At 44.1% G+C, this 72,089-nt stretch overlaps 2 protein-coding genes across 3 annotated transcripts; one reads left to right on the top strand and one right to left on the bottom strand.

Annotated features, from left to right (window-relative positions):
• Positions 1 to 1,357: 1,357 nt before the first annotated feature.
• On the bottom strand, positions 1,358 to 27,891 carry BBS2 (Bardet-Biedl syndrome 2). 2 transcript variants are annotated; one of them, XM_081273103.1, is made up of 17 exons: positions 27,596 to 27,891; positions 20,873 to 21,104; positions 17,135 to 17,256; positions 16,856 to 16,918; positions 15,944 to 16,021; positions 14,141 to 14,245; positions 13,973 to 14,059; positions 11,053 to 11,188; positions 10,680 to 10,819; positions 9,661 to 9,805; positions 9,404 to 9,575; positions 8,912 to 9,041; positions 6,704 to 6,835; positions 6,081 to 6,218; positions 5,305 to 5,417; positions 2,568 to 2,716; positions 1,358 to 1,832 (listed from the first exon to the last, which is right to left on the bottom strand). In XM_081273103.1, exons 1-17 carry the CDS (start codon positions 27,710 to 27,712, stop codon positions 1,726 to 1,728), a joined length of 2,166 nt encoding a protein of 721 aa, XP_081129229.1. In that variant the 5' UTR covers positions 27,713 to 27,891; the 3' UTR covers positions 1,358 to 1,725. The 2 variants fall into 2 exon arrangements, with proteins under 2 accessions (XP_081129229.1, XP_081129228.1); XM_081273102.1 differs by having other exon boundaries at positions 17,135 to 17,260; positions 20,877 to 21,104; positions 27,596 to 27,890.
• A 34,056-nt stretch (positions 27,892 to 61,947) lies between these two features.
• Positions 61,948 to 64,007, top strand: MT4 (metallothionein 4; the record flags this gene model as incomplete). Its single annotated transcript, XM_081275693.1, has 3 exons — positions 61,948 to 62,010; positions 63,344 to 63,409; positions 63,916 to 64,007. Exons 1-3 carry the CDS (start codon positions 61,980 to 61,982, stop codon positions 64,005 to 64,007), a joined length of 189 nt encoding a protein of 62 aa, XP_081131819.1. The 5' UTR covers positions 61,948 to 61,979.
• Positions 64,008 to 72,089: the final 8,082 nt, after the last annotated feature.

Here is a 72,089-nt window from a genome sequence, read left to right on the forward strand (position 1 = left end):
GTAACAGAAAGAACCATGACTATATAGTTTCAAAACTTCATACCATAACTTACCCAGCTGAGGGATCCTGTCAGGACATTCTACCTTCCTAGGCTATAAGGCCTCAGCATCAAATAGAAGCATTTGTAACCTACAGAGGACCTGACACGTCTTATTGTAGGCCAACCTCTTAAAGCCTTGTCAAATATTTTTAGGTCTCCAAAAGCTTTTTGGCTAAGAATGACCTTTGATGAGATTACCCTATTAGATTCACAAAAGATGAATGCTACTATGTAATTTAAAACTAGCACCAACTAAAGATTTTACCCTCAAACGGTTTAAGTTAGGGCTGGAGATGTAGCTCAGTGGTAGAGTGCTTGCCTAGCATGCATGAAGCCCTGGGTTCAATCCTCAGTACTGCCCAAACAAAAACAAACTAGTGCAACTTCAGTATGGCTACTAATTCTGTGACCTTGACAAGGAATTAGTCTCTGCTGCTCAGATTCCTTATCTTTGAGGCAGACATAAGGCTACTTACTTATTACTTAAGGGAAATAATACAGTATGAGTGAAAAACTCTAGCTTATAAAATTGAAAATGCAAAATGATGTGATTATAGGACATATTCTCATAAAATTGGGACTTTCTAAACCTTCATTTCAGATACAGGAGAAGGGGAATCCTAAGGGCCAAATGAAGATGACTAGTAAAATTAGCTTACATCAACCTCAAGGCGAAGATCCAGTTTCTCTCCTCACTTATGAATGCTATTAAGATGTGAAAACTAATTACTGTTACAAAAATTAAGCCAGTCCAGAATTCTACCTCCTGGGAAGGGACTGTCCTTTGCACGTTGACTTTCTCCTCGTAAGCTGGCATTCAGCTGGACTGCATTTCCTGGTCTCCTTTGCAGTTGTGGCCAAGTTACCCAGTGGAGTGTGAGTGCAGTGACTGCTCTTCCCGACCGAAGCTTTCAGCAGAAGGAGGCCTATTTCCTCCTCACTCTCCCCCTTTTCTACTGGCTGGGATATAAATAACTGCAAGGCCCTAGAACAGCCCTTTGTCCAATATGGCTCCACTCGAGAGAAGGAAGCCTCTGAAGCCCAAGGGCCTCCATTATATGCAGTGAACATGCACCTAAACCATTTTCCTTAGGTTTGTTTCTATACAGAAATCCCTGTATGATAAAAATGAGTCATAAATTTTGAGATGTTAAAGCAGCAGCCATTAACTCAACTAAGCTAATTCTTCTTTAATATAGATTGGTTTACATTCACTTTTCAGTTAAAAAAAATTGAATATCTACATTTTTTGTTCTTCTCCACCAAATACAAATGACTTACGTAATTCTGATACCATTTTGCAATCAGTCAACAACCAAGTCCAATATGTTTTAATTTTAACGAAAAAGTAGATAATCTATTTGAAAATTACAAATTCAATTACAATTTTAAGGGGAAAAACCTAATATATATCGACTTTACATAAACAAAAACTGGACTCTGAAGCCCTGACATTTAAAATGTACTTGCCCTCCTTCCTACAGATCTAGCAAGTACAATTGATCTAAAAACAGAAAGGGAGTACGGTTCTCAGGTGCAGTGCCTTGTCTTTAGCCTGTATAGCTCACCAAGGCTGTTTTACATCCTTAGCACCCTGGTTCACCAGGATGTGACCCAAAGCATACCCGCCTAGAGTGTTAGGGAAAACCTTCTGTCCAGAAACTTATTCCCTATTTCCTCCTCTCTATGAAGGAGCTGTCCCCACCCGCATGATTCTGAACAGGGTGTTGATATTGTTGCTTCGAATAGCATCCCGACAAGCAGAGATCACCTGGTTCTTCGGTTTTCCAACTGTATGAGAAGGAATATAAAGTCAGCACATCCCGAGACAATATAAGTGGAATTAGCAAGTAGAGGCCAGTTTTAAAACAACATAAAACTAGGGTAGAGAAGAGTCATATAAACAAATTTTACTAATTTATGCTCCCTAAAACTGTAATCTTGGCGTTTTTTCTTAATGTTAAAAAAGATCCAGTGTTTAAAACATTGATAAAATATGAAGATGAATCTGCTAACAATATTAAGAATAGGTCACAAAACAAACCTAGAGACCATCTCAAATCTACAAAACCCAAAGTAGAAAAGAATCAAAGCTCACGTCCATCCAGTAAGATCATAAAGGTGTCAAAGCACTGGCCCAAAACAGAATTCAGATATAAATCTAGCTGTATTTCTGTTTCCTTTGATTTATTCTATTGTTCTTTTCTAAAATTTTAAGTTGGATACTCAACTCATTAGTTTTCAGTCTCTGTTTCCAATTGGGTCTTCAGGGCTCCATAGTCCTTTGGGGTATAAACACTAGGTCTTTCTTTAGAGGAAGCAGAAAGATCTCAGAAAAGGAGCTGAAGGATTCTTTCCCTTTGGAAGACTAATGTCAAGCAACGGACAGAAGCTCAAGAGATGAGCCGCTGTTGCCCCATTAGGGTATGCTACTCCAGGCCCCAAAATGAGTTATGGAAGCTACCAGCATCTTCAGTGATCCTCACCCAAAAAAGTACAATTACAGTGCTGTGAGAAAAGACTTACCACGCAGACGCCCAGCTCTTTGAATTGCTTGATTTACTGCTTTAAGATTTCCTAATAGTTCAGTGTGATTGTTACAGCGAATTTTATATCCATTTAGCAAGTCTTTATTAAGATCATAGAGTTCCATATAGCGATTCTTCATTGTTTTCCTGTATAAATCAAGATGATTTAACATCACTTGTCTTACTGTGCTGGGCCTAGAAATCCCTATAGGGCTGGGGGTGCAGCTCAGTGACAGAGCCCCAGCCTAGAATGCTTGAGGCCCCAGGATGTGATCCCCAATATCACAGAAAAAGAAACACTTGTCAGTGTCTTAGTTACATTTAAAAAAAGAGAGAATACACATTTTTAGCTGTATTTTAATTAAAATGAGGGAGTTTTTAAAGTTTGCTTTGAAAACATTGAGAAGTTTCCATCAAAATATCCTATTTGTTCCATATAAACAGAAGACAAGTGGTCTTTCTTGGTGATTGGTCCATAGTTGTTCTAGATTTAGAAATTTAAGAACTATTGAGTCCAGAGTGCTGTGAATAGGGTGATGAGCTATATTTCAGGATCCAATTAATATTCATTATTCAAAAGTGACCTATTCTTAATATTGTTAGCAGATTCATCTTCATATTTTATCAATGTTTTAAACACTGACTGGATCTTTTTTAACGTTAAGAAATTATTTTTTATTTTTCCAAGTGAGCTAATGGCACTGGGGTTTTTTTATACATTTCTTTTTAATTTTTTAGTTATAGTTGGACACAATACCTTTATTTTATTTACTTATTTATTTATTTTAATGTGGTGCTGAGGATCAAACCCAGGGCCTTGCACATGTGAGGTGAGTGTTCTAGCTACAACCCCAGCCCCTTTTACACATATTTTTTTAAGGCCTACTGCCTGACATATTTATAACTGAAATTAGACAAGGTCAAGAATTTGTTTCAAAATAATGCAGTGCCTGGGAATGAAAGAGAGTAAGTATAGAGATGAGAAAAGAACAGTGGCCCGGAGCTGGTGCCCACTAAAGCTAGGTGGGTGCTATAAAGGAAATAATTAATTATTCAATCTACTTTTGTATGTTTGAAATTTTCAACTCAATACAATCATTTTAAAAATTATTTACTTCGGAGCAATACTATTTTAATTATTTATCAATAATTCAGGCCTTTCAGGAAAAAAAGCACAAGTAACATCCTGGTTGAACTTTCACCTCTAAAATAGATGCATAAGCTTCACCTATTACTCATTTTCTACTGAATTTGCTTCAATATATTTCACTGTGAAGATGAATTTTGCACCTTAGCAAGAGAGAGGCTAAACATGCATTTGTCATTGTTTTTTTTAACTTTGTAATTGTACAATGTTACATATTCAGAAAAATTCAGAGAACAAGTGCTTGTTAAGGAGGTCAAGAAACAGGATGTTGCCAGCATCCCAGAAGCTTCCCAACTTGTTCTTTGTAAACAGTTTCTCCTCCCTAGAAGAAAATACTGTATTATATTCCTCCTCTCTCCCTTTATGCTTTTGCAGTGCTGGGGATTAACCCCAGGGACCTCATGGCATGCCACGCAAGCGCTCTACCTTTGAGTTGCATCCCAAGTCCCTCATTATGGTCTTATCATCTACGTATGCTTCCTGGGAAATATAGTTTAGTTTTGTCCTTTTCCAAATGATATAAATGGATGCACCGGGCATGATGGTGCCACCTGTAATCCCTGTGACTCAGAATAATGAGCAGGAGGATCATTAAGTTCAAGACCAGCCTCAGTAGCTTTGTAAGACCCTGTCTTAAAAACTTTTCAAAATTTTAAAAAGGGTTGCCGATGCAGCTCAGTGGCAGAATTGCCCCTGGGTTCAATCCCCAGTATGCCCTGCCAAAAAATCAGCATTCTGTACATGTTCTTTAAGCCTCTTTCAGTATCCAGTATGTGGGATCTGAGCATGCTCTGTGCCAGGGACACTCACCCACTCTCGCTGCTCCACTGTATGAATATACCACATTTATCCATTACACTGCCGAGGCTAGTTCGGACTGTTCCCACTTTGGGATTTGCTGTGGTTGGGATGTAATCTGTGTCCCTAAAAGGTCTGTGCTGGAAGCTTGGCGCCCAGTGTGGCGATGTTAATAGCTGGTAGGACCTTTATTAAGTGAGGCCTAGTACAAGGTCATTAGTGGTGCTGTCCTCAGTCAGAAAGGACTAGGTGGTTTTCGTGGAACCCTGGTTAGCTCTCTCATGAGGGTTGTTATAGAAGAGCAACACTGGCCCCTCCCTGGTCTCTCTGGCTTCCCCTCTCTCCATGTGATCTCATTCCTGCAGGTACTCCTGGCATGAGGCCGTCTGCCATTAGGTGACACAGCCAGAGAGGTCCTCATCAGAATTACTGCCATACTATTTGGACTTCAGCATCCAAAATTATGAGCTAAATAAACCTCTTTTCTTTATACACTACCCAGCCTCAGGTATTTTTTGGTAGCAATGGAAAACAGACTAATATAGGATTCTTATACCTTTATGAATAGTCTTATATAAATATCCTAGTTTTATATGTGCACAAGTTTCTCTAGGATATATACAAGAAGCAGAATTTCTGGGTCCTAGGGCATACTCATTTTCATCTTTACCAATAATGCCAAGTTATTTTCCAAAGTCACTGTATCAATCGAGGACCCCCTCCCCACCCCAGCATCTGGGAGCTGCTATTCCATTGCTCACATGTTTCATCTTGCAAGGCAAATACCCACATGTTCCTCATCAGACGAGCATCCTCAGCTTGGACCAGCAAACTTCGGATCAGATTGGAATTATCAGCCATGTCAGCACTGAGCTTCTGGTGCACTGAATGATACTCATCCACCTGGAGAACATGAACATCGGGAATTAAAAGGGTCTTGTAAACTTCTTGAAAACTAGACACACTGGGAAGACACTACCCACTACATGCAGAGGCCCTTTTCTTTCCCTGACCACTCATACCATTTTCATATATATTCATAATCGCAATAATACTTCCTATCATTCATCTCCTCTTCAACAAAATAATTAGTCTCTGTGGCCTCCATATGACACTGCAGGGGGGCTCTGACTGTGTTTCAGCACTGAGGCCTAGCAACACACAGAGAGACATTTAAGGGATTTGAGGTGAGAATGGTTTTATACTTTGGGGACAATCACAATCCTCCTTGGTTTGCTCTTGGGTTTTTGGAAAGCAATAAACTGAAGACCAAAGAAGATATAACCAGATAAGATGAAGAGCTAGCAAAGGAAGATGTTAATATGATGTATATTTTTAAAAGTGTCCCCCTAAACAAAGAAAGAAAATAGGGTGGTCAAGAGATAACCTACTCTTATAAAAGAAATCCTTTAAAGTCTCCAATACTAATACTAGTTCAATTTTTTTACAACAATTATTTAGAACATGATTATCACGTAAGTACATCTGTGGCCTCATTCATTAACCGAAACATTCCAAACTAGGAGAGACCACAGTCTCACAGATGCAGCCACCAGGCACCCTCACCTTAACCAGCACCTTTCGTAACTCTTCAAAGTAGACAGGAAAATCTGCTTCTACCTGAAGGTCTTCAACAGCAAAAAATGAAGCCATCGACTGGATAATATCACCAGCCAAGTCAATATCATCAGTATTTACTGTGATCTATCCAGGAAAAAAACAGGCCAGGTTAGCATCCTCAGACAACAGGCAAACTTGGCTGAATCAGTACATAAATTTCTCCATAGTTAACACAATTTCTGAGCATATATTTATATGTAGCAATGAATGAGATAAGGGTTATTAATCCTTTAGGAAATTATAAACATTTTTTATTCCCTGTGGGTAGTTAAAAAGTCAATCCTCTAGCCTTATAAAATAAGTGATAAGACTATTCAAAGACTGAAAAAATGCTTTTATGAACATCTGTAATCCCAACCCTACCCAAAATGTACATGAAAGGGGTGAAGGAAAGGAAAGAGGGAGACAGAACCACTCTTCTAGATTATACCCCAGGGTCTACAACGGTAATACTAACAGACTATGTTACAACACTTGGTTTTTGGCACTGAAATCATCCGCCTCACTTTGCACCAAGTGGTTAAACAGCACATGAGAAATCTATGAACGACCTTGACATTAAACAGTACCTCTCCACTAGGTTTTATTTTTATGTAGAGATGGCCGCCATTTCGTAATGATGTGAAACATACTTGAAATGGAGCATTCTGAATGTTAGTGTCTTCTGGTAACAGAAAGTTCTGGTTGAGCCATATAGCAATCTAAAAAATAGCAGAATGAAACAAACTTCATTTTTTTAAAGTACAGTCATTACAGAAGGAAGATTTCTCCCTCAGTTTAAATACCTCATCCTCACCAAGAGAACACTGATCACACTCCCTTTTCCCTCCTTATACACATTTTACTTTTTTTTTTTTTTAATTGAACCCAGGGGCACTTAACCACTGAACCATATCCCCAGCCCTTTTTTATATTTTATTTAGATGCAGGGTGTCAATGAGTTGCTTAGTGCCTTGCTTTTGTTAGGCTGGCTTTGAACTCATAATCCTCCTGCCTCAGCCTCCTGAGCTGCTGGGATAGACAGGCCCCACCACTCCCGGCTCTCACACATATTCTTAAGTAACATTCATGATTATGTCTGACCCCCAGAAGACATGATTTTACAGTATTCTCTACTTAGACAAAATCTTAAATGCAACGTACAAATGACAGAAGTACAGTGTTAATTCTGTTTATACAACACCTCTTTTGGGGGTGTATCCTGGACAATGTAATCAGCTTAAAACTATTCCATTCTATTATTTTTTTTAAACTAATGATGAGATCTTTCTTTTTTTAAATATTTATTTTTTTAGTTGTAGTTGGACACAATATCTTTATTTTATTTATTTATTTTTATGTGGTGCTGAGGATTGAACCCAGGACTTCACACATACTAGGTAAGCGCTCTGCCCCTGAGCCACAATCCCAACCCTCCACTCTATTCTTAAAAAAAAAAAAAAAAAAAAAAAAAAAAAAATTCAAGTGAAGAATATACACGCACACAACACAAACACAGGACACTTGCACGTGAGGAGTTTTAGTGTTAAGAATATTTTACAATGGCTTACAACACAGATTCCATGTTAGAATCCCTTGATGCCTTTGGAAGAGTCCACCTATGGAGTTTCTGATTCCACAGGCAATACAGGAGCCTGAGAATCCATGTAATTAAAAAGCCTCACCAAGAATTCTGAGACCTGGCCACAGTTGAAGTCTGTTTATTAGTCCTTTCAACTTAATAAGGCATCGCCATACCACTCATGTATCCTCGGGGGCCTTAGTGGTAGACAACACACCTTCACTTACAGATAAGGAACTTGAGGCTCAGGCTGGTGAGGGGAACTTCCCAAGATTATTTAAAATTTAATTAAGGTAGTATTTAAGGGCTGGGGCTATAGCTCAGTTGGTAGAGTGCTTGTCTCACGTGCACAAGGCCCTGGGTTCAATCCCCAGCCCCACATAAAAGGAAAAAAAAAAAAAGGTAGCACTTAAACCCCAAACAATGCTCCCAACTCCATGTCCCACTCTCCATCTTTTGTTGTTGTTTGTTTGTTTTGTGTGTTTGAAGAGACTGGGCCCTGGCTGGCCCTGAATTCCTAGGCTCAAGTTATCCTCCTGCCTCAGCCTCCCCTAGCGAGGACTACAGGTGCGCACCAGGACACCCAGCTTCTCTCTTTGCATCTTGATGTAAGTTCCTCTCAAAATACTAAGTCAAGACAAACACACTGGGGCTGGGGTTGTGACTCAGCAGTAGAGCAATTGCCTAGCTTGCCTAGCACGTGTGAGGCCCTGGGTTCAATTCTCAGCACCACATATAAATAAATAAATAAAATAAAGGTATTGTGTCAACTACCACTAAAAAATATTTTAAAAAAGGACATACACACTAAGACCATAACAAAAGAAAGAGAGAAATTAAGAACTGGTAAGAATTCATTTGTAATTAAGGATTATGCAAATAATGTATTTTTTTCAAAGTGAAAGAAGATACTTCAGCAATATTTTTATTACATGTTACAAGCCAAATCACATACATAATTCTTTTTTTTAATATTTATTTTTTAGGTGTAGATGGACATAACACAATGCCTTTATTTTTATGTGGTCCTGAGGATCAAACCTGGTCCCGCCCGTGCTAGGCGAGAGCTCTACCGCTGAGCCACAATCCCAGCCTCCACACTACATAATTCTTTCAAATAATGTTTGCTGTTACCAACATAATTCATATAATTTCCCCCTTTCTACAAAGTAACATCTAAAGGACTCCAATTTGAAGAAAAGCATAAGTTACTTACCCTCTGTGCCCGTTCGGCAATGATAAAGTTAACATAGCTGACAGGTTCACTGGCGTTGTGTGGGCTGGTCAGTGCGTACATAGAGAATCGGGGGAGCTGTCTTGTCAATTCAAATACATGGAACTGGGTGCTATGGCCAAGCAAAGGGACACAAGAGAAGTGTTGAGTGGAGTGTTATTTCAAAGCACAAGGTCCAGAAAATAAGGTGACCACTTTACTGAGCCACATACCTACTCAGCCCCAAATAAATATATTTATAAAATGTTAGGGGTTGGAGACATAGCTCAGGGGTAGAGTGTTTGCCTAGCATGCATGAGGCCCTGGGTTTGATTCTCAGCACTTTCCTAATTTGGAAAGATTTCAAATTAGGGAAATAAAAGGTTGTGGGAAACACTAACTGGGAGTTGGAACCACCAAATGTCTTCTCTGCCCCAGAGGATGCCTGCACAATGGAAAACTTTGCCCTCCTCTAAGTGACTTGTAAAGGGTCACCTGCTTCTGTAACCCACAAAGGTTTTCAAGTGCAGATCCACCGGGACATCCTTGGGAGGTGAAACTGGGACACGGATGGAGCTGGAAAGGTTGTGAACGCTGGGATGTACCACGTGGCTTTCACCTACAAAAATTCCCTCGGCAAAAATCAACACTGCCCGGATGATAGTGTCTGCAGGGAAGAGAAGAAACAGCAGCTCCAGCCCTGCTCCGCGACGGCACCAGCACCTGGCAGCCCACTGCAAACACCGGCTCACCATTTGAAGTAGAGATGCACAACTCCACGTGAGCAGCTTGCTTCTCAGTCCCCAGCTTGACGGAGAGCGCAGTGTGGAGCTTGGTGTTGGCCGGGATTATGCCTCTTTGCCCATCGCCCTCATTCAGTGGACTGCTCAGTTCAGCCTAGGAAACACCCACCCACCAAACCTGTCACTAAAACAGTGAACTAATGTCGATTTTAAATAATGTGGCTGATTGGTTTCAAAGTACAGACTCCCCATCATCTACTCCTGAGTCAGAGGGACGAGAGAACTCATCTCAGGAGTGTGCCTCTGCCCAACCTGGCCCTGTGGGAAACACCCATCCCTTCGCCCTTTCTGTCGTTATGGTTCCCTGCATCTCACTGTTCCTTTTACATGCTTTTCATGTTCTTTAAAATGACAGTGGTAGAGCACATGTCAGCATGTACAAAGCCCTAACATTTTATAACCCCCAGCAGCCCAAAAAAAAAACCTCACTTGATAGGCCAAATTCCAACCAGTAACATATGACAGGATAAACTAAAGCCCACTCCTGCTCATCTCCTGCCAGGCTGGTGGACACACACACTCGTATTTTTTAGTTATCAATTTATGTATAGTTTTTAAAAAATGATAAAAGAGACACTCTATACATATTGTTTTTGCTTTTTTTCTACTTAATAACACCCAAATACCCTTCCATATCAGTCCAGATATATTGACTTCATTTTTTGAGCAGCTATTAATTCCCCAGCACGTACTCCCTGTCACTGATAAACTGTTAAGTTCCTTCCAGCTATTCACCTGACAAATGTTTCTACAGATCACCTGCCTGAAAGTGGAATTTCTAGATCAACAGATGCATGGCCTTGTCACTCTGGCGCTGGCAGAGAGGCTAACGCATCCTGCACTTCTGCAGACAGGCAGGAGGAGGCCCGCACCCTGGCCAGCCCTGACCCGGTCCTTCTCCTCACCTGCCAATCCTCGGGGTCAGTCTCGGCATTTCAGATTCTGCCTCCCCTCCCAGCAGTCCCTACCTTGGCGTTTTCCTCGTAGTTACGGAGTTCTAGCAACAGATTCTGCTTTTTTTGACTCAGCTCTCGGATCAGGTCCTGCTCCACACTGGTGTCCATGAGGTTTCCCCTCATCTCAGTGGTGCCTGGCAAGTAGCCCCGGACTGAAGAGAGGGAAAAACACTCACTGGACGGAGGACCACCCCAGGTACAGCCATATCTACTTTTAGGTCATCAGTTAGTTGCTCTTAAAAACCAAAAACTGAAATTCTCATCTTCCCAACTGATGTGGACTTATTAAAACTCAGCATAAATACTTTAGAGTAGAATTTCCTGGCATTTGACCCAACCAAATTGAAAAAGTGACTTTTCAAGAATTTTTCCCAACTCAATTTACTTTCCCCTTCCACTGAGCAGCAGATTAACTGTACATGGCCATCCATCCGGTAATCCGCCTCGACCACACCAGCAATGGCAGAAGAGAAGTTGTCTTTAAAGATGACCTCCCCAGTTCGGTCACTTCGAGCATCAACCTAAAAATAAAACAGGAACTTAAAGTCACTTATGCCACAGTTTGAAAATACCACCATCAGCAGCACAAGGTTTTGAAATAAAACCCAGCTTTAGAGGTCATTCAGTCAAGCAGTCTTTAAAGTGTTCCACGAAGTCTGTGACTTCTCCGTGACTGCTTCTCCTTGTGTCTTAGCCATTCTGTGCTTGGTCTCATGTGAAGATCAATAACCAGACTCGAGGGAAAGAAGAGCACTGAGACCTCCCGGGGTCCTAAGGAGGCCAGAAAGAACTCGCACGCGTAAAGCACTTGAACAGGGCCTGCCACATAGGTCCAGGGCACATGTCAGCTCTCTATAAAAATCCTACCTTCCTGAAATCCAAGAATACCAAATATCATTGTATCTGAAGTGTAAACACCAAGCGAGGCCAGTTCCCCACCATACCACCCAGTCCCCCTCCCATACCACCTTCTGCAACGACCTTGTGAAGTGTACTCTTCCACACAAACTGCCCAGACTCAGTACTCCTATCCTCATTGTTTCTCTTCCTCCCAGGAATAAATCAAATAAATCACTGACTGATCAGAAGCAAAGGCATCTAAAGAACAATCATAGATGCTCACTCAAAATGATGATTTAAGCCCAGGTAAGGACACGGGTGTCATAAACAAAAGGCTAGCTACGGAATATCTGGCAGAGCAACCAGTGTCATTTCAATGACACTGCCATTCACTATTTTGTCTTTTCGTATACATTCTTCTAGGGAAAACTTTGCAACCAAAAAATTATTTAGGTCACAGACTACTCCTTGTCCAGGGTATATATGCATGTAACTTCTTTTTCTTTTCTTTTTTTTTGTGGTACCTGGAATTGAACCCAGGGACTTGTACACATGCTAGGCAAGTGACACATGCTAAGTGCTCTACCACTGAACTACACCCACAGTCCTTCGTACTGTATTTTGAGACAGAGTCTAATTAAGTTTCTGAAGCTGACTTCAAACTTGTGAACCTCCTGCCTCAGCCTCCCAAAGAGCTGGGATCATATGTGTGAGCCACTGTGTCCAGCTTATTTGTGTCATTTCTAACAACATCAGGTAAGCCTGAAGATTATGATGACCAAAGCTGGTGAAGGAAGGAATGCTGGTGTTTTACCAAAGCTCTGAGCATATTAAAATACCCCTCTAACTGGGGCTGAACTGAACTTCTTCCCTGTGAAAGCCTAGCTATCGAATAGCCTTAGCACTGCATCGCCATATTACTAAGTTTGCAGCTGAGAAGGACTACAAATAAGTCCTTCTGTGGACAGTCACTTCTTTTGCTTATCCAACAGGGAAGTTTTGTCCTGCAGGAGAGGACAGACCTCCAACTCAACAAACAACCTACTAAAGACAAAGTTAACAGGCCAGTAGTATTTTTTTTAGTATTTCTACTCCTACATTCACAAGTTGCATCTGTTTATTTGCCTTTTCAAGACTATTTGTGTTAAGTGTAGATAATCAGTTTTTCCACTTATATAATGATTTCATAATTTTCTTATCTTTTTTTATGCTTTGGAACAGATTATATAACAAAAAAATCCTTAAAATTTTGAAAGAATTAAACTATGAAACTCTAGGTCCAAAGTGTAATTAGAAGTAACTTTTAATAATTTCTCAAGTAGTTTTGTAATTCTTGAATCAATCATAATTTATATTCTCCCAGAATATAGTACTTTCCTATGGTTTTAATGTTTGTGTCTCCCCAAAATTTGCCTGCCCTCACGCCTGGGATCAGTACTCTCATTCTCATGAGAGTCCTTGAAAGATCTCCACCCCTTCCACCACGTGAGGCCACAGTAAGAAGAAAACCAACCGTGAGGAAGCAGCCCTCCCAGACCACAGATCTGCCACTCCCTGACCTTGGACTCCCAACCTCCAGAGCTCTGTGAAATAGACTTCGGCTTTTTACGAGCCACCCAGTCTGTAGTATTTTGTTAAAAGTAGTATTTTGTTAAAACAGCCCACATAAATTAAGACATCCATTTTGTGGACTTTTACTTCTTAATAAACAATGACACAGCCTTCACTTATGATTTTGAATACCCACACCAAGGACAAGCCCAAAAAGAAGAGCAGGAACAGTCTAATAACTTTTTAGAACCTGTTCATTATGTAACACCACAGAAAGACTGGAGGTGCTGGCCCAAAGTAAAGAAAAAGAAAGACAAAAGACGGAACTAGCTGATCCCCTCCAGGCAGCCCAACACTGACAGAGAAGAAAGCAAGGGCACAGTATCCATGGAGACCTGGCAGCTCCTGAGACAGTTTCTGACAATCTGGACTTGCCAAAAGACTAAGAAATTCTGATCTGAGTTTAAAAAGGAAAGAAAGAAAAAGGGGTTTTACTTTGAAGTGATAGCTGGGAAAACAATATGCTAACCTGATTCTTCTCATTAATTCTAAGTTTTCAGTCAGTGTTAAAGATTTATTAGGAAAGAGCTATTCAGACAGTTCATTATTACTATGTGATTAACCCCACCCCCCCAACTGGCCTATACCTACAGGCAACCTGATTGATGGCTTTTCCTTCTTTCAAAGAAGAGATTTAGAAAGAACCCCCCAGGAGATTTTTCTCAAGCAGGGCTTACAAGGCTAAAAGGATAGTCACTATGTAGCAGGAAGAAAAGTGTGGAAAGATTGGGAGGTTAAATCTGAAAACCCAGACAAGGAAGTCAGGGTTGTTTCCGTGTTACAATTCTAGGTCTGCAGCCTTTATCACAACGTTATTACTTAGAACTACACACAAACCGCTAATTTACACTCACCTTCCCATTCGACCAACCGGTTATCAGTTCACACACTCCATCAGAATTAAGGTCAAAAGCATGAATACTCATGGCATGATTTTTGGACTGAAAGGGAATTTCAATAATTAGTACAGAAGTCTCTGATACTGAAATATAAACTGCATGAATAGAAAAAGATGACTTTACTTTTATTCTCCAGTATCGAGCTGTTTTGTCATAAACTCCAACTGTGCCATTGGAAAGGGCATAACCAAATCGACTGCCATACATGGGACACAGAGAGGTGATTATCTGCAAAAAATAACACATAAACCACATCTTTTTGTTAAGGTTCAATTTAATATGAAGTAGTTTTTGAAACTATATGCCACTGGGTGCAGTGGTGCACACCTGTAATCCCAGAGACTCAGGAGGCTGAGGCAGGAGGATCCCAAGTTCAAAGCCAGCCTCAGCAACTTAGTGAGGTCTAAGAAACTAGAAAGACCTTGTCCCAAAAGGAATATATACTTCAAGTACACAAGAACTAGCATATGAGCCAGGTGTGGTAGTGTGCACACCTGTAATCCAAGCTACTTGGGAAGCTAAGGCAAATCACAAGTAGGTGGATATAATACCTTTATTTTATTTTTATGTGGTACTGAGGAATGAACCCAGTGCCTCAGGCATGCTAGGCGAGCGCTCTACCACTGACCCACAACCCCAGCACAAACAGTTACTACTATAGTCTAAATTTTAAAAATAATTCTAATCTACAATTGACTAATTTTTACATTTATACTTTTCTTTCTATGACATAATTGTTTGCTTGCAGTAAAATAAAGTATAATCCTTTCAAAACTGAAAATCTGAGTAAGTGGGTTTGTATAGTATGTAACAATATACAGAATGTATATATTATACAGAAATAGTTACAGGACTACAACAAGGATTTAACATCCTTAAAAGGATAAAATTTTAGATACTAAACAAAATTATACTTTCAAGTTAAATCCAAAAACTAATGATATCTATGATCCTGCAGATCTATTTTCTAATTCTGGCCCTAATACAATAGATATTAAGAAATAAGTTGTATAAAGCAGAGAATAGTTATGTAATTTCCTTTACACCTACAGCTTTTCTACAAAACCACCTACTCCACTTAACTCTGAATACGAAGTACTGTGTAGGAATCCAGAATTATTTAGCTCAAGGCATTCTCCTGGCAATACTCAGCTCTGTTCAACTGCCAAATGAATCATGATTTTGCTGATCTGGGAAAAGATATTTGAACGGCAAGCAAAACCAAACCAAGAGGAGAGGAAATTGGCTATGCAGATGAACAATTTTATAAAGTCCATATTTTCATAAATTCAGCCCCAGATTGCATAGATCCTTTAGTATTTCTTTAGTTCATTTGCCTCTTTCTTTTGTGGACTTGAGGAGCAACAAGTTCCTGCTAATCTCTAGCTCTATTTCAACGTCTCCTCTCCTTGAAAAGTGTTTCAGAGAATTACACTCTCCTCACATCCAGTATTGACAAACAACAGAAATCTAAAGAAAGCAAAACTGAATGACTTCTACCAATGGGAAAAGATTTACTGTAAATTAGAATGAAAGAGATACAAAAATGGAGGATACAGCACCTTCAGGCCAGTGACTCTCTAGCTGTTTGGGGTGGTTCTAGGGGGTGGGAGGTTATGAGTCCATTCAAGAGCCTAATGAACAGTAAGGACCCTCCTTCTGGAAAAGCACATATTTATACCACAGGACCCTTGCACAGACACACCTGTCCACACCACTACTGTAGCACTAATTTCTCTCCTTCGTTTCTTCTCTATCCATAGCTATCAGTTTACATTTTAATAACTGTGATTATATAAAGCATATAGTATGATTAAATAAGTTTTTATCCTAAAACCCTCTGGACTGTAAAAAGATGCCCTGGCACCCTCATCTGATGTTAGGTTTGTTGCTTGATCTGCCCAAGGCTAAGGTGGTACTTCTTACCTCTGTTTCTGTCATTTCTGCCACAATCTCATCTTCTTTAAAAACTCGGATATCAAAATCCTCAGATCCAACAAGAAGCTAAAGTGAAGGGAAACCATATACATTTAGTTCAGGAAATGAACACAGCAAAATTCCCATAAATAAAACAAAGATTTCATATTACTTTGCTGCTACCACCACCCAAGAGTCCCAATCCTCCAATAATCTAATGCTCAAGAAGATCCTCTCTAATGGCAGGGTTGAGGGTCAACAGACTCAGTGAAGAAAAAGTAGCTACTCTACATTTTATCTTCCCATGTGGGAGGCACATCTTGCCAGACATGTTCTTTTGCCCTGTACTTCAGAATGTTCCCTAGTTCAGCAACCTTCCCTGCTTGCAGAGGGAGACCCTGTTTCAAACACAAGAGCCAAGTGTCCATGGACAGGAGGACTAAGTTAGTGCCAAAAATAGCGCTTCACATGCGCAGACTGCTCGAGAAGCTAATTTTGAGTAATTATTAGAATAATTTAAAAAGCTAAGAAACAATCTCTAAAACTTTTATATTACTGAAAAAGTGGGCCAAAATTGAAAACTAATTATTAATATGATTTCAGAATATCAGAAGCAATTTATAAGATTTTAAATATGACAGATTCCCCTCTAACTGTTCTGCCTTCTCTCTCCTGTGTTTTTAAAACTTCCTTGATCGATTGCCATGACCTCTGTATTAGATGTACTGTTCAATCTAGTTGACAAGTGATTTATTGTTCAAAAGAGAGGAAAAAGACCAATGAGGCCAGTAAGTTCATCATTTAGGTAACAGAGCTCCAAAATCAGGCATGAAAAACTAAGACTTCTCTCCACACTAATGTCACCGTCAGGGGCAACTTATTTAGCTCAACATACAAAGTATCATCTTCTCCCTCACATACCTCTTTCTTTCCATCACCATCAAAGTCACACAAGGCCAAGGAATGAACATTGTCTCCAGTAACCTAAAAATGAAAACAAAAATCATTAAATCATCTTTATTAAAGATTCAATCAAAATATACTAGCAATATGAAGGGGAGGATTATACAAACCACCCTTTTTTAACGTTTGTGAAACATTACAAATTTTGTTGTATTTTATGTTTTATTATTTAATACAGTCAATGGTTACATAAAATTAAAAGTAAAAATGCCAAAAAGAATGTTTAGTTCTTCATACCGTCCAAAAGAGATCATTTCCTTCATGGTCAAAACCCTGCAGAGCACAATTTCCACCAATAATGGCAAGAGGAGAGGAAATATCTCCCAATGTCCCCAGTACAATGGCATTTGCCCCATCTGCTACCTAAGAAGACAAGACACATAATCTCAAATACAGTAATGTGCAGGCACATTGGAGATAACATACACCTGTGTTTTTACTCAAATATTCAAATTCCTTTGTCATTATTTGGGAGAATCCACATGGTCTCCTGACTGGGCAGCCACTGTGGCTTCTGCAAGGATGAGCAGAGAGCCAGGGTCAATTCAGAGCCCTGCTCTCATACCATAAGACACTACAATAATCCAGGGCTCCCCAGGATCACCAAGTTCTAGAGCACAAATTCTCTAGAGGACCAATGCTTTTAAACATCCAAATTTTGTAATTCAGTTTACCATTTTGGATGGAAATATTTTTAATACTATTGCCCAATTCTCTTTCTAGTAGTCTTTCTCATTTTAAAGTTACTAGAAAGTATAAATAATAATAAAAAATAAACCCCTCTAGTCCAACTCTCCAGAATTCTTGAATATACTACATAAACATATCTTATCTATGGAAGAATCAAAGACAACTTTGTAAATACTGTTTATTACACAGGAAAATAATCCTTACTTATGTTAAAAATAAGTAGAAAAAACATAAAGAAGAGACTGGTTATAAAGAAAGACATCATAAGAAATTAAAACTGTAAAATGGCAAGTTAGCAAAGGGGGAAAAAGTTAAAAGGTAAGCAATGAGTTAAAAAAAATTAACTGTAACATATAAGATTTATAATTAAATGATTTATATTTAAAAGATTTATATTTAAAGTTTTGTTTGTTAACAAAAGACAAATAAGAAAATAGTAAACATCTAAGTAAAAAAAAAAGAAATTCACTAGAAAAAAATACTAATAATATTTACTAATGAACATGAAAAATGTTCACTCACAATATATCCTTTTTCGATTTCTTTGACTTTTTGGATGAAATGATGAAAAAGAACAATAATATCCATTGTTGATCTGTCTACACAGTTTTTCCCCAAGGGATTTTAAAATAATTACTGTATGATACAATTTGAGCAAAATAAACCCTACTGACAAAAGGAACAAGAAAATAAAAACCTGCAAACTCTTTGTAAAAAAAAAATATATATCCATTGTTGATTAGAATATATTAGAATATATATAATATCATATATATTAACATAAATATATATTATATATTAGAATATATTAAAATACATATTCTTATATTCTAAGGGCAGGGTAGAAAAATAGTAGCCTTTCTAGAAAGTAATTTAACAATCTCTATCAAAAAATCTCATTAAAAAAGGTTTTTAACTCAGCAATTGTGTTTCTTCTTTTTTTTTTCATTTAAATTTTTAATTTGTTCTGATTCTTCAACTATAAGCTGAGTCCTTGTGATAATAATTTTAGGCATCAACATACGTAGGCTACAGTTTCCAGATATTTGGTTAGACAGTATTCCAGATATTGCTGCATTTTTTTAGAGGAGATTAACATATAAATCAGTAGAGTGAATAAAGCTGGTCACTCTCCCTAATGGGGGCGGGCCTCCTCCATTCAACTGAAAGACTAGTAGAAAAAAGGCTGACCTCCTCCAAGAAAGGAAGGATTCTGCCCTCGGACTGCCTTCAGACTTGGGCTTCAACATCTACTCTTTTCTGGATCTCTAGCCTGCTGGCCCACTCTGCAGATTTTGGACTTGCCAGCCTCCACAGTCAGGTAAACCAATGGACAACTCTTGTAGGTATGTTGAGTCAAAGAAGCCAGAGACCAGAGTACATTCAACATGATTCCATGTGTATGAAGTTCAGAACAGGAAAGTCTAAGCCAGTGAATGTCTATGAGGAACAGGAATTGGCTGGAATAAGATACAACAATATCTTCTAAGTGACAGAAATGTTCTACATTTTTATCAGGGATATTGGTTACAGGGATCAAAATTCATTGAACTTAAGGATTATGCATTTCACTATATCTACACCTTACCTCCTTAAAAAATATAAAAAAAGGCATTTGCATTTCTAGGAACTTATCCTTAGGAAATAATCAGAAAAGTGACAATATATATGCTTATCTTAGTAATATTTATAACAGATAAACAATGAAAATAACATAAATGTTCAGTAATAAATTTCAGGTAAAATAAATTATATATGTTAACATAATGAAATACTATAGAATCAAAAAGAATGATATATAGACCTACAGTAATCAAAAAGAATGATATATAGACCTACAGTAATCAAAAAGAATGATATATAAACCTACAGTAATCAAAAAGAATGATATATAGACCTTATGGTATTAGATGTTCCTAATAATTTGTAAAAGAAAAGACTACACGTGATAGCCAGGAATTGGCATGCCCATTAACTGTGGCATATACATACAATGAAAAATTATTCTGCCATAAAAAGGAATGAAGTACTGTTAGATGTTACAACATGTATCAACCTGGAAAACAACATACTAAGAAAAAGAGGCCAGTCTCAAAAGACCACATCTTATGATTCTATATTTATGAAATATGTAGAATACATAAATTTCCAGAGTCAGAAAACATTACTGGTTGCCTAAGGTTAGCAAGTCAAAGGAAAATGGGAGTTCCTACTAATGGGTATGGGGTTTGTTTCTTTTGGAAGTAATAAAAAATGTTTAAAATTGCTGGGCATGGTAGCACACATGTGTAATTTCATCTACTCAGGAGTCTGAGGCAGGAGGATTGTTAAGTTCAAGGCCAGCCTGACTGACTGAGCAAGACCCTGTCTCAAAATAAAATTTAAAAAAGAGGTTAATAAGCCGGGGTTGTGGCTCAGCAGTAGGGCACTCACCTAATTGTGCGAGGCACTGTGTTCAATCCTCAGCACCACATAAAAATAAATAACATAAAGGTATTGTGTATAACTACAAGTAAAAAAACAAAAAAAAATTAAAGCTATAAAAAAGGGGTTAGGATCTAGTACAGTGTCTACCACTTGCTTAGCATGTGCAAGGCCTGGGTTGAATCACCAGATGAAAACTGATTGTGGTGATGGATGTTAAACTCAGAATAAACTAAAAACCAATTAATTATACCTATTAAGTAGGAAAACTATCTGGTGAGTGAATTATATTTTAATAAAGCTATTATAGGAAAAATAAAGTAAAAGGTTGCATGTATATAGTATGATCGCATACTTACATATACTAAACAAAAATACCTGGATAAACAAAGAACTAAATGTTACTTCTAAGTCAATAAACTATGGGGATTTTTTTTCCTTTTTGTTTCCCTATACTTCCTATAACAAATATGAGTTAATTTGGGTACTGAAGTAGTAGCAGCCTGTAGATGGCAGACTACAGTCAGGGTTTCTCCTACAAACTACTGTACTAAACTGCAATGCAAGGCCACCAGGAGACCTGCTTGCTGGCTTCCACTCCTGGCTGAATTCTCAATAGGTATTGATAGATGGTGCTGTCACAGATGAACCTCTAGAGACCAGGTGAGTGTCACCAAGTGATTCCAACCATGACCAAATAAGTTCCAAGTACAGAAAGATGTGAGTGGAAAACTCCCTGTGTTGTTTAACTCCACTATAACAGCCACAAAATAAGCAAACCAAAATAAACACGTGATCTCCTTCAAGCATAAAAACTGTTGGGCATTGGGTAATGGAATTCTATGGTTATAAAGGGTATACTTGCCTCTTTGTAGAACAAATCTGAATTATTATAGACATCATAAGCCAAAAGATTCGTCTGTGTCCCCACCAAAAGGACATCGCAGTCAAGCTCAGGGTTCAGCTTTCCTGCAGTCAGGCAGCTGACCGCCTGGTTAATGTTGAGAAGAGAAACATCAGACTCCAGGGGGCTCTGGAGGACTCTGGATGAACTGAAATGCTGGCTCCGTGTATGAGGATTGTGAATAAAAACCTAAACAAAAACAGTTAATTACATTCCCTTAAAATATAAAAAAAATAGGTTATTAACAGATATCACCATTAACAACAAGTCACTTTTATCTCCCACAAAACTTAAGATGCTCTGCAATGGAGGAAGGATAGCATCTTCAACAAATGGTGTTGGGAAAACTGGATATCCATATGCAACAAAATGAAACTGAATCCCCTCCTCTCTCCATGCACAAAAGTTAACTCAAAATGGACCAAGGAGCTTGATATCAAATCAGAGACTCTGCGTCTGATAGAAGAAAAAGTTGGCTCCGATCTACATATTGTGGGGTCGGGCTCCAAATTCCTTAATAGGACACCCATAGCACAAGAGTTAATAACAAGAATCAACAAATGGGACTTACTTAAACTAAAAAGTTTTTTCTCAGCAAGAGAAACAATAAGAGAGGTAAATAGGGAGCCTACATCCTGGGAACAAATTTTTACTCCTCACACTTCAGATAGAGCCCTAATATCCAGAGTATACAAAGAACTCAAAAAATTAGACAATAAGATAACAAATAACCCAATCAACAAATGGGCCAAGGACCTGAACAGACACTTCTCAGAGGAGGACATACAATCAATCAACAAGTACATGAAAAAATGCCCACCATCTCTAGCAGTCAGAGAAATGCAAATCAAAACCACCCTAAGATACCATCTCACTCCAGTAAGATTGACAGCCACTATGAAGTCAAACAACAATGAGTGCTGGCGAGGATGTGGAGAAAAGGGTACACTTGTACATTGCTGGTGGGACTGCAAATTGGTGCGGCCAATTTGGAAAGCAGTTTGGAGATTCCTGGGAAAGCTGGGAATGGAACCACCATTTGACCCTGCTATTGCCCTTCTCGGACTATTCCCTGAAGACCTTAAAAGAGCATGCTACAGGGATACTGCCACATCGATGTTCATAGCAGCACAATTCACAATAGCTAGACTGTGGAACCAACCCAGATGCCCTTCAATAGATGAATGGATAAAAAAAAAAATGTGGCATCTATACACAATGGAGTACTATGCAGCAATAAAAAATGACAAAATCATAGAATTTGCAGGGAAATGGATGGCACTAGAGCAGATTATGCTTAGTGAAGCTAGCCAATCCCTAAAAAACAAATACCAAATGTCTTCTTTGATATAATGAGAGCAACTATGAACAGAGCAGGGAGGAAGAGCAGGAAGAAAAGATTAACATTAAACAGAGACATGAGATGGGAGGGAAAGGGAGAGAAAAGGGAAATTGCATGGAAATGAAGGGAGACCCTCATTGCTATACAAAATTACATATAAGAGGTTGTGAAGGGAATGGGAAAATAAACAAGGAGAGAAATGAATTACAGTAGATGGGGTAGAGAGAGAAAATGGGAGGGGAGGGGAGGGGGGATAGTAGGGGATAGGAAAGGTAGCAGAATACAACAATTACTAATAGGGCATTATGTAAAAGTGAGGATGTGTAACCGACGTGATTCTGCAATCTGCATTTGGGGTAAAATTGGGGGTTCATAACCCACTTCAATCTAATGTATGAAATATGATATGTCAAGAGCTTTGTAATGTTGTGAACAACCAATAAAATAAAATAAAATAAAATAAAATAAAATAACCAAAAAAAAAAAACTTAAGATGCTCACACCCAGTTCTGTGCACGGTAACCCTCAGTCATTATCAACTATGAAATCTGGAGGTTCTTGGCCTTGTGAAGAACACGTGAGGCAAGGCTCGGGCCGCTCACCAGGGCAGGACACCCCAGCACTCACAGACCAGCCTTTCCCCCATCCACACACAGGCAGCTACTTCCAGCTTCAGTAGGATTGTTACACACCCAAAAGATCACAGAAAGCAGAACAGACACTTCTTTTAGTATACTTTGTTCCAAACACCTAATAACTTTACTTTCTAACCTAGTCTAGTAGTTTGAAAATGTTTTATAAACTTAAGCTGTGTCATAGAAATCAAATTTCTTGAAGAGCTTTTCATTGTCTATACTAGTAAGACAGAGAATTAGTTTGTCCAAAGATATTAAACTTGAAAGGTTCAATTTCATAAATATAATCATGTGAGTGACTGTGTAAGTCATTCAACTTCCTTGGGTTTCATCTCTGAAAAGGAGCTTTGGAGTAGAAAAAAATGTATTCTCAGGAGGGGTGAAACTACTCTCAAGATGGGTAACTGGGTTTGAGGTGAAAAGATGTTAAATAATAGAATGTCTTGTCACCAGGCACAGTGGCACACACCTGTAATCTCAGCAACTCAGAAGGCTGAAGTAGGAGGATCACAAGTTCAAGGCTGGCCTCAGCAACTCAGTGAGACCCTGTCTCAAAATAAAAAATAAAAAAAAATAGAGCTAAGTTTGTAGCTCAGTGGTTCAGTGCTTGCTTTGCATGTGTGAGGCACTGGGTTCAATCTTCAGCACCACATAAAAAATAAATAAATAAATACAAAGATTAAAAATAAATAAATAGATAAATAAATAAAAGAACTGGGGATGTGGCTCAGCAATAAAAGTGCTCCTGGGTTCATGTCCCAGTACTAAAACAAAACAAAACAAATCAAAAAACAACTGTGGCCTCCAAAGGGCCACAATACAAAGAGAAACACAGTATGAATGTAGTATTAAAATTTTACTGGAGAAATTTTCAATGTCTAAAAAAGCTACATATGGGGGCTGGGGCTGTACCTCAGTGGTAGAGTGCTTGCCTAGCATGGGTGAGGCACTAGGTTCAATCCTCAGCACCACATAAATAAATAAATAAAATAAAGGTTTTTTTGTTTTGTTTTGTTTTAAAAACTACATGGAGGCCAATACAATAATAGAAAGGATGGAAGCCACTGGACTAGAAATCCCTTGGGCTCTTTCTGGTTATCAAATTCACTAATTTTAAATAAATATTTAATTTCTTAGATATAAATCCAAAGAGTAGTAATTTTAAATTATTACCTATACAAAGTAGCACATTCAACAAAAAATAATTTTCAAAAGAATTGACTAGAAATATGTAGAAAACACATGCAGCTGCTGAACAGTACCTTCGTGTTCTCTTTTGTGTGAGTATGCTTTTGCAAACACTAATTGAATTTGATCCTCACACCAACCCCTAACTTACAGACAAAGTCAGAGGAGAGAAGGTCCTTTCCTGAGATCTCAAGACTCAAGTGACAGGGTGAAAACATGAAGCCTGTCACACTCTAGAACCCAAGCTCTAACTACATCACACTTCCTTTTATAAGAGTTCTGTACTGGGATGCCTCCTTCCTCTAACAATTTACTTAACACTCTTTCGGTTTGTTTTTTACTAATTTCTGATCCCATATTTCTACTATAATACAACCCAACAAGATAACACCAAACAAAACCGAGATAGAATGAAATAAAAATAGAACAACAAAAAATCATTATAGCCTTTCCCCTTTCTTTGCAGTCTTCTATTAGTTAGATCTGCTGAGAAAGAACTTAGGGGACCCACAGTTATTGAGTTTTGTTTTGTTTTGTTTTTTGGTTCTAGGAATTGAATCTAGGGGTGCTTAACCATGGAGCCACATCCTCAGCCCTTTTATATGTTTTATTTGGAGACAGGATCTCCGTGAGTTGCTTGGGGACTTGCTCAGTTACCAAGGCTGGCTTTGAACTTGTAATCCTTCTGCCTCAGCCTCCTAACCCACTGGGGTTACAGGGTTGCCCCACTACTCCTGGCTCCCACATTCATTGTTAACTAGAATGGAAGGAGTGTGATTTTTGCCAAGAGTCAACAAGAATCCCAAGAGTCAGAGTTCTTCCCTGTTCCTCTCTTGCTGTTCTCTGCACACACAAATATGAATGTCCAGGGAGAACTACTTGTCCCTTCAGACAAGGAAAAGCCAAGCTTAGTCATATGACAAATGGATTACTCCCTATTTTGTAGATTCTTAAAGACTGTCTGAAGTTCATAAATCATTTGTTCTAGCTGATGGAAAAGTAAATTGAACTTATCCCGCCCACACCACCAGCTCTATGGTGAGGGAAAATATGTTCCCAGAGGAAAACACTAAGTTCATATTGCAAGGAACCCCTTCTTAAATACCCTTGGCCAAGTGCCATGACATGTGCCTGTAATCCCAGCTACTAGGGAGGCTAAAAAGGAGAATCACAAGTTCAAGGACAGCCCAGATAATGTAGTAAGACTCTGTTTGGGAAAAAAGAAAAACAAGTTTTTCAAAATAAATAAATAAAATATGCTTGCTCAGGCCAAGATATGACAAAGTTCTGTTTCTAGAAATGAAGGCCCTAGTAGTCAGAGTAGGCTTTAGCCTTGCCAGGAATGTTTGTTTTTAAAGACTACATTTACATGTTATGTGAATCATAAGATATCACCAATTATTTTTTAAGTCTCCATATAAAAGATTAGAACTTTCCAGATTTATTTAAAGTTCTAAAAACAAAGTACTCAATTACACAGAGCACGGGATCCTCTGTTGTTTGACATCTTCATAAACAATCCTAGAATCAAATGTCCCTGCCTTCCACTCTAGGTCACAGTTTAATGTGAGGGCTTCCACAGAACCCCTGCCTGGCTCCCTGCTTCCACTCCTACACTCTACACTCCCTGCGTCCCCAGTACATCCTCCACATACCAGTCAGACAGTCAGAATCACTTTACCTAAAACATACAGCAAATCCTATCACCCTCTTTATTGAGACCCTCAGTGGCTTCCCAACACACTCAGTATAAAAACCAAGGTCTTTACAGTGGCCTGCAAGGCTGGCCCTGCTCACCTCAGGGCCTCGGCATTCCTTTCCATCCTGACAACCTCCTTGCATCCTGGAACACACCAAAGCCTTTACACTCGCTACTCCTTCTGCCTGCAAGGCACTTACTCCACATATCCAGAGCTTGTCTCCTCATCTCCTTCAAATCTCTGATCAAATGTTATAAGAGGCCTCACTGACTACCCCATCTAAAATAGCAAGCTCCTACCATCCCCATCCTCCACTTCTTTTCCCTCCCATGAACACACACGCGCACACACACAAGTAATTCTGGTAATAGACTCCAAAGGGATGAAACTTGTCTGTCACATTAACCACTGCACCTGAAAAGCTAAGAACACTGCCAAGCATGATAAGCCTTCAAATTAGGCATTGTACACCTACAGCAGGACTAATGTGAATTTTGTTTGGGGATCCGTTAATGCCTCCCAACAATTAACATCATATATAGACCCTGCACTAAGTGCTTTACTCCTTAATGGAAGGGAATCACTACTCTTTACTTATGTATCCAAAGGTATGTATATCATATGATGTAACAAAACATGTATTTAAAGTTTTTATTTAATGTTGTGAAAGCTATAAATCATTACATAAATGTTAGCTATAAAATGCACACTGGGTCAGAGAACATGCACTATAATCTCATTTCACCAATTTCCAGTTGAGTGGCTTCAGGCGCTGCTTTGAACCTCCCTGAATTATCTAATCAGCAAGGTAGGCATCACAATAAGAAAATAAAAGGTAACAATTAGTGACCACTTCCTATATGACAAGGGTTTTACATGTATTAACTTATCTAATCCTCATGACCCTAAATTACTACAAAGTACCTTGCCAAAGGTCATGAAGCAATTAATGGAGCCAGGATCCACACATCTGTGCTATGCTACTACCCTTAATCTTGTAGCAAAGATGCTGAGGTAATTAATGTAATAAGGCTTTGTACTTGTATTACCCTGTATTTCATGTATTTTGAGCATGCCTCCACCAATACATTGGGCTTTGATCTATACATTGTTTGACATCCTTCTACACTTTAAGCGTTCTTAAAGTAGGAATTCCAATTTCATCCGTGAATCTAGCATAACAGAGGTGTTCAGTTGAAGTCTGATGACTGTTGAATGACCATGTCTCTTGCAGAGTATCTGGCATATATGTAAGCACATAATGCTTAGCTAATATATTATGGGGAAAACTCTGCATGTACCTGGCCAAGGATCAAAAGTGCAATTTGAGGGTTGGAGATACAGCTCAGTAGTACAGGGCCTGCCAATCACGAGAGGCCCTGATTTCCATCTTCAGAACCACACACACACAAAGAGCAACTTGAATTTAATTCAGGGACATCTACAGGCCTTTCTCTTTCTTCTCCTCCCAACCAGTGTGAGAGTGCAAGGAGTTCCAAGCGACAAGCAGAGGCTCCGGGCTGGATTCTAGGGTCAGCTATTACAGCTAATCCTAGCCAAGCCCTTTTCCTTTTGAAGACTTCCCTTCCCTAAGCTCCTTTTTCGTCCAGCCACGCCACCAATGTCCTGACAATCAGAAAACAATCAGAACTCCCTACTCCTCTTGGCAGGATGGACTCCTACACCGCGACTACGACAGGTTGCCAGGCAACCCGGGCCGGGGCGGGGCCGGCGCAAGAGGCGGGCTCTCGGGGATGCGGCCCGCGGAGATCCTGGGGCGCCGGGCCCAGGCTTCAAGCGGGTGGGAGCGGTTACCTTGCCCGCTTGGGTGGCGGCCGCCAGGCACGGGTGAGTCCCGTCGTAGCGCCCTATAGCCACCATGCGGGGGCTGATTTTGTGGCGCAGTTTCAGGGTGAACACGGGCAGCAGCATGATGGTGGCGGCGGCGGCTGCTCTGTAGTGGGCTGGCGCCCGAGGCTGGCGAGGGGCGCGGGGACAAGACCCGCCCAGCCCCCGATGCCTCCGGCCGCAGGCGAAAAGGCCCCAAACCAAGCTCGCACGCCCCGCCGCCGATTCCCGCAGCTACACGCACCCACCCAACTGCTTCTGCGGCTGCGCAGACACCGCCCCGCTCTGAGTGCGGCTGCGCAGGTACCGCCTCACTCCGAGTGCGGCTGCGCGGTGGTTCGCGCCGCGGAGGAGTGGAGCTCTGTTCTCTCCTAAGAGCAGTCACGTCTTTGGCTGCTGTAACTTGCCTGTTTGAGGTTCAACTCCACCCAGGTGTCTGCGGTGGCCGGATCTGAGCCAGTGCATCCCCGCAGGCGTCACCTCCCAGCACAACCAGTCTGTAGCCTGCAGACCCTGGTGGTCTATGACTTTTCAGTTGCTCTTCTAACAGGACATGACAGCATCACTAATGCTTATTGACCATTTTCTAGCTGCCATTATAAGTGCTTTATATGATCATTTCACTTAATCCTACTATAACCTTATGAGGTAGGTACTGTTGTTAGTCCATTTTACAGATGATAAAACTTAAGCATCATTCCTTCCTTCCTCTCCCCCCACCCCCATCCCGGCACTGTCTCGCTCTCCCTCTCTTTTCCAGTATTGAGATTGAACCCATTTTACCACTGAACTACATTGCCTTTTCTATTTATTTATTTATTTAAAGGCAGTGTCTCCCTAAGTGGCTGAGGCTGGCCTCAAACTTGCAATCCTCCTGCCTTGCTCTCCCAAGTCACTGGGATTACTAGTGTGCACCAACTGTGCCTAGAATCACCACCTCTCATTATACGTCTAAATTGGCTCCCTATTTTCAATCAAAGAAAATCCAACCTCTTTAACAGATTACACGAAGATCTCCAAAATATTCTGATCACCTTTTATCTCTACAACCTCATCTTTTGCTTTTTCCCCTCAAACCCTATCCTTTACATGCTGTTTCTAGACTCTCTGCTCACATTGTGTTTTCTATCTGGAATGACTTTCCCCATCCCTTCCATCTTTGAAGGCTTGGGTTGAACATCACCAGGGAATCATGTGGGGGCCTGTCACTGCCATTCTCATATTTAGGAAGTAGCCACACTTTCTGTGTGCCTTCATCAGATCTCCAGCAGTCACATCATTTGTTACATAGAGTGTATTTGAGTTTTTGGAGCACAACTCCAATTAGGATCAGCAAGACTCCCAGAAGGATAGGGAAACCCCCAGACTTTCTGCCAAGCACCAATCCAGGCAGGGGACTTAAAGGTTTTCCTTCAAGGAGAAGGACCCAGAGTTGGCCCTCTTCTGCCAGGAGTCCTGGACTCTTCTCTGCCTTCCATGGCCTACCAGGGGTTACTGGCTCAGCCTTGTGAGAGTGAGAGATGGGGCTCTTGAGGCATAGGACTTTGCAGGGGGAATGGGAGCTGGCAGTGGGCTGGGGGTCGGTGGTTATTGTAGAAATGTAGCAGTACAACCTGTGATTCTCAGCAGCATGCAGACCTGGTTCAGACTAATCCCTCCCTTAGTCACTAGTGGAAACTCAGGTTCACCATTTAGCCCTAATGCTCATGTTTATTGAGCACCTTCTCTGAACCAAAGACTTGACACAAGACAAGTCACTAATCCTCAAAGCCACTCTTAGTTGTCATGCCATTTTACAAAAGAGGAAACTGAGTCACAAGAGTTCCTATAACGTAGCCCAAAGTCACAAAGCTGGCAAATGGCAGCATCAGAATGGCAAACCCAGGCAATTGGGCTCCAGAGCCTGCGCCCCAACCACTGCACCACACTGCCCCCCAGTAGTGACCTTTCCTGAGCACCTGCATCCTTGTCTAGAAAAGAGAAATATCACCTGCACCACTTCTGAAGAGCAGTGTTGTGAGAATTAGATGAACTAATGAAAGGGTTTAAAGCTATGTCTAGCCCTTAATAAGGGCCCTCATGCGTGGTTATTATTACCTCTGGGAGAAAGGGCTGCCTTTGGGTAGGGTCACTGTGGTAATATATTTGGGGTCTTTTTTCTTTTTCTAGCAGGCGGCATTGGTCCAGTTTTCTTCCAGTCTGAGATTGGAAAACCAGCCTTGCTAGTCAAGTTCTAATGGTTTGGGTTAGGACCAAAATATTTGATCCCGATTTGCTGGAAAGGTAGAGGGTGCCTATGCGGACAGGCGCTCTCCTCGCCTTGAATTTACAAAGCACCCACTAGAGGGTGTGCAGGTGTAAAGAACTGATCCCATGGCTCAGGACTCAGAATAAAGGCCTGGTCTTTATTGGGTCTCAGAGGGAGGTGGGGCAGGAGGCCCCACAGGACAGGTCAGGACAGGAGACTGACTTCTCAGTGTGGACTGGGGCTTGAGAAGGGCTCCTTTAAGTCACCAGCTTGCTTCCGAGGGAAGAGAGAAAGACTTTTGTTGTTCTTTTTAGATATATATGACAGTATAGTGTATGACATATTACACATACATGGAGTATAACTTATTCTAATTAGGATCCCATTCTTGTGGTTGAACATGATGTGGAGTTACACTGCTCGCATATTGATATGTGAACATAGGAAAGTTATGTCCGATTCATTCTACTCTCTTTCCTATTCCTATCCCCCCTCCCCAGTCTTGATTCCTCTTTATGTAATCCATTGAAGTCTCTCCCCACATCCCTTATTGTGTGTTAGTATCCACCTATCAGAGAGAACATTTAGCCTTTGGTTTTGGGGGATTGGCTTATTTCACTTAGCATGATTGTCTCCAGTTCCATTCATTTACCAGCGAATGCCATAATTTCTTTATGACTGAGTCATCTTCGATTGTGTATATGTACCACATTTTCTTTATCCATTCATCTGTTCAAGGGCTTCTAGGTTGGCTCCATAGCTTTGATATTGTGAATTGAGCTACTGTAAACATTGATGTGGCTGCCCCACTATATGCTGATTTTAAGTCCTTTGGATATATGCCGAGGAGTGGGATAACTGGGTCAAATGGTGGTTCACTTGCAGTTTTTACAGCAGAATTGTCTCACATTTTTAAAGTGAAAAAAAAGAAAAAGAAAAGAAAAGAAACAGTAAAATAACAACTTGAGGATGGAGGCTGTCTGTGGATGGTTTTAGGATCCAGATCTGCGTCCTCTTTCCAGGCGCATCCCCCCAGAGCCTGCGTATGAAGGACTGCAGTCTTAGATTCCCCAAACTCTTTAAGGGGAATAGCCATGAGGACCCCTCTCCAGTCCATGGAGGAGCAGGTGGGGAGACCACTGGATCAGACAGGCTGCACAGGGTCAGGCTCTGAGAGGACTTTTGTCTGGTTTCCTGCAGGAGCTGTTCTCCTGGACATCCCACTCACCCATCTTCCATTGCTTGCCTTCTTTCTAGAACTCCCAGTAGCTCTGTGATGGTCTGCTGTGGGCTGCAGGGTGAGGCTGACTACATGATCTCTTCTCTCAGCTCATTTCACACATGTCAGAAATTAGGATGAAGCATCTTATGTCAGAGTCGCTTAGCAGCATGTCACATGTGAAAAAATATATATAGAGAGAGAGAATAGATGGGGGAAGGGGGGCTACATATAAGAATAATAATAGGTAACATTTTTTGAGTGCTTACTATGTGCCAGTCTGTGAAATTCATTTTTTTTAACATTTTTTAGTTGTTGATGGACATTTATTTTATTTAAATTTATTTATATGTGGTACTGAGAATTGAACCCAGAGCCTCACGCATGGCAGGCAGGCACTTTACCACTGAGCCCCAACCCCAGCCCCTGTGAAATTCTTTATTCAAATTATTATCTCACTTAATTCTCCACATTTGAGGGTAGGTAATATTGTCCCCATTACAGATGCAGAAACTAATTTCAACCCCAAGTTCTTTTACTCCCTATGTTATAATCAGGGTGTCCAGTTGGGGTCCAGAAGTTGAACCACGATGCAAAGAAAACCACTGACTCCAATTTTAAATCAAATTAAAGCAAGCTTATATTGTGTACACAAAGCTGGCCAGCATCTTTCAATCCCCAACCAGGCTAGAGATCAGCCCAGCTCTGGAGGAAGAAAAGGTTTATATAGCACAAAAAGTTACAAAATGGGGTGTCTTGGGAACTTACAGTTAACAGGTTGTGGCAAGCATAATACAAGGGCAGATAACAGGTTAATGATCTACATGGCATGACATTTCAAGGTAGGGAGTAAATTCAGATCCCAACATCAGAATTTATTAGGTGCCCCTGCTGAGGTTCCAGAGAGGGTTGTTATCTAGTCAGGGGGAGCCAGGAATGGGTAAGTTCACCAGAGCATGGGCAGGAATTCCAAACAAGTTTAGAAATCTCAGCAATTTAGAATAAAACAGAAATGAACTTTTCATGACTTTGTGATGAGATGGCTTTCCTCTAAGGATTCTTGCCACATTCCCAGGTGCTAAGATACTAGTAGGGCTGGGGTTATAGCTCAATGGTGGAGCACTTGCCTTGCATGCACGAGGCCCTGGGTTCAACCCCAGCACCAAAAAAAAAAAAAAAAAAAGGTTCTTTCAGCTTAAGTCTAAATAATACCTCTTAATAAGAGATGCTAAAAGATAGACGACTCATTTTCAATACATTTTGTAGGATAAAGGTTTTCTAAAGCTCCGTGGAGGACCACAGAGCTGTATTTTTGAACTTGCATTTTTTTTTTTTTTTGAACTTGCTGGTTGTATATTTTTCATTTGCCTGTCCAGATCCATTTCTTCTTCCTCTCTCCTGGTCTCTGCAGGAAGATCAATTGTAAAGGGGTGTGAGGGAATTTGGGAGGAGGTGATAAAAATGTTTGATAATTTGATTGTGGTGACGGTTATGTAAATGTATACAGTGTGATAGCTAAAATCATTAAACTGGGCTCCTGGTATAGCTCAGGTATAGCTCCAGGTAGAACCCTTTCCTACTGTTTGCAAGGTTCTGGGTTTGATCCCCATCACTGCAATAAAAAATTCACCAAATTGTATGTTTAAACTAAATGTATTTTATTATGCATAAGTTACACCTCAAAAAAGTTGACTTTTAATTTTTTAAAGATCAACAAGTATGTCACTCCCATACATAAAATCCTCCAGTGGCTTCCCATTATATATGGAATAAAATTCAAACTCCTAATTTGTCCTGTGGAGCTCTGGTGCCCGTGACTCACCCCAACATGTCATTTACTTCTACCTCTGTGTTATGGGCCAGGCTCTATGGGCAGTGGCCAAACAGACTCCATTTTACCCTGGGACTCCATGTCCTGTAAGAAATCCTTCTCCCATGAGAAAACTCCACCTCTGCCGTCCTGATCCTGTTAGCACACCCTGCTTAGAAATGCAGAGGTTTCTGTTCTTCTTATACAATGTAAGAATGCCCATTTTTCTTGGGCAATGTACCCTGTGAGACAATGATTGTCTAGACGTTAGTAACCATTCTTTTCTTTTCTTTATTTTTTTAATAAGTAATTTGGAGGGGAGAGTGAAATCTTTATTTATTTTTATGTGGTGCTGAGGATCAAACCCAGTGCCTCAGATGTGCAAGGTGAGTGCTCTACTACTGAGCTATGACCCCAGTCCAGTTAGTAACCATTCTTTAACTTGTACTCACTTAGGGTCATTTTGACCCACTTCCCCTTCTGCTTATGATTTTAGATCTCATGATGTTTGTTCATAGTTTTGGATCACAGCAACAACCACTTATGATTAGTGTGGTTTGTACCGTAAAGGTGTGCTCTAACCCTTGGAGGGAGTCAAAGGATGTAGATTTGTAGTCTCCCCCTTGGCCCGCCACCTGGAGAATCCAGACCACAGGCTGGTGAATAAATAAATGTTCCATCTCCTGCTTTAAGATTGAATCGTTGATTTATTGCAGTCTTGCCATAATGTCTGAGCCTTTGCACTTACAGTTCTGTCCACCTGGAAGGCTCTGCCCCAGATCTTTCCCAGTCTGGCCTCTGTGTGTCAGCACGATAGAGAATCGTTACTCAGTGGAGCTCCCTCTTCAAGAAATGCTCCCGCCTAATCTCATCTGGGCATCTTCCACAGTTCCCGGCATGTCATGGGTGCTCATCAAGTATTTGGCAAAGGAATGACTGTCTCTTCAAATAAATCAATATTTGTGCCTTGAATAACTCATCTGACAGGACTTGCTACTCCGCCTTCCAGATCTCAGTGCAAGCCACCCCTTTCTAAAGAGGCCAGCCCTGCACCCCCAGTCTCTGACAGTGCATCCTGCCTTATCAATCCCAGCCTGTAGGATTGGCCTACGTGACTTATTGACACATGCAAGATACGTGGGTGTGTTCTAATAAGCATGAAGTGGTGCCTTTCTTCTTGTTTTTGCACCATTTATCCCACATGGTAAGTGACAAGACACCCACAAGATTCTGGGTGAGTCAAAGACTCCCAAAACAGAGAAGGGAAGTCGCAGGAGAATATGACACTGTGCCCATCTTGGGACCAGGGATTGTTGACACACAGTTCACTCAACAAAGACACGTTTTGATTCATTTTTTTGTTGATGCTGTTCTTATTATTGTCTGGCTCATGGCAGGAGTTTCCGATTTTGAAATGCTAGTATAACTTACGTAAGTTGTAATTTTTTTTTAATTTACAAACCTACTCTCCTTAATCTTTTTGTTATGATCTATGAAAAACTCCTGCTTTCATCTGCGCCTGCCAAGGCCACAGTAGTAAATGGTCTTGATGGGAAGGTGGGACTGAGGTGTGCCGACAGGGATGAATCTGCTTTGGCAGGGCAAGGAATTGCCAAGGACTCTTCAAATGATTTTGAAATGAGAGGAGGCCACAGTGGGATGCAACACCCAGCACCCAGGGAGCTACAGAACCAGCCTCTGGCCCACCCCACCTCCAGCTCAGATCAAAGGGGCTAGCTGGGTTCTGCTCCAGTTTCCAAGGAGGGTGCTCTTTATAAACCCCTGGAGCCATCCCAGGGTGTGGCCAGCATCAGACGCTGGCTAAGACCTGACTCAGCTTTAGTAACTATCAGCTTGGGTGGGAAGCCAACCTCTGGGGCACCTGCTCCAGAAGGTCTGAGTTCCTCTACTTCAGTTTGAATTCCTGTAACTGAAAGCAGTGGACAGCTTTGTGGATCAGAACATCAATCTGCAGGGGACTCAGAAAGTTAGAGGAAGTTCTTTTTCTACATTCATGGCCTTTCCAAGTAGGAATTGGCCAGAGAGATCCCCAGCCCAGACTTCTTCCCAAGGCAAGAATCACCATCCAGTTCCTGTCTGAGCACTTCCTGTGACTGGGTGGCTCACAATTCAGAGGGAGGCTGTTCCTCGAAGTGTGGTTCTCAGAAGTCTTGTATTTATATTAAGCCACACATCAGTCTTTCTGTAGAAACAGATGGACTTCATCACTGTTCCCTGTCAGCTCTTTAGGAGTTTGAAGATGTATCATTTAAGTCCCTGATATGCTGAACACCTCCAAGCAACCTTCAGAGATTTCTTAGGTGGATGGAATTCCTACTTATTCACCTTTTTTTCCCTCAATACTGATTGAACCCAGGCATGCTCTACCTCTGGGCTATATCCTCAGACCTTTTTACTTATTTTATTTTGAGACAGGGTCTCACTAAGTTGCCTGGACTGGCCTTGAACTTGTGATCCTCCCGCCTCAGCCTCCCAGGTATTTGGGATATAAATGTGTGCCACCATGTCAGGCTCGGGTTATTTTGTTTGCTTTTGTTTTTGTTTTTGTTTGGGGGGGGGCACACTTTACCATCGCTGCTGTTTTAAGGATCTGCTCTGAGAGGATCAGAACTGAAATGCAGATATGAACAGATTAAGAATCTCTTCCCTCCTGTACCGTCTACCTGCTTCACGTGCTCCCAGTGTGAGCGTGAGATGAGGACAGCTGTGTAACACGGAGAACAGAGGTGCACAGCAGCCATGGAACTCTCCACCCAAGGACACCCAGGGACAAAGACGGGGGGGTGCTGGGGACTGAACCCACAGTTTTGCACTGATAGGCACGTGCTCCACCACTGAGCAGCACGCCCAGCCTGGTGCCTTTTTTGAAAGAATAGACAGAAACCAACTAGCTGAAGTGCTGTGGTCTGTGCATGGGGCTTGCTTACTTGGGGCTTAGAAAAGCAGTAACAAGAAAGAAAAAGCCTTAGAATAGCAACACAGAGCAGGGAGGCCACATCGAGAGCCGTGACCATTTGTTACGGGCTAAATTGTGTCTCCTCTGCTCCCCCTAAAAAAAAGCTGTGTTGAAATCCTGAATCTCAGTCCCTCCCTGTGTGAGCTTGTGTGGAGATAGGTCTTTACACAGACAACCAAGTTACAAGAGGTCTTGGTGAGTGCAGTGGCTCTCGCCTATAATCCCAGCAACTCAGGAGACTGAAGCAGGAGAGTCACAAGTTTGAGGCCAGCCTCAGCAATTTAGCGAGGCCCTAAGCAACTTGGCAAGACCCTATCTCAAAATAAGAAATGAAAAAGGGCTGGAGATGTGGCTTGGTGATAGAGTGCCCCTGAATTCAATCCCCAGTACCAAAAAGATTTTTTAAAAAAGTTGTCATAAACAAATCCACAGCCTACTATGATTGGTGTCCTTATGAAAGGGAGAAATATGGACACGCGCGCGCGCACACACACACACACACACACACACACACACACACGGGGAGAACATCACTTGAAGATGAAGGCAGAGACAGAGCTATGCTTCTACATGTCATGGGACCCCAAAGATTGCCAGCAAACCAAGAGACACTGGGGAAGAGGCATGGAACAGATTCTTTCTCACAGCCCTCGGCAGAATCCAGCCATGGCAATATTTTGATCTTGGACTTGTAGCCTCCAGAACTATGAGAAAATAAGTTTCTGTGTTGAAGCCCTTCAGTCTGGGGTAGCCCTAGAGAGCAAAGATGCTGCCTACAGGCAAGAGGGAAGTTAGTCTTGGGAGCCCAGTGAGGTAGGGCCTGGCTGGAGCTGCACTCACAGCAGCTACAGTGCAAAGTGGGGACTGGGCAATCAAGACCTTGACCTTCTGTCCTCCAGCCTCCAGCCTTGGCATTGCCTAAGCCAGCGAGCAAGAGAGGCCGGTGATGCCAACAGAGAATATGCACCCACCTGCCAGGTGCGGTGACACATGCCTGTAATCCCAGCGACTTCAGAGTCTGAGGCAGGAGGATCACAAGTTCAAAGCCAGCCTCAGCAACTTGGCACGGACCTGAGCAATTTGGTGAGACCCTGTCTCAAAATTAAAATAAATAAATAAATAAATAAATAAAAAGGGCTGGGGATGTGGCTCAGTGGTTAAGTGCTCCTGGGTTCAATCTCAAGTTCCAAAAAAAAGGTTCTGATTTGGGATGGTGAAAAAGTTTTGAAAATAGGGGTGTTAGTCACACAAATGTGTGGCTTAAAGCCACTGAATTGAGTACTTTAAAATGGTTAAAAGGGTAAAATTTATGACAATGCATATTCTACCAGAATTTTTTAGAATGTATATTTTCTGAAAAAGCGTATATGCTGAAAGGAAATCCCCCGCCCATTCCTGTCTTTGACACCAACATCCCCTCCCTGTGGATCCCCTCTGGGACCAATTCCAAGGTCTCCTCCCACAGATGCCATGTTCTTTCTTCCTGTGATATTCTTCACCCAGGCTTTCATGCAGTCCGTAAATGGAGGCATACAAGACACCCAGTCTTGTATTTTGCTTCTTTTTTTTAATCGTTTAATATGTTTTAAAATGCATCCTCATTTTCTTATCCTCGATACCTGGGATTCCTGCACAAAGCCTTTTCCCCAGGAATCTACTAACATTTGAGGATGACAACATCTGCATTGTAATAAGGTGAAACATCTTAACTCCAAAGAGTGAAGCAGGGATGGAAGAATTTCAGACCCCTGCCAAGGGTGTGTGTGCCTGAGGAAAGACTGGGGGGGGGGGGGATACAGCCTTTTCAGCCTGAAGGATCAAAGCATAATCCCGAGTTGCTGGGATTATAGGCGTGAGCCACTGCGCTCACCAAGACCTCTTGTAACTTGGTTATCCGTGTCCGCACGTGGAAAAGGGGCCTTTGCTGGATGCAGATATAATAATGGCCAACAGCTGTGTAGCTCTCATCCTGGGGAGCCAGTGTGTAAGCACTTCAGGCGTATTAATTTTTTTTATACCTCACAACAGCTTGATGATGTAGGCGCTGTTATTAATTGCCCCCTTTATACAGGTCAGGGCTGCAGGGCATGAAGAGGTGAAGTAATTTGCCTGAGATCTAATGAATGACAGAACTGGGATTAACCCCACAGAGTGGGGCTCTAGGGCCCTTGCTCTTGCTCACCATGAGGTGCTGCCTCTGGGGCACGCAAACATTTGCCAACCGTCCTGCCAGGCCTGGACCTCCTACGGGTAGGGATGTAATGAGGCCTAGACATGAGCCCCACCCTCGAGGAGTTTGTTCAGGAGCACAGTTCACCCTAGTCCAAAGCAGAGACTTGATCCATGTTAGAAGGGGAACATGTAGAATGTTCTGGAGAGTAGAGGAGAAATGGCACAGAATGCTGGAATGTCATGCAGAGGAAGTGACATTTAAGTGTGAAAGGAACCACATACGCTGCTTGAGATGCTGAATCCTTCCAACAACCCTGCTGTCATCCCATCTCCCAGACGTGAAAGATTCACTGTGGCTTTCAACAAGGCATTAAGGTGGTGGAGCTAGGATCCCTGCTGGCTCCTCTAGCTCAGACCCAGGGCCTCGCGGAGGTGACAGCCAGCCACAGCCTGGCGGGGTCCTCCCCATGCCAGTGGCATCAGCCTTCATCCATCAGGAATGCCTGGGATCCTCAGCTGGCATATGGTGGGAACCGCCATCCTTGGCAGGAGTGCCCAAGCCAATTAACAAGCAGGAGCTCTTTGAAGATGAAATTGTCCATAAAAAAGGGCTGGTTCCCACAGTCACAGCAGCAAGGCAGGGACAGTGTGGGGAGAGGATTGTGGTGACAGTAATGAAGGAGCAGGTAGGAGTTCTTGGGTGGAGAATCCCTGACCAAGGAGGCTGAGCTTCCAGGCCCTCCCAGAATATGTCCTCCTTTAATCCAGAGGAGGCCACAAGCAAAGGCAAAACCTTCTCAATTTCAGTGTGAATTAATCTCCCCTGAATTTTGCTATGACTATGACTACGTTCTGTCTGTTCCAAGATTGACATTGTCTCTCCCTTAAGTTGACTCACTCAAAAATGATTCATCCTGTGTCTCAGCAACTTGGGAGGATCACAAGTTCGAGGCACACCTGGGCAACGCAGTGAGACCCTGTCCCCAGATAAATTAAAAAGAGCTGGGGAGGGTAGCATAGCGGTAGAACACCGCTGGCTTCAAGCCCCAGTACTGCAAATTTTAATTAATTAATTAATTAGTTGATTTATCCTAAGCACTAAATTTGTGAAAATGATAACTTCAATGTGCTGTTGCACTTCTTTCTCATCCACATTAAAATAAACTAAAACTACTAAAACCATGAAAATCAAAGTTTTTCTGCAGACCATCTACAAGTCTCTTCCTTTTGGGAAGCCCAGGCTGAAACTGGTCTTGAAAATCAGCATGGGGTCCTCGTTCCTCCTCGTGTGGAACCTGAGAAACAATGAGGCAAGAGCAAAAAGTGAATTTTATTTAAGAAACAGAACAAAGAGAGAGACTCCTCTGGAGAGGAGGGGGTCTAGAGCTGGTGCTGAGGGAGTGGGGGTGTCTTGCCCCTTTTATAGATTTTAGGTTTCTTTTCTTCTCATCTTCCCCACTTATCTTGCCTACATGACCAAAAATGACCAAAAGGGCAGGGAGAGAGACATCCAGGGGGTGACTGCTAGTGTTGGAAAAGGTGATCCTTTCCCTCCCCCAAGGTTGTTAGAAACCAGGTGATGGGGAGCGCTATCTACCCATTTCCTTTTCTTTGATAACGAGATACCTGTCCTTTGCCCTGGTCTGGCTTCTCTTCTTCTTATTCCATGACCTTGGACACTTCACTTTTCTTTCTCTGGCCTCAGTTTCCCCATCTCTGGTTCCTTGCAGCTATTGTACAGCAGGTTGGTGAAATGCAGATTCAAGCCTTCTCTGGTCCTGGCCTTACCCTTTCCTGTAGTGAGACCTCAGGCAAGTTGCTTTAACCCATCTCTGCCTTAGTGGCACCATCTATAGATGGAGACTACTCTACCTGGGCTGCTGAGGGGCAATCCGTCTTCTCTAAGGGCCTTTCTTGGCCACCTGATTACATCTACCACTCTCCACTACTCCCCACAACTGCAGAGCCCCCTTACTCTATGTGTCCTTTTCTACAGAGCATTTATTACCTTCTAACTAGCTATATCATCAATTGATTATGTTTACTCTTTCCTCCTGCCCTCCCTGAATATGTAAATTCCATGAGAGCAAGAATATTCACCAGTTCACTGAGGAAGCCCTAGCACTTGGGTAGAAGATTGCCTGGTCTTAATCTGTGCTCGTTTTTGATACTGTGTATTTAACTCAGAGGACACTTTACCACTGAGCCACATCCCTATCCCTTTTTATTTTTTATTTTGAGACAGGGTCTCACGAAGTAGCTGAGGCTGGCTCCAAACTTGCAATCCACCTGCCTCAGCTTCCTGAGTCTTTGGGATTACAGGGATGTGCGGTGATGCCCGGCTTTAATACATGTTTCTTATATGAATGGAATGCTTGAGCAAATGCTGGATCTCCTGACCTCAGATGTGAGATAAGAACCCCAAACCCTAGGAAGACTCAATAATACCAGTGACGAAAAACATCATTGATTTCATTTGTCTTGGTCTTTCTTTCTTTCTTTCTTTCCTTCCTTCCTTCCTTCCTTCCTTCCTTCCTTCCTTCCTTCCTTCCTTCCTTCCTTCCTTCCCTCCCTCCCTCCCTCCCTCCCTTCCTTCCTTTCTTTCTTTCTACCAGGAAGTGAATCCAGGGACACTTATTATCAGTTATTGAGACAGGGTCTTGCTAAGTTGCTTAGGGCCTTGCTAAATTGCTGGGGCTGCCTTTGGTCTTGCAATCCTCTTGCCTCAGCCTTCCTAGTCCCTGGGATTATAGACATGGGCCACGGAGCCTGTGTAGTTTTATATATTGAAGGAATGAGGTCTATTCGGGAATAGTCCCTGATTTACAAGGAAGACAGTCTTTTTAGAAGTACTAATGGCACATCAAAGGGAATGAAATTATCATAAAAACAAATGCGTTTCAGTGAGTCAGGAGCGTGGGTGGGGATGCTGCCCTATGGGGTTTGAAAGCCAGGTGTGCAGGGTCTCCGGAGTATCCCAAATGTCACTTGCAGGCTGTGATTTCCCCTTCTCAGCTGGGAAGGAGTAGCTACTTTTATTGAACGCCTGCTAAGTCCTAGGGGCATGCTATAGATTAGCTCATTTATTCCTCAAAAGAGCTAAGCATAGTAGGCAGAATTTTGCCTTTTCTATGATGAGAAGAGACTGGTGGAAATGTGACTTTCCAGTGGTCACCCCACATCTGATTAATCAATAGCAGAGTCTGGGCTGCAGCCTGACTTGCTGGGTCCTACCTGCCCTGCGCTTGCTGCTCTCAGGCCCTCTCTCCCACACCTTGCTTCCCATACCTGGAGCTTAGGCTTCCCCTAAACAGGGCAGAAATGGGCTTCTTCAGATGATAATTACATATATTTATTCTCCAAGGAAAGATGCTCATGGCGTCACTTGGAAGGCAGACTTTATTTTCTGACCCCAAAGCATATCCTACCTCAGCGACTGGGCTGGCCTCCAGGAGACTCTGGCTCTTTCCAGAGGAATCAAAGGAGTCTCCTAAGGGATCCTTAGAAGAAGCTGCAGGTCCATGGGCCTCCCTCCCACAGCACCCATGTAGATGGGGTGTTCCTGCTCGCCACTCACTAGCAGGTCACAACACTTTGCACTCTCAACCGATGCTCATATAAAATATTCAGCAAGGATCACCAGCACAGTGGATCCTTTAGCTCATGCAGGATAGAAATCAGCCATGGCTACCAAAGAGAGGCTTAAGAAGAATTATTTGTTGTATTGATTAACATAGCAGGTGACTGCCCCATAGGCAGAGTGGCAAGGAAATCAAGGGCAGAAACAGCATCTGTACATTTGGGGGCTAGAAATTAACATATTCATAAGCTCTGTTGCAGAGTTATTACTGCACCTGCCCAAAATGTGTATATATGGTTTGTAATGTGCCTAGGGCTATGCACCCCCCCTAGCCTTTAGCGTGCAAATGCATGCTAATTAGAGTCGGAGTTACTTTGGGGCAAGCAGTTGTGGTCAGATGTGCTTACTCTGGCTTGAGGCTTTTTTAGTTGTCTGTCTTAAACACAGACACAGTTGGGGAAGATTCTCCTGTCATTTATCTCAAGCATAGAGCGTGCAGTCCTTTTCTTTCAACAGTCACCAACTTAAATTTAACCTTGTGCTCCTGCCTCACAAGGAGACACAATATGGTATAGTTGCCTCTGGGAAGAGGACTGCATGGCTGGGTCAGCGGAAGGAGGGCTACATTTTGACCTTTTTTTTTTTTTAACTCTCCTTATTTGTTTCCTTTGAATTTTGAAATATATGACTATGGTGTCTATTAAAAAATAAATAGATTTTTTTTTTTGAGTGGTGGTGGTACTGGGGATTGAACCAGGCCTTGTGCCTGCTAGCAAGTGCTCTACTACGGAACTCCATCCTTAACCCCTTAAAAAGTAACGCTAATTCTAAGCCAGCCTCAGCAACTTAGCCAGACCCTGTCTCAAAATAAAAAATAAAATTGGCTGGGGATGTGGCTCAGTGCTTGAATGCCCCTGGGTTCACTCCCTGGCACCCCCCACACACCCCCAGCATAAAAAAGTAATGTTAAAAAAATAAAGATGATACCAAAATATGTTTGGGGAAAGGGGAAAGTTGCACAGTAATTTGTTTACTATAAGCTAGTTTTTATGTTTTTACAGTTGTATGTGTGTATGTCACATAGGACCCATGGGACATTATGGGCCTCCTGATAGGAAACCGTAAGGGAACATCATTTCTGTTGAATCTCCGCCAAAACGGCAGAACCTGCATCTGATCATGAGCACAAGGAGTAGGGGGTGCGCAAACCTTGAGGGGGCTCTCTGCAAAATAATTGGCCTCTTCAAAATGCCAAGATCCTAAAGACAAAGAAAGGATGGGAACTGTTCAGATGAAAGGAGAATAGAATCACAGCCATCTAAATGTAGTTGTGTGGTCCTGGATTCCATCCTGGGCCAGGAAAAAAATTGGTAGGCGGGACATTAGTAAGACAGTTGTTAAAATTTGAATAATGTCTGTAGACTAGATAAAAGTTAAATATCAAAGTTAAATATCTGGGTATTGTGAATTGTATTGTGGTTGTGTAAATTAATATCTATTTTTAGGAAATACATAATAAAGTATTTATTAGTAAAGGAGCAATTTACTCTCAAATAGTTCAAAGAGAAAATAGATTTATATATCTAAATACTTATGTATAGGTATCAAATAGAGCTATATCTACATATATACAGGTATGTGTGCATTATATGTGTGTGTGTGTGTGTGTGTGTGTGCATACATGCACATATAGAGGCTGAGCAGCCTTAATCTGAATATCTGAAATCTGAACTACTCCAAAATCTGAAACTTTTTGAGTGCCACCTTGACACCACAGTAGAAAACCCCACACTTGACCTCTTGGGATGGTTCATAGTCAAGATGTAGATGCACTAAAAATATTATATAAAATTGCCTTCAGGGGCTGGGGTTGTGGCTCAGTGGTAAAGTGAGGTGTGAGGCCCTGGGTTCGATCCTCAGCACCACATATAAATAAGTTAAATAAAGGTATTGTGTCCAGCTACAACAAAGAAATAAAACAAAAAAAAATTTCCTTCAGTTTACATGTATAAGTTATTCATGGAATATAAATGAATTTCATGTTTAGTCTTGGATCCTATCCCCAAAAATAGCTCATTATGTATTTGCAAATATTTCCAAAATCCAAATTCAAGAGATGTTTCTGGTGCCAAGCAGGGATACAGCCTGCAGGTAGACAGCAAGAGGAGAGAAAAGAGAGAGGAGAAAGCAGGTGGGCAAAATGTATCTCCTGGTAAAGGGTATGTTCAGTTTCTTTGTACTATTGTTGCAACTTTAAGTTTGAAATTAATTAAAGAACAATAGAAAGGTATGATGTGAAATCTTATTAGTGTTTATTTCTATATTTAATTATCATTAAGTTTTCTTTTTGCTTCTGCATCTTCCTCTTCATTTTCTTCCTCTTTTTCTTTTATAAAAGCAATAAAAATATATGGTAAAATTATTAATAATACACATGCTTGCTGGTCCACAAATGTTGACTTCCTGATCCACACAATCTGTACCTTACTTTTCTCCAATTAACGTGCTACCTTCATGATTCTTCTATATGGGGACATTTAAAGCAATCTTGTGTTTTAATGAGCTGTCTAGAAATCCACCGCATTGACACACCATGATACGTTGGTTCCATTCCTATTGTCATAAACATGTAGGGCTCTTCCAAGATTGCAATGAATGCCACCCACTTCTTGGTGTGTGATGTGTATGTACATCAACGTACAGGATCATTCCCTGCAGGTAGAGTCACTTGGTGAAAGCACAAGTACCTTTCCCATTTGGGTGCACCTGTCTGAGCATGCCCGCTTCCCCAACAGCCTACCCACACGCACGCTTCACATTTTTGGACCTCTGCCTATCACACAGATTTTTGAAATGCTTTCTGGTTGTCGTTTTAATTTGCATTTATATTATTGTAAGTGTAGACTAGTATCTTATCACATGCTCTGAAAGACATTTACACCATTTTCCTCAATCTGTGATCTCCTCTTGCTCTTACATGAACCCAGCCCTCCCCAGGAGAAATCTTTGGTGTTCATCCCAGGCCAAGGCCTCCCTGGGCCCCTGTAGGCACAGAAGGAAAGAATTAGAGTCTTCTGATGCCTTTGGACCACCACCTCATCATGGCAAGGACTTCAGCCTTCTTGCAGGTTTTCCAGCTATAAACTCAAACATGATCATTAACCCCAGTTACTGGGTGGGTGACTCGGCCCAGGCCCAGGCAGCCTCCCTGTCCCTTGACAGGCCTCTCCTCAGACTGTGCTTGGTGCCTGCCTGCCCACCCCACAAGAAGCCGAACTTCTCAGTTCCTCCAGTTTCTGTTTCTTGCAGTTTTGATGGGAACAGAATGCTTTATTCATCAGGAAGCCCTGAAAGGCGCCTTTGTGCCTTCTGGGAATCTGCCCAATTTTCCCTGAAAAAGCAAAGACTCGACAAAAGCTGGGGTCCAGGAACCCTGGAGGTCAGGCCCTGGCTAATGAGCTGTGGGCTTCTCGCTCATTAGTAGGCAAACACATGCAGAGCAGGGCTTGGGTGACCTTGGCAGGTGACCTCTGTTAGTTGGTGTTCTCATCCTAAATATGAATTTACAATAGTACCCACTTTGCAAGTGAGGCGCTGTTGTCTTGGGGTGCAGAAGAAGTACAGAAAGGATATTTTGTGATCACGGACAAACAGAATTGGAAGCAATTCACTCGTTCAACTTTTCCTCCAAGGAGAAGCCAACAAAATAACTACTGAACTTGGAAAAAAAAATCCAAAACCTTTGCTTTTGGGTTGAAACTCAGAAATTTCTCATTATGCCATTACCCTCAAGGCAAAAAACCAAAACTCTTGCCCTGCTCCTAAGGCTCTGTGTGATTTGGCTCCTCTCTACCCGCTAACTGCCAATCCACCTCTTGGCCTTGGCCTTAGGCCCTGGGCCCTGGCCAACGTGGACCTTGCTCAGGTCTGTGAACACTTAAACCTCACTCACCGCCTACTCCAGCCTCTGATCCTGGAAGCTTCCTCTTACCTGGAACATCCTCCCACCTTCCTCCACTCCGAGTAACTCCTGCTCCGTGTTCAGTGTCAGCTTAAGCATGAGTGTCTTGGAAGGAGAGAGGGGCTCCCGAACCCCGTGCAGGGACTCCTGCCAGTTCCATCTTGTAAACACACACTGCAGGTGTGTTTCACTTCTGATTCTGTCCATGTTCTTGCTGGACTGCAAGCTCCGCAGGGTATGTTCCCAAGCCGACACCATGACTGGCACATAGAAGGTCTCGCTGAGCATTTGAGGCAGGAAGAAGGAGGCCAGAAGGGAGGAAGGAGAGGACAGGCCCGTGGGAAAGCCACGGTGGGGGATGTTACATTTGGTCCCTGGATTCCCACCACCCAGGGCAGGCCCCCTGGACATGGGGACAGGATTGGGCATATCTAATGTGGCACTTGAAGGAACATTTTCTTTGCAATCGTCTTCTGAGCTTCCCCAGCTACCTCGCTCTTCTGCTTTAGGAAGCTTCAAAGTCATTTTCAAACCTTAATTACCCCCACACTCTAGTCCCAGGCAGCAGCCAGACTTGGCTCCAACACTCCCAGTTGCAAATTAGGAAACTGAGCCCCACAGGGAGCAGCTTGCCTGGGGCCTGCAGGAAAAAAAATCAGCCCGAAAGGCTCTTTGTTCCGCAGAAAGCCACCCTAAGCAGCAAGAACTGGCAGCTGAAGGTACTTTGGGTTTCAGGTCACTTACGTGAGAGACGTCACTTGATTCTCTATTGAGTATTTACTCAGCTCAGGGGCTGCAAAAAGGCAGCACCCCAGCCATCAAGTGTGGTTTTGGAAGGTCTCAGCATTTTTTTTTTTTTTTTTTTTGTAATGGGGACTTTTACATAAAAATCTAGATTTAGGAATTCTCTTGAAATATCAAAAAGCCTGACACTGCTGGACTCACGGTCTCCACTTCCACAAGTCTAAGGCTGGCTGGAGTGGAGCAGTAGTTGCCTCTTTTACACAGGGCGCATTTTATCCAATCTGCCAAGTCCCCACTGCTCCGTTTTGCCTCTGATCCGGCTTACTTTACTCATTCATGAGTAAATGCCAAACGCTGTAGGTATTTGATCCACAACTCTATAAGCACCTCTTCTTCTTTAGTTAGGACCCTTGATCATTTACACTGGTTTCTCCCAGTTTCTTAAAAGAGAGAGAGAGAGAGAGAGAGAGAGAGAGAGAGAGAGAGAGAGAGAGACAGAGACAGAGAGGGGGAAAAAGCTCTTTCCAGCCACACAGCCTTTGCATATGGTGTTTGTGCTGCCTGAAAGGGTCCCTTCCATTTTCTGAATCACGTTCCCCCTTATATGCTTCCATGCCACATATCACAATTTGGAACTATTCAATTTTATTTTATTTTTTTAAATTGTCAATGGACCTTTATTTCCTTCATTTATTTTTATGTGGTGCTGAGATTCAGACCCAGGGCCCCACACATGCTAGGCAAGTGCTCTACCATGGAGCTACAACCCCAGCCCAGACTAGCTGTTTTTATGGATTGTTGTATCTTCAGCATGCATCCCAGAACCCGATGCATCTTAGGAAACTGGTGGAAATTTGTGGAATGAACACAGGAGCTGGTCTCTGCCAGGCCTATGGGCATCCATTCAAGGAGACCAGCATCCCATCTTCCTGCAGGTTGGTCAGAGGGTGCCACTTTCCCGGCCTCCCAGTGGGATTCCCTAAGACTCCTGTTTGCAGGTAAGTTCCCCCTTCCCAGAAACCTGGGGTGAGAGGTGAGTAAAAACTCTCAGGGGCACTCAAACCTGGTCCCTATGTCAGGCGGATGATCAAAGCCACAGTGAGATGACAGGCTACAAAATGAGGCCTCTTCCACATGGAGAAAAGGAACCTTGGCTGGACTGAAATCTTCATCAGAGCAGATGCAGGGAGTGGGATGCCAGTCACCTCACCTCAACAGAAGGGGAGGGCATCCTCGGAGTTTAGAAGAGATCAAGGCAAAGTGACACCCTTCCCCCAACCTACTCCTCAAACAGATCTTAGAACACGTTCTGCCCCACAGGTTAGGGTGGGCCACAAATAAAAACAGGGCGAAGAAGACTTCAACTTCTAGGTGACATATCCAAGGCTAGTGACAGGTTTGAGGACCATTTGTAGATGTGTGATCAATGTTTGGCCCAAATTCAATGAATAAGAGAGAGCTTCTGAGGCCCTCAAGTGGGCCAGGCTGAAAGTCTGGTCCCAGAGGTTTACATGGGTTTTAAGAGGCTTCGTGCCCCTTAAGCTTTTGGTTTCCAGGGTAGCCTCCCAAAATAGGACCCTGTGGGCTGCTCTGCCTGAAATGTTCATGAGAAGAGTATTTAAAAGTAATAGAGAAATTTGATCAATGTTTAAAAACTGCAATATTCCCTATACACACAATCCAAATTTCCAATTTCTCAGTAAAATTGGAAGAGGTGGTGATGTTTAACCTTTATTCCCAAAGCCCAGTATTCACTGGAGCTTAGGCAAATTGCCACAGTCCCCACCATCCCCAATTACCTACAGTCAGCCCACTCCAGTTTTCTGATTTTTGAACATGGAACCTGAGGCCTGGTGCATGCCACACACGTGCTGAGCTACACCCCCAGCCCCGACCCCACTCTTCTGTATTAACCACCCAGCTCCTGAATGCACTTCAGTTTGAGACCCCTGAAACTTCCCCAGAAATTCACCAGCTTCAGAGACTGTGGCTTCTAAGGTAATTCCTGCACCAAGACAGGAGCCACCTGTTCCTGGCTGATCTGGAAACCAAGGGACCTCACTCTCCCCAGCAGCCCCACCCCCCAGCCCGCATCCCGCCCTAGCCTACCGACACCAGCACTGGGCCAAGGACTTCAAAGCCAAGCAAGATCCAAATTTAGCTGGCACGAACCCTCTCTGGCTTCAACCTGTTTTCCTCTGCCAGGCCGAGCCTTCCCACCTCTGCTCACTTCCTATTAAAATTAACAAGCGTTGTGGCCGGCATCAAAGGCAGGGCTGGCAGGCCCGGGCTGGGATCGCAGCCCCCACCCCATCCCTTCCAACTGAACTGGGGGAAACGGTTCAGCCCGGAGCCAGAATTAGAACAGCGCTCTCCTCGTCTGTTTGATATCTGTACCAAGGAAAATTCCAGGGCCAGAAGAACATCCTCATAGTAATTTTCTTCAAAGTGCCTCGCAAAAAAAAAAAAAAAAAAACTAACCAATTATTCTTAAGAGGCACCCACAGAGAGATATATAATTATCTCCATTTTATTGGCAAGGAAACTGAGGTCAAGTGGCTTGCCCAAGGCCAGAAAGAGAGAGAGAGAGAGAGAGAGAGAGAGAGAGAGAGAGAATGAATCAGAGCAGCGACAGCATAGATCTGTATCCACTGGGGGATCCCCCAGATCTGGATCTGCCTGTGCCCATCTAGGGGGTCCTGGCCACCCTTCCTTGTTCTCATGCTGGGCTCTGGAGAAGCGATCTTTGTAAAGACATTGGGGCAGTGACCCTGCAGACACAGAAAGGGACAACGAGCTCCATCATCTAGTCCTTTATGACACAGGGAAGCGATGCAGTGATAATTAATCCCCTTCTCACCATCAAACTGTCATCTTTATTTTTTTCCTCCCTGACATTGATGGCGATAAGCTGACCGAGGACTGTATGTCCAACTAGAGAAATCTACAGTTAACTCGTTCCCCGTGGCCCCAGGTTATTGGTGAAATCCATCCCTGGTAGGTGGCTAGGGGCTGCGGGTGTGAACCTCAGGGTCTCTACCTGGGAGCTGTTCCATTAGAAGTTCTGCAGACCCCCAGAATTCAGGAGTGGTTGGGCACTGGTGATCTGGCAAGCTAACCGAGGGGGAAGCGTGGCAGAGCCTGCCAGGCCTGAGCTGCAGAACCCAGGCCCACCTCCTCGCCGGAGAAACAGCCCCAAAGTGCCTGCAGACAAGGAGCAGTTTGTGAGGTTTCTCTCAAAAGTGGCCTTTGATCCCAGTGTTTTAAGAACAAACTGCTTTGGGGGGATGTGGATGGACAGGTTGCCCCTCCAGAAATCTTAGACATGTATCCCCCAAATAGTTGTGACCTCACTGACAGCAGGAACAGAGCTCAGTTAAAGGGAAACATGCATGAGCGGGTGCAGAGGACCCCGGGCCTGGTCTCAGGCTCAAGCTCTTACACTAAGGGAGAAGAGAAGGAACTAGAGGCAGGAGGGTAACAGACCTATGAGAGAAAAAGGGCAGGGAGCAAGAGAAAGAAGAAGGAGAAAGAGAAAGAGGGATGGAGAGTGAGAGAAGACAGAAGCTAGGCACCTTGGCATAAGCCTATAATCCCAGTGGCTTAGGAGGCTAAGGCAGGAGGATCACTAGTTCAAGGTCAGCCTCAGCAACTTAGCAAGAGCCTAAGCAACTTGGGGAGATTCTATCTCTAAATAGAATATCTTAAGAAGGGTTTGGATGTGGCTCAGTAGTAAAGTGCCTCTGGATTCAATCCTTGGTACCCCCCACCCCCATAAAATTGAAAGAGAAAGAGAGATTCTAAGATGTTCAAGAGCACACAAGCATCAGCTCGTGGGTGGTTTCTGGGTGTCTCAGCTCCCCAGTTTCACCATAAAACCTCTTTGCACTCCTGGGTGAGGAGTGTGGCACCCTGTGGGTCCTGGGATGGGGGGGGTTGCTTAATCTAAGCAGGTAGTTCTGCAAATGGCCACAGTCCGCAATGCCTAAGAGCTTTCCTGGGCACAGGGAGCTTTTCCTCCCCAATCACCTCCCTCAGCAGATCCATGATTAGCAGCTGCTTTCCCCCTTGGAGCCTCAAGCTTCCAGTCTTTAAATGGGGTTGGGATGAGGAGAAGGTTTGGACAACAGCACTGCCCCCCGAGCTCTGGCGTCCCTCCTTCAAGTTGCATGACTGGCATTCCAAGTTCAGAACTTCTTGCTGTGAATGAGTTACCCCTGGAAGGAAAGGGCTCTGAGTAAGTGGAAGTCCAAGACCAACTGTGCCAACCTGGCCCTTCCCCCTGGCATAGTGCCTGGGGAGGACTTGGCAGCTGAGGATGCAGCCACCTCCACTCCCTGGACCTCTTAAGCGACCTTCCTGGGGATACACCAGCTCGCTCATTCTTCATCTCCCAAGGCCATTTGAAGTCTCCTCATCTGGAAAGTCATTAAAAACCAAAAGAGTGGGAAGACAGAGATATGTGTATATCTGGAACGCAGAGTATCAGGAGAACACTGGACCGTGGAGAAGAGACCTGAGCGGTCCCTGATCTTATGATCATGTGCTCAGCCTCTGCAATTAGCACATCAACAACCAAGGAAGAGGCATTTCCTATTTGTTCTATCTGTCTCATCCAGAGGGTAGCCCCAAGTGTAGTACAGTTTGTTTGTTTTGCAGTACTGGGGATTAGGCCCAGGGGTGGTCTACCTCTGAGCTATCTCCCCAGCCCCTTTTTAAAAAACTCCTTTGAGGGTCTTGCTTAGTTGCCCAGTCTGGCTTCAAACTTTCCATCCTCCTGTCTCAGCCTCTCAAATCACTGGGATTACAGGTGTGCACCCAGCAAGGATAGTACAGAGTTTAATTGGCAAAAAAATATAAAAGTCTGACAATACAAAGTGTTGACAGGATGTGGAGAATGGGTACTCAGATACATTCCTTTTGGGAGAGTAAACCCCTGCTAAGAGCCATCTGTGGATATCAGGAAGGATGCATCTGTGGATCTCTAGAATCTGCATGTCCCCCTCTAACAGAAGTCCTTCCCAGGCATCTCCCCAAGAGAAACCTGACACGTTTCACATAAGGAAATGCATATACATGGATGTTAATTTCAGTTTTTAAAAGGATCAAAACACAGCAGTGTTCATGACATGAAAACATGGGAACAGCTAAATGCCCATCATGAGGGAAAAGGATAAACTGAAATATTAACATCATATCATACTATAAAAGCAGTTAATACCATAGATAAACAAAATGCTAAGCCCAAAGAAGGCCCCAAAATGTGAAAATCTGAATAGGGAAAGATGCCATTTTATATAAACTTTACAAACCTGTAAAAAAAAAAGACCATATAATTTTGATAGATAGCTACACATGTAATAAAAGTAGTAAAACAGGCATGGACATGATAAAACTTACTTTGTGAAACTGGTTCCCTGGTTTGGTGCTGGGGTAGAGTGAGATCAGAAACGATGACATAGGGGATTCTGCCCTCTTTTGAGTGTTTTGATCCTTTTAAAAATTGAAATGAAGATGGGCACAGTGGCACATGCTTTTGATCCCAGTTTCGAGGGAGGCTGAGGTAGAAGGATAGCAAGTTTCAGGTCAGCCTCAGGAATTTAGTGACGTCCTGCCCCAAAATAAAATTAAAAAGGGAGGGTGGGCAACAGTGGCTCACACCTGTTAATCTCAGTGACTTGGAAGGCTGAGGCAGGAGGACCACAAGTTCAAGGCTGGCCTCTGCAATTTAGGTAGACCTTGTCTCAAAATAAAAAGGTCTGGGGGATGTAGCTCAGTAGCAGAGCACTTGCCCAGCATGTGCCAGGCCCTGATTGACAGGGAGAAAAAAAATTGAAATGAATAGTAGTTGATGTTAGTATTTGACGAAGCTCAAAGATCCCATATTTAATTTTCTCTTTTTACATGTTTTAAAAATGTTTAAGACTCAGTATAATTTTTAACAAGAGAAAACATGGAAAGACATTGGGCCTTGAGCTGCGGCCACCTGGGACTGCAGGTCCAGGCCTGCCGCAGGTCCTGCAGGCGTCTCGGGCAGGTTCACTCACTACCTTGCTAGCTGGGGCTGGTGATGACCAACTTTCTAACAGTTTCTAGTTGCCACCTATCTGCCACCCCCACTGCCCCCAGCCCACCCCGCCTTAAAGAATAAACATCGTATGATTGAGGGGATGAGGGTGGGATGTGCAGGATGAAGATTTTTGAAAGAGGAGCTGCTGTTTAAATAGGGCACACGCCCACCGCCCACCAGGCAGCCCTTACAACACACCCCTATGAGCCCCAGGGCTCTGAGCATGCGCAAGTTGAAAATCCCTAGTGTGGCCCCAACACTCATGAGGAACCCAGAAGTCACCTCGCTGGGACAAATGGAGGTGAAGGGCCAAGACCAGAGCAAGGGGAGTGGGACACCTAGCATACAACAATGACTGCTCAGTGTCAGAGCTGTCTCACATGCCACCCTGCCCTTGTGTGCCCTCGAAGAAACTCTTCTTGCTGTCTCCTTTTCTGTTTTTGTTTTCTTTTCTTGCGGTACTAGGGACTGAACCCAGGTGCGCCATACCAATGAGCTACATCCCCACTCCTTTATTTAACTTTTTATTCAGAGTCTCACTAATTTGCCCAGGCTGGCCTCTAACTTGTGATCCTCCTGCCTCGGCCTCCCAGGGTGCTGGGTTTATAGGCTTACGCCACCGTACCCAGCTGCTGTCTCCTTTTCTGATAACGACCAGTGTGCCTATCACCCCTATTGGAAAAGAAGCCCCTGGGCACCAAGGCTCAGGTCACTCACCCATCCAAAGGACTACCCAAAGCCTGGCACACAGTAGGCCCTAAACATGGTTGCTAAATGACTGACTAAAGGATAGAAGGGGGAAAGAACAAAGTGAGGAAAGAAAGGAGGAGAGGCCGGCCGGAGCCTGCTTCCCCCCTTCGGAACTCTGCTCGGGCTGCCAACCAACCTGGACTAGCCACTTTGCTGCTGGGGGCACTGACTGTGGGTAATTGTCAGCTTTGGCCTTACTCATCCTTCCTTGGGGCCGTGTGCAAAGCAGAGGGTTTCACTTGCCCAGTGGGCACTGAATTATAGCCGTGGCGCTGGGTCCCATTTAATTATCCGGGAGCCGCCAGCCCTGGAGAGTCTGTGACGCTTGCCAGGCGCACAGGTGCTTTGGGCTCCGGTGGAGGTAGCTCCTAATTAACCTTGGCCTGATTTCTACGCTCCTGGAGGCTGCTCACACGCCGGCAGTGGGGCTCTCTACTGGGTCCTCTTGAGTGGAATTGGGGGGCCAGGGGAAGTAGAAGTTGAGTGCATTTGGAAGAGAAAAGTAGAATTTGTGGTTGGAGGGAAAGAACAGGCACAGCTTTCTCAGGCTCTGTATTTCTGTCTTTCTCACTCACACAAACCCAAATGTGGACGCATAACACAGACATATGGACACACAAGCACTTGCAGACATGCCCACACATCCCCTCTTAGCTGGTGGAACAAATCTCTAGAAAAACTGAATGTATTTAAAGGAAATATGAAGAACTTGACAGAATATGAGGACCTGCAGAGCGTCTCCCGATGATAAAATACTTGGCATCTGTCTGCCCAGCGGGCAGAACTAGGCCCAGAGGGGAGGCACCCTCACAGCCCTCCTGGAGAGGGGAAGAGTACATGGCAGTGGGTGGGGCAGGGGCTCCGCCAACCTTCCAGCCAGGCTCCCCTCCCCAAGGCCCAGCGCCTGGTGTTTGGAGGCCTCCGATGGTGGATCCACCTCCTGGAACGGGATGGATCTGTGACAAGGAAGATTCTCCATGGCTTCCCACGTCTTCCTCGAGCTTTCTACCCCGGGATCTCCTGTCTTTCCACCTATTCTTATCTCCCTTTTAAAGATGACAAACTGATGTCTGGAAAGGGGACATGCCTTGGCAAGTCCCTGGGCTGAACGTGACTCTGTGTCAGGTTGCCACTAGCCAGCCACTCTGCGCGTGGAATCTCACTGAAGGCTATGGCGGTGGGAGCGTCAGTGTGGTACCTGCCTGGTTCTCTCTCTGTGAGTTGGCCCACTTGATGGCAGAGACAAGGGAGCTTATCTGGGTCGGTGCAGCAAACAGATGGTGATTCCAGGATCCAGGATTGGAACCGAGTGTAAAGGACGGCAGCCCCTGGTCCTCACTGTGCCCTGTCTCGCTAGGGTGGGAAAGGCACACTCAGTGTAAGGAAGACCGGACCAAGCTCGCTGGACGTTAGGGTTGGTGAGCTGGAGGCAGGGGCATGCAGATTATGTTTCCTTGAGATTCCACTTTATCAGATGGGCAAGGATTTCAAAGTCTGAATATAGGAAATATCAGAGGAGCTGGTGGAGAAATGGGGCCCCCCAGCAATTGCTAGAGGGAATGGAAGATTGGCGTAGGGTCTTTGGAGAGTGACTGTCCCCTACAGCCTCATCATCCTCCTTCTAAGGATGAGTGAAACTTGCACACTCATCTATGTGACATGAACGGACATGCTCCCCACACCCCAGAATTTTCATAATAGAGAACACATGGAGTCACCTATATGTCTGTTAGTAAGAGAACAGATAAGGAAAATGTGACATCTTCGTACAATATAAATGAGTTACATCTCAGCATGGATAGATCTCAAAAACGTACTTCCATTACGGTGTCCCTTAGGTATTTTTTTTTTAACAAACACACAAATTAATGCTATATACAGATTTATGCACGTGCACACTTGTTTAAAAAAAGTATAAAAACAAAAACTTGAAGGTTACACATGAACTCCACAATTGTCTTCTTCACAGGAAAGAGGGGAGGATCGAGGGAGGGAGATGAAGGGGACTTGGATAGATTAATTCAACCAACTGAGCACCCACATATATGAGGTACTTCACTGAGGACACAGTATACACCAGGGGACAAAGCAGTCCAAAATCCCTGTCCATATGGAAAAAGAGTCAGGCAATAATATAAATAAGCAAAATATACAGTATATTTAATGGGAATAAGTACCAAGGAAGAAACAGAAAGCAAAGAGTCTCATAAAGAACTGTTAAGGGGCAGGCATTTTAGGTAAGAGGGCAGAGAAGACCTCACCTAAGGGAGGTGAAGAGTAAGCAGAGCAGATGTCTAAGGGAAGATCTTTTAGGGATGTACAAAGGCCCTGGAGCTGAAGCATGCTTAGGGAGTTCAAATAGTGAGGAGGCAGAGAGGCTGGAGTGGAGTGAGGCTGGAGAGAGCTGTAAGAGACAAAGGCAGAGAAGTAACAGGGGCTGACCATGGGTAGCCAAGAGCTTTGTTGTCTTCTCATGGGATGGAAATCCTCTGAAGGATTCAGAGAAGAACAGTGATATGCAACCTTTATTTTAATAAGATCACTTTGAATGTTGTGTGGTGAATAGAGAGGGTGGCTCAGGTCAAGAGGACAGCCATAAAGGGAGGGGCCAGGACACTGGTTGGGAGACAAGTGCTGAAAGAAGGCAGAGATGATGGTGGTTATGACCACCATGAAGGCCAGACAAGCCGGTGGAGGATCTGGCAGGGGGCGAAGTGGGAGCCAGAGCTCGGGACAATGCCCCAGGTTTCGGATGTCCTTTGACCTCCACATGGAGCGTGGAGTAGCAGCCAGAAATATGAAGACTGAGTTTAGAAGAGGGGCCCGGACTGGACATTGAAGCTGGGAGTGACCAGCCCAGAGGAGATGTTTAAAGCCAAGAGCCTGTTAATGTTTTATTTCTTATAATTAAAAAAGGTGAAGCAAATATGCCCCTGTTGACATCTACTAATTCTGGGTGGTGGATACAGTGGTGTTCAGAACACCAAGCTTTGTACTTTTTAGTATGTTTGAACTTTTTTCTAATAAACAATTAATTACTAAACAGTTTCTAAAGCCACACAGGCTCCACACTGCTGAGGGATCCAGTCACAGTGCTTCAGATCTACAGCATGGGTGGTGGCCAGCGAGTTGAGAAGCCACATTCAGACTCCTCCTCCCGCCAGCCTGGGCTCAGTACCTGCAGGGTGGGTCCCATCTCTCTGGACTCCTGTGCAGCCCTTTGTATATCAAGCAGCTGGCCTGACTTCTCAGCGTTCTGAGGCTCCCACGTAGGATTCAAGCCACAGGACCCCTGGCTGATCTGATTGTTGCCCCCTATATCGAATGCGTAGTCTCATATATAAGACCAGAATCACCCCATAAAAGGGCTCTGTAGGTGGAAGGCCAATTTTTCCTGCAAACAGGTAGAAAGAGTTTAGCAACCTGTGGTCCCCAGACCCCAGGAGTCCAAGGGAATTAAATCCAAAGATTAAAGCTCTACAATATATATTGCTGATGAATACAATACTACTTAAGATCTCGGGACCTATTGAGGAATATGAGGCCCCGATAATAATAATAATATGAACAGGCATAATGTTAAATGATCATAACATTGTGCCAGGTTCTGTTTGCTACACATTTTCTCATTTTTGAAAATTTTTGGTTGTAGATGGACATGATACCTTTATTTTATTTATTTATTTTTATGTGGTGCTGAGGATCAAACCCAGTGCCTCACACATGCCAAGCAAGCACTCTGCCTCTGAGCTGCACCGCCAGCCTGCATGTTCTCATTTAACCTTCACAAGGACAGTGCTGTTGCTTGCATGATGCAGATTTTGCAGATGGGGAAACTGAGGCTCAGAGAGGTCAAATAACTTGCCCTAAGGCAAAAAAAATGGGGGGGGGGGACGATGAGAAAAGGGATTTGATCCAGTAGGACCAGGATTTGATCCCAGGTCATGAGACTCTGGATCTCAAAACTTTCAACTGCTCTTTTTGAACAATGAGTTCCCTTGACGAACAAGCCAGAGAAGATAACAAGGATGTGACTCTATTCATCCAGCCAATCATTCATCATCAGTTGATGGACCGACCACCTGCTGGATGGCAGCACTCAGTGGTGCCTGGCCCTGGTCTTGGAGATGAGGTACCCCTGTTCCTGAGAAGCTTTATGGTCTAGAGAAGCTGTGTATTTTTTTGTGGGGGGAAGGTGCTGGGGATTGAACCCAGGGCCTTGTGCATGTGAGGCAAGCACTCTACCAACTGAGCTACATCCCCAGCCCCCTAGAGAAGCTGGGTTTTATGCCAGCACAATAACCTGGTGGCCGCAGCCTACTCCAGAAGACATGTGCATCAAGAGGGTCCTGTATGGGGAAGGTGGTCCCAAGAGCAAAACCTGGTGGGGAGTAGTGACAGGGAGTTGGACCTTTCTGTGCCATCATGGCATGGTGCCACCCCATCCCGAGGCCAGGAATACCTGAAACTCCTTTGTGCAGAAACTGCTGGGCACAGAACACCCTGGGTTTTGCTTTCACCTTTGTGGAGAGGAAAAAGACAAAATCCCAATTTCTTTATGTTGTATAAGAGGTGGGGCATTAGATGCCCTTTGAGACATCCTGTTTCGTTGTTTGAGAAAAACCACCCGAATATACTTATGCGTAAATAGAGGTCATACCTGGGGAAGGAGATATTTAGGATTGGGTGGCTCAAAGGAGTAAAATTTGGGGATGATAAGAGAAGAGTTACTCCAGGCAGAATGGCTTCTTTGCAGAGTTGAGATCCGCAAAACCCTTGTGGGGAGATGTTATGCATTTCTGCTCCCCTCCATTGCCCCCTACAAGACAGTCCAAGCTTTCACCAGACTTTCAAAGGTCTCCTGGAATCCCTCCAAGAAGTCTCAAGGATCGCTTCTCTAAAGAAATATTGATTTGGGGAGTGGGCATACAGGAATTGAATCCAGGGGCATTTAACCACTGAGTCACATCCCCAGCCCTTTTTATTTTGTACTTTGAGACAGAGTCTAAGTTGCTTAGGGCCTCGCTAAATTGCTGAGGCTGGCTTTGAAGTTGAGATCCTCCTGCCTCAGCCTCCCACGTCGCTGGGATTACAAGTGTGCACCACCGTGCCCAGAAAAATACTGATTTTTCTAAGCGTGGATTTAGGCATGCCTGCCAGTCGTCGAGTGTTCTTGGAGTGGCACGTGTGTTCTTGGAGTGTCACGTATGTTCTTGATTTCCTGCTGCCATTCAGAGACCAGGAACTGAGACTCAGAAAATGGTCCGTGAATGCTCTTTCCCAGGCTCTAAAAGAAGGATTGTGTAAAAGTACTGGACCAGCCTGGGCATAGTTCCACCTAGACCAGAACCAGAACGTTCAGTGTTGCATGTGGTTGTTTCAATCTAGACAGCCCAGAAATTGGGAAATATTTAAATATGAGAGGGTTGAATTTTGGCACAATCATTCAATTGAGGCCTTAAGCAACAAGATACTATTGATCGGGATGGGGATGTGGCTCAAGCGGTAGCGCGCTCGCCTGGCATGTGTGCGGCCCGGGTTCGATCCTCAGCACCACATACAAACAAAGATGTTGTGTTTGCCGAAAACTAAAATAAATATTAAAAATTCTCTCTCTCTCTCTCTCTCTCCCCCCTCTCTCACTCTCTCTTTAAAAAAAAAAAAAAAAGATACTATTGATCCACAAAAGAGGAAGCAATTCCTGGCAGAGGTAGTGAGGAGGGAGGAGAGATGGCCTAGATAGGGTGAAGGAAGTCTCCTCCATCTCTGGGCTCACTTGGTGGGGCTGGGCCTCCAAGTCTACTACGTGCCAGGGGACATGTGCAAGAGGTGGGGGAAGTGGGCCCTGTCACAGAGATGGGCTGGGATGAGCTGGTAGAGCAGGCCCAGGAAGACGGCCCCAGCCTCTGGACTGTGTGACAGCTACGCCCAGATGTGGGTTTCCTGGGCAGAGATGCTCCTGCTCTTCTGAACTATGAGCTGCTTTTCCTCATGGCTGGCTCTCCAGCGCCCTGCACAGACTATGGCCCTGGTGTCACCGAATCTGCAGATTCTTTTCCTGCTCTGTGCCATTTGCAAATGACCAGTCTGAGAGCAGGCAGGAAACTTGACTCACCGGCCAATGAATGGAAAAGGGGCGCTCACGCTCTAAAGGCACCTTCTTTCTGAACAGGCCTGGGGTCTGGTGATGAGGGGGCATATCATTCCTGCCACCATCAGAGCTTTTCAGGGAAAGGGAGGAGATTTCCAGAGATCAGGGCCACACATCTCTTCTTTCCTAATTTGGGTACAGTCCATCTGTCATCCTGCCTGTGGATGTGTTTCTTATCATTATAATGAGATGATAAGGATCCCAGGTTCATATGGCGTATGAACATGGCCTTGGACACAGATGGAGCCTGGTCTGGAGCCCTCCTCGTGGTTGGGGTTATGTGAGAACTTGATGGTCCACAGTGGGAGCAGGTGGTGGTCAGGATTCAGGTTTTTACTCCGGCCAGCAAGTGGCATCTGACTGACAGTGGTTATCCGTAGTAACTTCAGGGCTCCTGCTGGTGACACTTGAAAGGCAGGCAATGAAGAATGTCCCCCACTGGGCAGCGAATGCCTTTAGGTCAGGGAGCGTTTCTGAACCACCACAGTCTTGTCCCCTCCCAGTGCCTGCCCAGAGCTCCTCCCATGACCTTGACACCTCATCCCTTTCTCCTCAGTGGAAGTTCTCAGTTCAGATCAGTGATTCCACGATCGGGCTGGGCCCAGGGGGTCCTGGTGGATGACAATGGGTATCCCGCCAAGCTGAGAACCGTGAGGAACCATTTGCTCTGGTGTCAGCCAGGTCCCATCATTTGCCTTTTCAGAATGGTGACAACACTTTTCAGCAGAGATTCTCAGTGTGGCCATTCACAGGAGATCCATGCGTGTGTGTGTGTGTGTGTGTGTGTGTCCTAGGTCACTCATTCATTCTCTTATTCAGGTGTTCGCTTACCCTCTCACTTCTTCCGTCATTCAACCATCCATCCAACTCATTCACTCATTCATTCCTTCAACATCCACTGGCCATACTGTTGTATTGTGCACATGTACGAACACATACAAGGAATCCCATCATTAGGTACAACTAGAATGCACCAATTTACCAAGGTACAGAAAGTTAAGAAGGAGGAGAGGTGCTGCAGATGCTGGTCTTACCCCGAGCACTCCCAGATTGGAGAGAGGGAGATCACAGCCCGCTTATCTGCTCGGCCTGCTGTATGGTTATTTAAACACAAATAAAATATTTGAACAGAAATAATCATACAGCTGGGTGCGGTGGTGCATGCCTGTAATCCCAGTGGCTTGGGAGGCTGAGGCAGGAGGATCGTGAATTCAAAGCCAGCCTCAGTGTTAGCACAAAAGAATCGGGCCAGACGGATCAGCTCAGCACAGCTTTTATTCCAGAATGGAGTGACGTCCTGATGGATCCACTTTCCTGGTGGAAAATGAGCCTTCAGCCAAAGGGGGAGTTTGGGCTTATGTAGGTTACACTGAGAAGTGTCAGTTTGGGCTATCTTTACTGGGCCCAATGGAGGGTGTGGGGTCAGTATTCGGTATCTGGGATTCATTTTTACTGGGCCAGATGGAGGGTGTGGGATCAGTGGTTTGTATCTGGGAAAAAATTTATTTTGGGCGGGATAAATGCTTTGGCCTCTTCCCAGAAACTGTCATTTCAGACTTGATGGATAGCTCTTCTCAGGACTTCCTTGTTACTGGGAAAGAATGTATTGGGAAAGGATCAGTGCATTGCCTTCTCTCTCATTTCTTCTCCCTGGGCCACATTATTTTGGAGTTTGTCATTTTCCATATCCAACATTCAGCCACTTAGCGAGGCCCTAAGCAACTCCAGGAGACCCTGTCTCTAAATAAAATACAAAAAAGGGCTTGGGATGTGGCTCAGTGATTAAGAGCCCCTGAGTTCAATTCCATCATCATCATCATCATCATCACCCAGCAGAGTAGAAAGTAGTAAATGGCAAGAGAAAGGCACAAACATATCACCAAGGGACACACACACAGAGATTTCTTCCGTCTTAGAGAGGGAGAGATTGGAGGCAGCCTCTTGGAGGAAGCCCCATTAATGGCTGCTCCATAATTTCTGTTCAGGGGTGGGTGAAGGGGACAGCTTAAGGGGGGACATTTGGAGCCATGTCATCTGTGGGGCACTTTGCGTAAGAGTGAACGCTAAGCAGTTGCTGCCTTTATCAAATAATGGGGTCATGATGGAGGTTGGGGCTGGTTGGATGTCCCCCAGTCCTCTCTGGATTCTGCATTCTGGGGTGTGAGCTTGAAGGAGAGCTGCGAGCTGCAGGTAGGAGAGTTCCCCTGATTTCCCACCTTCTTACCCACAATAAGGATCAACCCAGGGAAAGAAAATGAGGCTGGAGCCAGGGCAGGAGCAGCCCCCGTGAAGCAGGGAATAGAAATGGCAGATTATACAGTAGGTAGGACTCGGAGGCTGGATGCCTGCAACTGCCAACTTGAACCTGAGCCTGGTTCTGTGACACCTTGGCAGGTGGACAGGTAGAGTAGGTGCAGCACCTGTACCTTTTGTGGAAAACCATCCAAATGATTGTACCGCTCAGCCTCTCTGTCCTCATCTGCCTGCTCTCCCCAGCCCCCAGCCTGCAGCGTCTGGCTGGGCCGTGTGCAGGGCGTCTGGCCCCAGGGAGAGGTGGGGTGAGCTGCGGGCCCCACCTACACGGCTTTAAATAGGGAGCCTCCAGCCACTGCTCACTCAGCCTCCCTTCCTAGTTAGGACAGCAGCGGAACCCCCTGCACGCCTGGACCATGGACCCCGGGGATTGCACCTGCATGTCTGGTAAGTAAGGAGGCCCTCCTGGAGTCCTGGAGCCCAGCACCAGCACCCTCCAGGGAGCATGCAGGACTCCAATCAGAAGTCACCAATCAGGTTTGTCCTGGACTGACAACCTCTGGGGCAGCTCCCACCATGGTGACTTCTAGTCTGATTTGCTGGAATTGATAGCCCTGGCACAGGGAATGGCCGAGGAGAGGATCTGAAAACTTTGGTCCTCCTAGTTGCAGATCCTGGTGGCAGCCACCAGGTTCGGGAAAAGAACTCTGGACCAGAACCTGGCTACTTGGCTTAGGTCCATTGCTGCTGCCATTCACTCATCCACACTTATAATTTCTGGGTCGTGGTTTCCTCATCTGTAAACTGAGATCACTCATTCCCAGATGCATCCTCCCAGGGTTTCCATGAAAGTGCTAAAATCATTAAGCACTTACAGAAGTCAGGGTAGTTGTTAGCCACCTAAGTGTATCCCTGAGTCTTCAAAACTGCTTATCTTCACAGAAGCATGTTGATTAGAAGGAGGGAGATCTGGTTCAAAGCCATCCTGAGATTTCACAGCCTTGGAAAATGGTATCTAAAAGTCCACAAGCCTCTCAACCTTAACAGCACATGCCTGTACCAAAAACGTGCTAAAGAGACAGAGCTTCCAGGGCTGGGGTTGTGAACTCAGTGGTAGGACACTTGCCTTGCACATGTGAGGCACTGGGTTCAATTCTCAGCACCACATGAAAAATGAATAAGCAAAATAAAGATATTGTGTCCATGCATAACTAAAATATTTTTTTAAAAAGATAGATAGAGCTTCCAGCATTTTGAAATGATGGCTGGGATGAGTTTTAAAAAAAATGGCTGGGCATGGTGGCACATGTGTGCAATCCAAGTGACTCAGAGGCTGAGTCAGGAGGATCACAGATTTGAGGCCAGGCTCAGTAACTTGGCAAGGCCCTAAGCAACTTAGACCCTGTCTCAAAATAAAACATAAAAAAGGGTTGGGAATGTAGCTCAGTAGTAAAGCATCTCTGAGTTCAATCATTCCCAGCATTACCAAAATTTTTTTTTTAATGTGGATGATTTTTATGTATGAAAAATACTAATGGCTTTCCCCACTCAATTCAGAAATCAGACAATCTTAGGGTTTGGTCCCGGGAATGTGCCTTTTAACAAATATTCCTGATGGCCTGTGACGGGAACCACTGGACAGTCCTCAACACAGGGGGATGCTCAGCAGCTACTCCCCAAGGCTAGCGCAGACACCCTGACACAGTGAGAGTCTGCAGCAGGGCTCGCAGTCCACTCTGTCCCAGCCCTGGTGTCACGGTGGCCCTGTCTTCTCTTGTAGGAGGAATGTGCATCTGTGGAGACAACTGCAAATGTACAACTTGCAGCTGCAAAACATGTCGTAAAAGTGAGTATGGTGACGAGGGACACCCAGGGCTGGGCTCTCGAAAGGTCTAATCATTCATCCTCAACCATGCAGCCATGGTGCCATTGAGGGGCCTTGAACTCATTTGGAAGGGATCTGAAACAGCGCTCTTCAGGGCTACAGCCCACCCAAGCACAGGAACATCAGTGGGGTTTGGAGAAGAAAGGAGACTGAGGGAAGGCTCTGTCCTGTCCAGTGGCAAAGGAGCTAACACACCAGCCTGGTGCCTGGAGCCCTGGTTCTAGTCTTGTATCTGCCACTACCCATGGCCTTGACAACCCCTTCCCCTCTCTGGGACTCTGGCAGACTCTGGATGACCCCTGAGATTTCCTTCCCTTCTCATGTCCCACAGTCTCCCGTCCCACAGTTTCTAATATGGATCGAAGCCTCGTGCTCACACTCTTCCCACCTCCTCTCAGTGATGGGGGGGGGGGGGGAGATAGAAGAGTGGACGCAAAGCTGACTCATTCATCTGCTAACCCTTGCAGGCTGCTGTCCCTGCTGCCCCCCAGGCTGTGCCAAGTGTGCCCGGGGCTGCATCTGCAAAGGGAGCTCGGACAAGTGCAACTGCTGTGCCTGAGACCCGTCCTTTCGTGCTGGGAGAGATCCTGGGAGCGTCTGTACAGTGCATGAATCAGAAGTTGAAACGATTGTACCATAAGTTGTGCTTTTTATATATTTGCCCAAACGTCGTGTTGGTGACACTCATGTAAAGTGCTGAGAGCAATAAAGTTTTCACTCGTGGTCGTCTGGTGACTCAGAGCATTGTTTTACCCATGCCCAGCAAGACCAAGATGGCCGGCTCCATAGCAGACCCTGCAGCTGGCCCAGGGACCCCTCCTGCAAGCCGCTGCTCGCTACATGTCTGCCACCCTGCCTCTGCCCCTGCACTGCGGAGGCCCTGAGCACTGGGGAGTTAATTTGCCCCTGGGAATAGCCTTTAACCAATGAGAATCAGGAATTGGTGGATAAATACCCAGGGTTCCTCCCTCACGTGGGACAACTCTGAGACTTGTTCTGTGCTGTCTCCTGAAAGTCTCCACTAGCACCTGGTCCCCTGCGATCACCTTCTCATGAACCCCTGTTGCACTTCCCTGTTGCCTTAGGAGTGCTTCCTGGATCCCCACCAGAAGGGAGCACCGAATCAGTCCTGAGCAGAGTCTGTGTGTAGCTAGAACAACCCCCAGGGTCAGCAGACACAGCTGGTATTAGTGGCCCTGCTTTGGATATTTGGTGACCAGGCAGATGTGGACCAGGTAGGAGAAGCTGGTGGAGGTGCAAGAAAAACATCTAGGCAGAACTCCCAAAAAATGATTCCTAGATGGGTGGATGAGCAGGCAGAAGTCCCTGGAGGCTGGCAGAGGGGAGAGGTGTTGGCTGCCTCTCAACCATGCTGTGACCCTCTACAGCAGAGGGCACAACCCGAGCTCTGAGATGCACCCCAAAGGGCCTGAACCAGCGCCTTCTCCTCCACTGGCCTCTGTCCAGCAACCTTCAGGTACAGGAGTGAGTGAGAATGGAGCCCTGTCCAAGGTCACAGGGCAACTCCAGGGTATCCCGTGGGGCTGGGCTCAGTTGGTGAAAGGAGGAGCAGGATTACCTTGTGCGTCCTTCTACCGGGCACTTTCACAACCTGCACGCTCATTATCCCCGTGTGGAAATCAGCTGGGCCTCCCTGGGCCGGTCCTGTTCTCTACCTGCAAGTTGTGTTTTAGACTCAGGTATCAAGCACAATGGAAAGGGCTTGGTGCTCCCCCCTCCCTGCTGTATGACCTTGACCAAGTCACTCAACCTCTTGAGTTTCAATTTCCTCAACTGTGATAGGTGTACCTTTTTGGCAAGGATGTAGGGAGGAACTGGGGCTGAGCATCTTCGCAAATAGTAGGGGTTTTAGCGGGGCTGCAGTCTATCTTGGGCTTCGGTTAATCAGTCTCTGAGAAGCCTCCTGTCAAGTCACCCTGGCAACTGCAGACCTCTTGGGTGTCCTGGGAAGAACATGGCCCTCCTGTCTTGGTCAAGCAGGCTGGCTACTTTCCCTGCAACCTCAGGCTCAGCACCCACAGGGAAGCCATCCTGTGTCCTCTAAAAGCCTTTAGAGAAACCGTATCAATTAATCTCATTTATTCCTATCACTCCTCTGAAAGGGAGAATCAGCCCTCAGATTCTCATTTTAATAATAATATTATTAAATACCAATAGATAATATTTATCAACTATTTATTACGTGTTGATCACCAAGCACTGTGGTAAGCAGGTTATAAACATTATCTCACGAATCTGCAGAACCAGGACAGACAATGTGGGACCCTGCCTCAGAGGGTCTGTCTCAGGTCCTCCTCCTCACAGGCTCTCAGGGTCTTCATTACCAGTCCCTCCCCTCAAATTCCTATCATTAATGCCTTGAGACCCCAGAGCCCAATTCCGGAATTTGTTTATGATCCCTTTCCTGTATCTTCCTTCTGAGGGTGGACCACACCATCAGTCTCTTCACCCCTAGGCTTGAAAATGGCCAAGGGCGCTGTTCTCAGGATGGGGCATGTGTGGATGGTAATTAGATGCCCACGTTTTGATGTCTACTAGAGTGGAACAAGCCAGGTGGGAAGACAGGGTGGTGAGCTGCAAGCCAATCCTCTTCTTTTGCTTTTGTCTCACACCTTGCAAATTTAGGGGCTGGCTGCTCTAACAACCCTGGAGGAGGAGAAACCTGTTATGAGTTCCATTTTGCAGATGAGGCAGCTGAGGCTCAGGCAGATTCAATGGCTTTCTCCAAGTCATGAGGCTTGCAAGGGGCAGTCAGTCCGCCTGACTCAGAGGCTAACTCTTGCCTATGCTGTATGGATGGGGCGGGGAGAAGGCTGCAGGCAATACCACCCAGACCTAGGCAAGAAGAGTCCGTGCCTGGGCCCTGTGATTTAGAGAGCCCACATTACTCAACCCTCAAACCCCAAATTTATTACAGAACATGCGGGAGCCTCCATAACTCAGTAGCTGGCATGTGTCCGGCACAGTGTAATCCAGTAATTCTAAATATTTGGTCTGGTTACTAACATCTCTTGGGCCCCAGGAAAACACTTCTCCATCTCTTGCCTTATGTCCTCAAAACAAAAACCGACTATATTTGAGTGCCAAGAAAATTTATGGATTGTCCCAAGGCCAATATCAGAGACCGACACTGTTTTCAAAGTGCAGGGAAGATTCGAATGGGAAAAGGGAGAGAAAATGCAAATCAAATCACCCCATCTGATTCTTTTTCTCAAAGAGCATACGTGTAACAAACAGATTCACACACTATCACTTCCTATTAGGGTGATACATTCATGTTTTTGCTTTTCTGTGCATTTCAATTTGTGTTTCCAGGATATTCATGATTTTATGCTAATTGTAGGAGTTGTGCAAGGCAATGAGCAGTATTTTGTAATACTCAGCAACTCGCATTACTCATATAAATTCACTTTCTTAAATGTGTGTGTGTGTGTATGTATGTTTTGCACATGCACTTTGGACTGAATTGTTTGTGCACACTACTATCCCCCGTTTATATGTTGAGGCCTGGGTCCCCAACATGATTTTATTTGAAGGTAGAAATTTTAGGAGGTGACTAAGTAATAAGAAGGACGTCCTCAAGAATGAAATTAGTCACTTGGATCTGTCACTTGGATCTTTTGTAACCCTTTTATTGATTTTTTTTTAATTTTTGTCATATTGGGCTGGGAGTAGTTCAGTAGTCCAATGCTTGCCTAGCATTTGTAAGGCCCTGAGTTCCATCCCCAGCACCACAAATAAATTAAAATGTTAAATGTATTTAAACACTAAGGAACTTTTTGAATGTTTCTTTATTATATTCTGCTCTTTATCTTGTAAATGAAGTAATTTCCTGAATCTCTGATGAGTTTAAAGGGTTTCATTGTTAAGCTTGTTTTCTTGAATTATTTCTGCTGCTTTGAGCAGAAAGCAAGCTCTGTGGGTGTAGGAGAGGCTTGCTGAGTGGCGGGCTTGGATTTGGCATGCGGGGTGGGGAGCTGGCACGCAAGCTTAGCCAGGCCTTAGGGTCGAAGCTAGAAGAGGTGTCCTCTGGGGGCTTGAGCTCACTCTGGAAGCCCAGGATTCTCCTAGACTGATTATCCCATTTCCTCAGGGAAACCCCGGGCAGTCTCAGGCGAGGGGCAATAGTGCAGCTGTACACACCTAGGCAAAAGAGGCCCACGTGAACACCACGTGGCAGCTCTACAGTGAGATCTGCCCACCATGGCCCTGGTTTCTGCCCCGTCCCCACTTCTGCTCTCCTACCTTGTCCTTGACTCACCAAAACAACACAAAATACAATAAAATCATCTACAGGCAACTCTACTACTTGATTGGAGCTATGACTTTCTCTGTGCCCGTTTACCCATCCCTGTATTCCAGAAATAAGTTCAAATCTCCCATCCACTGATGTACTGTCTGCCCCATGCAGGATTTTTATTGGTTTTTCTTTTCTTTTCCCTTTTTTTTTTTTTTTAACTTCCTACCCTTCTTTAAGTTTCTTTCAATGGATGTTGAGGAAGAAGGAGAGGTAAATCCATGCGCTCTGGTCTACTGTCTTGAGCCCGAAATCTGAACTAAGCCGGTGTGTGTGTGTGTGTGTGTGTGTGTGTGTGTGTATGTGTGGTATTAGGGACTGAACTTAGGGGCATTCGACCACTGAGCCACATCCCTAGCCCTATTTTGTGTTTTATTTAGAGACAAGGTCTCACTGAGTTGCTTAGCGCCTCTCATTGCTGAGGCTCCTCTCTCAGCCTCCCGAGCTGCTGGGATTATAGACGTGCACCATTTTTATTGGTAATATTTTCTTATCTTTGCAACAGCCCCGCACAGTAGGGATTATTATCTCCATCCTACAGATGAGAAAACCGGGCAGCAGAAGACCTCAAGCTCAGGCCATAGAGGAATGACAAGCTGGTGGGAGAGCAGCAGGGAAGCAGAGTGGCTGCTCGTGGCCCTGAGCTGTAACACTGGAGCTCAGGTCAAGAAAAAGAGAGGCTTTCCTCATGCAGAGCCGCCTGGAGTGGGAAAGGGCTGTCAGGAGGCTCGATGCATCACCCAACTGCGGTCCTGTGCTGCCTAAGGCACAACGAAGGCCTCTGAGGGCCTGGCAGACTTTGCACGTAGACAGGCCCAACCTGGAGGGGACCAGAGCAGGGTGGGACCCGACCTGTGGAGCCCAGGTCGCAGGACTGGGAGCGCAATTCCTCGCGCCGGCTGCAGGGGGCGCACTGGGCCCAGCAGCCGGTGCCGCAGAAGTAACCTGAGTCCCGGAGAGAGGCACCAGGGAGTGAGGGAGGTTGGTGCCACTGATCTTGCTGGGCTTGGGGATAGCTAAAGCCCAGAAAGAGCCCAGGACCCTCCAACACGGTGGCCGCTGGGAGGGCAAGTCGGCATAAACTCTCCAAAGGCCAACTGAAGGCGACAGCTGCAAACGGCTGGAAACCACCCAGATTCACAGAGCACTAAGTTTTAAAAATAATTTGGCCATATACATGAAAGAACCATAAAAAAACGGTTTCTTCTGATTTGACCCCATGATTTCAATTCTGGAAATCTAAGGAATTTAGGGCAGGAGATTCTAGCTCTGTGGTAGAGAACTTGCCTGGTATGTGGGAGGCCCTGGATTTGATTCCCTGCATTGAGGGGGTGGGGGGCGTGGATTTACCACAAATTCAGGGAAAAACAAAAAACAGATAACCTCACTCACAAAAATGTTCATTGCAGTAGTATGCACAATTATGGAAAACTAGAAACAACCTAAAGTCTGAAGCTATTCAAATAGGCCAGGGCCCATGCACCCAATAGGATATGATAGAACCGTTAAAATGCAAAACAAAAAACAGAAACCAAGAAGTGATTATGATAAAATTCTAAACAGATAATGGGCTTCAAATCAGTTATGCAATAATTTTTCTTTTCTTTCTTTTTTTCTTTTTCTTTCTTTTTTTTTTTTTTTTAAGACACAGTATCTTGCTATATTTCCCAGGCTGTTTTTTCAAACTCCTGGACTTCAACAGTCCTCCTGTGTTAGCCTCCTCAGTTACTGGGACTACAAGCATAGGCCACCATGCCTGACTCTTAAGACTTTTTTTTTTTATCCAAATTCTTTCTAAGTTGCTGAGGTTGGTCTAGAAATTATTATTATTTTTTTTAATATTTATTTTTAGTTGGACACAATATCTTTATTTATTTATTTTTATGTGGTGCTGAGGATTGAACCCAGGGCCTAGCATGTGCTAGGCGATCGCTCTACCGCTGAGTCACAAGCCCAGCCCCTGACCTGGAAATTATGATCCTCCTGCCTCAGCCTCTCCAGTCACTGGGATTACAGGCTGGGCTCTCAGCAGATTTAAAATAAATAGATAAACAAATAAACTGCAAAGACTACAAAATGCAGAAATGAAATATGCTAAAATATAAATAGTGGTTGTGCCAGGCGATGCTGAGTCAGAACTTGCAGAGCCAGTCTTCTGAGTCCCCTGACTCCCTTCCCTACATGTTGGAGCTGTTAAGGATCATAGCAGGGTTGTTGGAGGATAAAGTGAAGCGGGATTGCTCAACCTTGGCCCTATTGGCATCTGGGATTCCGCACACTATAGGAAGGTTAGCGGCATCCCCTGCCCCATCCATCAGATGCCAAAGATATTGCGCTATAAGCCCACCACCCCCACCGCCATCACCACTAAGTGTGACAACCCTTGGTTCCAGACATTACCATGATAGCAGGGGCATTAAAGGGGTATAAGGTTTCAAGGTGGAGTCTTGCTTCCTGATGTCCCAAGGTCAGCAGATTGATTGACATCTTGACAATCACACCCATCTCAGGTGCTGTGTGGGATCTGAGGCAGAGCTAAAGGGGGAGGCCCACCTGCATCATGGGATCAATCCCACAGGGACTGATCCAAATCAATTGGTCCTTGACCCCTCAAGAGGCTACTATGTACAACACAATCCATACACAGCCCACGGATGGCTGGTGACAGCAAATGTCCCCGGAGGGCAAAAATCACCCACAGCTGAGAACCACTGAAGTAAGGTAAGGGTGAGAGAGAACTTTGGTGCTAGGTCAAGCTGCTGTCCCATCCCCATATCTGGGGAAGCTCATCATTAAGAAAGTAGAGGAAAAGATTGGTTTGTGTAAAAAGCTGTGGGTACTATCATGCGGTGCAGACTGTTATAGCATTTATCTTACTATGTGTTGAGGTTTTATTTTGTTGGTACTGGGGATTGAACCCAGGGCACTTTACCACTAAGCCACATCCCCAGCCTCACCCCCCCGCCCCCCCCAGCCCCGTGTTTTTGAGATGCTATTGTTGAGGTTGGCCTCAAACCTGTGGTTCTCCTGTCTCAGCCTCCTGAAATATAAGCATTCACCACTGTGCCCCACCTTTGTGTTGATCTTTATTAAATAGCTCTCCTCACCCAGATGTGGACTCTTGGACAAGGTGGACATTATATTTCTCTGCTCTGTGCCTCTAATGTCTAGATTAAGGCAGTGCTCAATAAATATTTGCAATGTGAAATCTATCACTATGTTATTCATTTAGGCAAAGCAGAGCAGTAGAGGCTTCAAGATTGCTTTGTTAATAGGTTGAATTCAACCTGACTTTTTTCATGATCCATCCTTCGAGGGGTCATGTTAAAAGGATTAGCCCCAATTCAGACTTGTTCCATCCTCACATTGATTCATTCCCTCAGTGTTTAAAGGACATTTGGGGTGTGCAGGGAATTTTGTTATGCACTCAGATGGGAGAGGAGATGTCGGGAGCTGCCTGGGTGCAGATGCCTTTACGTCCTGATGCACCAGGTTCTGACCAATTATTGCATTCAGTCTGGCACAGAAGAGCCAGGTAGCAGTAACTTGGGCGTTACCCCCCACCCCTTGGATAATGGGGCTTGGCTCCAGGAGTAGGTGTCACCTGGGGAGGTTGAGTTACACTCACCTATTCCTTTGTAATCCTACCCCTTTCCTCATTTGAATGGCTTCTTCCCAATAAAAGGGACATGCTCATCTCTCTTTCTTGCCTGCCCTGCCCCCCTTGTGGGAGCTGCAGCTGAGGAGAGATCACTGAACTCAAAGAAAAAGTACTTTCTGTGTCTGGGTCTTTATTTATTCCCCAAATTCCCTTGGAGTGACCCTGATCAGACGAGACAAGGAGGGAGCCATCCCTCTCAGTTCCCATGTTCAGGAACCTCAGTCTGTTGGAGAAAAGTCTCATCTCCTACAGGAAGGAAATATCTAGACAAGATCCAGAAGTTCCAAGGAGTGCTGGTTCCAAGGAGAGGATGTCTTGCTGCCCGCAGAAATGGAAAATTCCTGAAGGAGGTGGCATTTGAACAGGATGTGTAAGATGGTAAACAAATGGAAATTATATGCAGGATAGTCCCGAAGAAGTAACAGGAAACAGAAGCACAGAGACAGGAAACCTTGGGATATATTTCTGAATTAACATGATCACATTTGATTGGCGCAGGTGAGTGGGAGAGTTGTAAAGGCAAGCTAAGGGTAACTGGGTGTTATTTGCTAATCCCAGCTCCTTGAAGATTTCTAAACAGGAGAGTAAAACTAGGGTTACTGTTAATTGAGCATCTACTATGTGTTAAACAATCTGCATGAAGAATTTCCTTGATGTTAATC

The sequence above is a fragment of the Spermophilus citellus genome (assembly GCF_964194105.1).
Source record: "Spermophilus citellus genome assembly, chromosome: 18".
Lineage (NCBI taxonomy): Eukaryota > Metazoa > Chordata > Mammalia > Rodentia > Sciuridae > Spermophilus > Spermophilus citellus.

Excerpts from the sequence above, each read along its gene's own strand:
- BBS2 (XM_081273103.1), bottom strand. The coding sequence starts at position 27,712 with ATGCTGCTGCCCGTGTTCACCCTGAAACTGCGCCACAAAATCAGCCCC. Across the intron at positions 17,257-20,872 it reads TTTGTTCTACAAAGAGGCAA|CAGATGGGGCAAATGCCATT; the intron begins GTATACCCTTTA and ends CTTCTTAGGTAG. Across the intron at positions 10,820-11,052 it reads CTGCTCAGTGGAAGGGGAAA|TCCGGGGCTACTTGCCAGGC; the intron begins GTAAATTGAGTT and ends CCCTCTCTTCAG.